Raw genomic sequence first — 71635 nt, forward strand, 5'->3', positions numbered from 1 at the left:
TTTCCTCCGGCCAGGATGGTTTCAATGGCGGTGGGAGGGCGGGTGCTTGGGGGAGTCGCGGTGGGGCTGGTTGGCGCGGGGGTGGGGGGAGGAGGAGGGGGGAGTGTCCCGGCAGCTTCTAAGAATGGAGCCACCCAGGAAAAATGGGTAGGAGGTGGGGGAAACACGGGAACCACAGCCTGGGAGAAGGGAGGCGACTTTGGGTTGGCAATTGGATGAAAATTCACAGACTCTAGTTTGCAAGACTTGAAACTGAATCAGAAGGCCCTGGGTTTATGTGTTCATGCTGCTCTCCACTACCCCCAACCTCTATCCTTTGCCCTTCTCCCCTTCTCCTTCTTCCTCTGGTATCTCTTTCAGGCTCTCTGTGTGTCCTGCCTGTCAGTATGCCCTGCCCTTCTCCTCTCTTCCTGACCCTGGAGGGCCTGTCAACTACCCAATTCCCACCTGACAGGATGGTATTAGGATAATAATAATAATAGCATGCATTAAGTGCTTCCTAACTTTACTGTATGCCAAGCACTGTGCTAAGGGTTAGGGAAGCTCGGACACAGCCTCTGCCCCACCCGGGGCTCTCGGTCTATGAGGAACAAACAAGGAGACCCCACTCCTCTCCTAGGGTTCGAAATTGCCATCCCGGTAGCTTCCATCCTCTTCTTCTGGGCATTGTGATGTAACAGGGTGGTTGGGGTTGGTGGGGTTGGGGGGGGGGGTGGGGGTGGGGAGGGAGTTCAGATATGGGAAAGACATGAGTTGATATTCCGCACTGAATGCTCCATCCTGCATTCTCCACCCAAGAGGAGCTGGAGCAGGATTTGGGGGAAAAGATTGTGCCTGCTACTGCTGCATCAGATTACTCGGATTATACTCAGTGGGGGCCTGGACCCTGAAACACACCAAGTTATCCACAATGCCTGGCCAGAAGGGGCCCTGGGAGTGGATATTATTATCATCACTATTAGGGCTATTATTAATTACTGAGGAGCTGTGTGGCCTAGTGGAAAGATCACAGGTCCTGGGTTCTAACCCTTGCTTTACCAGCTTCTCGCTGTGTGACCTTCGGGAAGTCATTTATCTTCCTCTGGACCTCAGTTTCATCATCTGTAAAGTGGGAATTCAAACTTGTTCTTCCTCCTTCTTAGTCCCAGTCCCCCATGGAGCTCACACCTGTGTCCTACTTAAGTAACCTCTCTCCACCCTGACCCTTAGAATAGTGCTTGACACATAGTAAGTGCTTAACAAATACCATAATTGTAAAAAAAGAAACAACTTTCTGTTGAAATGGAGCATCAAAGAAGATAGGTTGGGTCCCTGCTCCTGGGAGAGGGCTGGCCCTGGGAACCACCCTGGGTTCTGTCCTCAGTTCGTCAAGCCCAGGGCAGAGTTCCCCCCACCCCCACCCCCGCACCTGCTGGACTGGCTCCAGGGTCCCACCTTCTAAGAAGGGGACCAATGTGACTTTCTACTGACTTATGCCTATTAGGGCACAACACTAAACTTTCTTCCCCCCCTACGGGGATAGGCCCTGCCTGCTTGACTGGGTGTCAGAGGTGAGTCCAGAGAATCTGCCCCAGGAAGTTGCACGGTCTGAAATAGCAGCAGGCTCCAGAGTTGGGTAAATCCACAGATGAGTAGAGGAAAAGTCAGGGTTGGAGAGTTAGGGGCTGGGATGGTCCACCCTAACCATGACAGTGATTGCCCAGGAAGGCATTGCCCTGTGTTTTCTTCAAACCCCTGTTGGAGACAGAACCTAGGTTGGATGGCCCATGGGGGCCGACATTGCTCATGGGCTGAGGGGCTCAAAGGGAGAAGTGGGGTGTGTGTGTGTGTGTGTGTGTGTGTGTGTACAGACAGGGGAAAGGCTGCACCCTATTTCCTTGAATCTGGGCCCGAGAGGAAGAGACCAAGCAGGGTCCTTGATCTCGGACGAGGCCGGTTGGTCAGTCAATCGATAGATCGATCTTACTGTGAGAAGAGCGCTGTTCTAAGTGCTAGGGCGAGTACAAAACAGTGGAGTTTCCCTGCACATAGTGAGTTTACAGTTTTGAAGTCTAGTGGAGAGGGTAGAGGTCTGGTGGTGGGAGGACCTGGATGACCTCAGGATAGTCACTTAACCCTTGTGGACTTCAGTTTCCTCATCTGTAAAATGGGGATAATAATAGCTGCCTCTCTTCCCCACCAGCATGGGAGGACAAAATGGGATAAGCAGTTTAGATGCACTTTGGAAAAGTGAAAGCTCTATAAAAATTCAAATTATTATTATAATTAATATTATTGCTACTATCGTTGGAAACTATTCGGGACCCGGCATCACTCCACCCCTGGCCCCTTCCCTGTCTTGGTTCCTGAGGAGGCAGAAGGGCTGTTTCCTTTGGGAAAGAGGCTGGGGTGACAGGAGACTCACTTGTCTCTGGACTGTGCTCCAGGAGCCCAGGTGGTGGAGGGCCCGTGGAACCGAGGAGGGGAAGGAACAGAGGAGATATTAGGAGTCTAGTACCATCTCCCCAATTCCTGGCTCTTAGCAACCCCCCCAACCTGGGCAGAGACACCATCTTTCTGGGTGCCCTCTGTCCCTTTGTTGTACTCTCTTCCAGAGTCACGGTCTGCCTGCAGCTCTGCCTCTTGTCTGCTCTGTGAGACATTGGGCAAATCACTTCACTTCTCTGTTACCTCATCTGCAATATGGGGATTGAGAATGGGGGCGTCATGTGAGACAGGGACTGTCCAACCCAATTTGCTTATATCCACACCAGCTCTTAGTACAGTGCCTGGCACACAGTAAGCGCTTAACAAATACCAAGTTATTACTATTATTATTACTGGGGCCCTCTCGTTGGGCTGGGGGAGGGGGCGGTTAACCGGACCCTGGTCCTCCAGGACTCCTCTCCCTGCTGATCCCCCTCCCCATCCTCTCTCCGGCTCAACCCCCAGGTTGCCCCAGCCACCGCCTGCTCCTCCTTGCCTTCTGTCCTGGCTTCCACCATGCCATTCATTCATTCAGTCGTATTTATTGAGTGCTCACTCTGTGCAGAACACTGTACTAAGAGCTTGGAAAGTACAATGCAGCAATAAAGAGAGACAATCCCTGCCCTTACAGTCTAGAGGATGGGGAGACAAACATCAAAACAAGTAAACAGGCATCGATATAAATAGAATTACAGCTATATACATATATACATATATACATAAGTGCTGTGAGGCAGGGATAGAGGTGAACAGCAAAGGGAGCAAGTCATGGTGAAGCAGGAGGGAGGGAAAGCTGAGGAAAAGTGGGGCTTAGTTTGGGAAGGCCTCTTGGAGGAGGTGTGCCTTCAGCAGGGCTTTGAAGGAGGGAAGAGTGTCAGCTTCCAGCTGATCCTGTCTCCTCTCTGGAAATTTCTCTCTCTCTCTCTAGCTCTGTGTCAAAGTTTCTAAGTCTCTTCCTGCTCCTCGACGCCTATATTCCCTTTATTTTTAAATATATTTTTATTTATATTCTCTTTAATCAGAGGTCGTGGGTTCTAATTCCGGCTCTGGCATTTGTCAGCTGTGTGACTTTGGGCAAGTCACTTCACTTCTCTGGGCCTCACTTCATCTGTAAAATGGGGATTAAGACTGTGAGTCCCACGTGGAACAATCTGTTACTTTGTATCTACCCCAGCGCTTAGAACAGTGCTTGGCATATAGTAAACGCTTAAAAAAGCCATTATTTTTATTATTATTATTCCCCCAAACTGGCAGGAGGTGAGGGGGGAGGGAGGAGGAGAAGAAGGATTAGAACTCATGACCTTCTGACTCCCAAGCCCGTGCTCTATCTACTACGCCACACTGCTTAAACCCACTTGTCTTTTGTGTGTCCTCGGACAAGTCACTTCACTTCTCTGTGCCTCAGTTCCCCCACGGTAAAATAGGGATTATTAAGGCTGTGAGCCCCATGTGGGACAGGGACTGTGTTATATTTTTATTACCCTATTTATTTTGTTAATGTGGTGTACATCCTCTTGATTCTATTTATCGTGATTATGTTGTCTTGTTTTTGTCCGTCTGTCTCCCCCGATTAGATTGTAAACCCGTCATTGGGCAGGGATTGTCTCTATCGGTTGCCGAATTGTACATTCCAAGCGCTTAGTACAGTGCTCTGCACATGATAAGCGCTCAGTAAATACTATTGAATGAATGAATCAATGAATCAATGAATGAAAGAAAGAAGGAAGGAGGAGAGGGAGGAAGAGGAAGGGAGAGAAGAGAGGAGGGGGCTGTTCAGGAGATGACAGGTCGGTGAGGGGGAGGAGCGGGCAGGGGGCTTTGGCAGGTAAAATACTACTACTACTAATAATAATAATAATGGTATTTGTTAAGCGCTTACTATGTGCCAAACACTGTTCTAAGCTCCGGGGTGGATACACGGTAATCAAATCGTCCCACGTGGGGCTCACAGTTTTATAGAATATAGAATATAAAATCCCCATTTTATAGGTGGGGTAACCGAGGCCCAGAGAAGCTAAGTGGCTTGCCCGAGGTCACACAGCAGACAAGCGGTGCAGGCAGGATTAGAACCCACGTCCCCTGCCTCCCAAGCCCGGGCTCTTTCCCCTAAGCCAGGCTGGTCCTCCACGGCCTTCGCCTCCCCGTCTTTCCCCGCTCCTTTCCGGCTCAGCGGCTTAATCTCGTCGGTTGTGGGCAGTCGGTAGTGACAGGGGAGTTTCTCGGTCTCACCCGGCTGCGGAGCCTCCGCGCAAAGCCGAGGGATGGCATTCCGGGCGCGGCTCTGCCCGCGGTGGCCCGGCCGGGGCTGGAGCCTCCGGGAACCGGGCCTGAAGCTCAGCAGCCGGTGGCCACAAGCCAGCCAGATTAGACATCCATCCCCCTCCCTTTTTTTCTTTGCATCATTGCGGTTTCCTCGCCTGACAGCTGAGACAGGAGGAGCAGGCCTCCTCCCCCCACGCCTTGCCCCTAAGCGCTCCTTTCTTTTTTTTTTTTGTGCTTGATTGTTTGGTTGGTATTTGTTAACAGCGTGGCTCAGTGGCCAGAGCACGGGTTTGGGAATCAGAGGACGTGGGTTCTAATCCCGGATCGCCACTTGTCTGCTGGCTGACCTTGGGCAAGCCACTTCACTTCTCTGTGCTTCAGTTACCTCATCTGTAAAATGGGGATTGAGTGTGAGCCCCACGTGGGACAACTTGACTACCTTATATCTACCCCAGTGCTTGGCACATAGTGCTTAACAAATGCCATTATTATTATTATTATGTGCTAGGCACTATACTAAGCGCTGGGGTAGATACAAGTTAATTTGGTTGGACACAGTCCCTGTCCCACCATCGAGCTCACAGTCTTAATCCTCATTTTACAGACGAGGGAACTGAGACACAGAGTAGTGAAGTGACTTGCCCAAGGTCACACAACAGACAAAAGGAAGAGCTGAGATTAGAATCCAGGTCCTTCTGACTTCCAGACCTGTGTTCTATCCACTAAGCCACACTACTTCTCTACTTTCTAGAGCCCTAGGTTAGATCCACCTGTGTCTCCAAGTGTTCTGTGCCCCTTTGGGTCTTCTTTGCCTCTGCCTCAGTTTCCCCATTTGGGCAGTGAATGCCCCTGTGGTACACATAGGGGCAGGGCTTCTGCCCTGGCTAACTGGGATTGGTGGAGGGGGCGGGTGGACCAAGCTAAGAGGTCCAGCAAGGCCACCCTTGGCCGGGCTGCCTTCCTCCCTGGCTCCCAGAAAGTCCAAGCCAGAAGAGACCTGTTTTGGTTCCCGAAGGTTGAACCTGATGTGGAACCTACCTCTGTTACTGGCTATCGTCCCATCCTGGATCGGGACTTGGGGGGAGGGGGTCCAGGAGGTGGGGGGTGGCCTATGTGGTCCAGCCCAGAACTAAAAAAAACCCTGGGGCCAAGACCCTGAATTCCAGGGGTGGACGCTGAGGGATTATCCCCAGCAGGGCAGCATGGGAGAGGAGGAGAACTTCCTTAAATCCAGATGAGCAGGTGAGGAAGGAAGAAGAACCGCTAAAGGTGGACCAGATCCCAGAACCCAAGGGGAACCTTGAAGTGCCCAGATGGAACCCCCAAGATATCACCTGTATGATATCTGCATTCTTGACTACTCAGGGCTTCTGCGTGTCCACATGCAGTTGCCTCTGCTGTGGAGTCTGGAAGACTGGAGTGCCAGCAGGCCCCAGGACCTAGGAGAAGACCCGCTTCCTTCCAGACCTAGAAAGTGGAGTGGAGCCTACCAAGTCCTACCTTCCTGAAAGCAAAGGAATTTGTCCAGGACTTGGACCTCTGAGTCCACAAATAATAATGATAATAATAATGATAACGGTATTTGTTTAGTGCTTATCATGTGTCGAGCCCTGGTCTAAGTCCTGGAGTAGATACAAGGTAATCAGGCTGTCCCACGTGGAGCTCACAGTGTTAATCCCCATTTCACAGATGAGGTAACTGAGTCACAGAGAAGCTAAGTGGCTTGCCCAGGGTCACCCAGCAGACAAGTGGTGGAGCTGGGTTTAGAACCCACATCCTCTGACGCCCAAGCCCGTGCTTTTGGCCCTAGGCCATGCTGCTTCTTAGCCAATGAATAGGATGAGCCATGTAGGCAAAGAAAGGCTAGGTTCAGAATTTCCAGCTCGTGGGGCTGGGGGAGGGGGAAGGAGGGAGGAGAGGGGCATCTAGCCAGAGCTGATAGAATGACTAGTCACTGAGTCATGCCAATTCTATTAGGGGTTTTCAACTCTAGGGGTGAAATAACTGTGTTCACCCCCACGCCTGTTTGGAGTGGACGCCCAGCCTCTCCTTAGATCTCCTACAAAACCTGGGAGCTGTCCTGAAGGGCTGGAAAGACCCCAGATTAGATTATCTACTCCCTGCTTTATCCCGGTAAGATCCAGGAGGTGCTAGTCTTGCGGGCTCAGTTAGGGCAAACAGGAATAAGGCTGGAAAAGGACCAGAGATCAGAGCAAAAGAGCAGGGGTGTTGGAGGCCTGGCCTGGAAGAAGAGGCAGGAGGATCACAGACAGGTGGACATCTTTAAACCTCAACCCCTTCCGTCTCCACTCAACATGGAGCTGATCTGTGCTTTTGGAATTCCTGAGCAGTATAGAGCTGCCGGGCAGGCATTTCCCCTTGGAAATTCCAGCTCGATACTGGTACTTTCTATGCAGGGAGAGTAGGGGTGAATTTAGGACATTAATCAACCCATCAAGGTATTTATAGCTATAGATTCTAGATATAAATTATGTATTCTAAAATAGTTATATTAATGTCTGTCTCTCTAGATTGTAGACACTTGGTGGGCAGGGAATATGTCTACCAACTCCCAAGCGCTTAGTACAGTGCTTGCGGTACACAGTAAGTGCTTTATAAATATTATCGATTAATTGATTGAGCAAGCTTACCTGTTCAGAGCATTGTATTAACTGCTCGGGAGAGTACAATAGAGTTGGTAGACATGTTCCCTGCCTACAGTGAACTCAACAGTCAGGATCATGGACTGCTACTAACCGGGGATTCTCCCCCATCCTAAAAGGCCAGATCCATCTTGAAATGTCACCTATGAAAGAGAGGAGGGACTGAAAGAGTGATGTAGTAATGCAGAGCTAAGGAGGCTTGCATATGATCAATCAATCCATGGTATTTATTGAGTGCTTACTGTATGCTCGGGAAAGTACAATACAGTCGAGTTGGTAGAAAAGATCCCTGTCCACAGGGAGCCTACAGTCTACAGGGGGAGACATTAAAATAAATTACAGATAAGGGAAATGGTAGAGTATGAGGATATGCATGACTTCTCCCTCCCACTGGAGCTCTGAACCCTTCCCTCAAAATGCCACCCATTCTGGATTCGGGGCCATCTCCTCCCCATCCCCTTAGTACCCACCTCCCCATCCTATCCACCATCATCTTAGGGGATCCTGGCTTGGAGGGATTCCATTTTCATCTCTCCTGACTTGCTTGTACAACCTTGGTTCCCTGTTGGACCTCCTGACTTGTCCATGGAAAGGCATGAAATATTGTCCAAGGTTGGGGAGTGTCTCGAGACTTTCATGGGAAGAGCACAGGCCTGAAACTTGAAGGACCTGGATTCTAACCCCAGGTCTGCCACTTGCCTGCTGTGTGATTCAAGTAACTCACGTAATTTGTCTGTGTCTCTTTCCTCCTTTGTAAAACCTGTTGTCTCTTCCCTACGTAGAATGAGTCTGTTATGCGACAGGTACTTTGGGTCTTACTTGACCATCTTGTATCTACACCAGCACGTAGTACAGTATCTGGCACATAGTAAACCCTTAACAAATACCATTATCATACCCAGCAAAAAGTAATTGTAATATTCAACTATATTTCTGGGTTTTCTTCGCTGAGTGGACTATCCTACCCCATCTCTTTCTAACCCTGACTTCTTTTTCTGAAATGGTCTTTGATCAATCGCAACTGAAGCTGTGGTTGCCTCAATGACTTGACCTTCTCCCTCCCTCTCTCCTCAGTCCATGGTATTTGTTGAGCACTTACTGTGTACCGTGTACTGTACTAAGTGCTTTGGAGAGTACAGTACAGTAGAGTTGGTAGTCATGATCCATGCCCTCAAATAGTTTGAACGGTCCACCCTCTTGATTTTAAGTTCTTTGTGGGTGGGGAACGTGTTTACCAATTCTGTTGTATTCTCCCAACTGCTTCATACAGTGCCCTACACCTAGAAAGCGCTCAATAAATACCATCGATTGGTTGATCACATCTAATAGAGATTGTAAGGAATCCTTTCCTTTCGTGCCACCCTGCTGAAAACCCTCTCCTAGTCCTTAAACTCTGCCATGGCAGGGATCAAATCTTGTACTTCTGTGTTTTCCGTAGGCATTCAGTGCAGGGATGTCCCCACAATGGGCTGGCAACGAAGGGACTGGTAGTTCCTTTCCTCTTGTTGCGCCGTGAATGACTCTGGCCCTTACCAGCCCTTTCTCACAGGCCCATTCCCTGCCCACAGCCAGCTGAAAGTGTAGAGTGGGGGAGACAGACATCAATACAAAGAAATAAATGACAGATATGTACATAAGTGCTGTGGGGCTGGGAGGAGGGAAGAACAAAGGGAGCAAGTCAGGGTGACACAGAAGGGAGTGGGAGAAGAGGAAAAGGGGTGCTTCAGACACTACCCGGGCATCGCTTTCACTGCAATGATAACCCGCAGGGACAAGTGACTTAAGTGCCGAGCTTCCAGGTCTACGGTTACCCTGGAGTGTGGAGGAGCCCCACAGATTACCCACCAGCCAAGTGCAAAACCGAATGGATTATCCCATCCTCTTGGCCTCCAAGAGTCTCACACTGGACAAGCCAAGGCTTTGAGGTTGGGGAAAAGAGAAGCAGAGGCAGAAGACCCCATTTATAAAGCAGCAGTGGATTTTATTTGGCATTTTGTTCTCCCTGCCTCTGTCCCAGCCTGGAAGCGATGAAATGCTGAAAGGCCAAGGTGAGGGATGGGGGTGGAGGAGGGGCGCTACTGCCAACTGGCTATGCAGATGTTCTGCAGGTTCCATCCGAAATATTTATTGAGCTCTTACTGTGTGCAGAGCACTGTACTAAGCCCTTGGAAAAGTTCAATACAGTAGAGCTGGTAGACATGATCTCTTCCCACAAGGAACTTATAGTCTACAAGGGACACAGACAGTAAAATAAATTCCAGATTGGGGAAGCAGCATGGCGTTGTGGATAGAGCATGGGCCTGGGAGTCAGAAGGACCTGGCTTCTAATCCCAGCTCCACCACTTGTCTGCTATGTGACCCTGGGTAAGTCACTTAACTTCTCTCTGCCTCATTTACCTCATCTGTAAAATGAGGATGGAGACTGTGAGCCAGGGACAGGGACTGTGTTCAACCCAGTTAGTTTGTATCTACCCAGCACTTAGAGCAGTGCTTGACACATAGAAAACACTTAACGAATACCATCATCATTATTTTTAAGTAGTAGAGAATAAGGGTATATACATATGGGCTTTGGGGCCGCAAAGTGCTTAAGGGGTACACAGCCAAGGGCAAAGTCATTCGAGGAGAAGGAGGGTAGGGGAAATGAGGGCTTAGCCTGGGAAGGCTTCTTGGAGGAGATGTGAATTTAGGAGGGTTTTGAAGGTTGGGAGAGTGGTGGACTGTGGGATATGAAGAAGGATGGAGTTCCAGGCCCGAGGGAGGAGGCAAGCAAGGGGTCAGCGGTGGAATAGACGATCAATCGATGGTATTTACTGACCACTGTGCTAAGCACTTGGGAGAGTCAGTTCCTCAGAATCAGCAGACATGTTCCCTGCCCATAAGAAGCTTACAGTCTAGAGAGAGCTGATTGAGGTATAGAGAGCAGGTTGGTATGAGAGGAACAGAATGTGCAGGAGTGAGTCAGTGCCTTAGGCTAAAGAGTGAGGCTGGTTTTCCACTGGCCACCTCAACCAGGTGCCTTTCCGTTTCCTCCTCCAACTCAGGGAAAGGACAAGGGATCGTGACCCTCCCCTCCCCGAGCACAAGATCCTTTAACATTGCCTTGACTGTTTTTCTCTAGCCCTGAAGTCAGCACTGTTACTCTTCTCCAAACATCCCATTGCTGGGGTTTTTGTGAGGCGGGGGAGGGGTGGTTATAGTATTTGTTAAGTGCTTACTATGTGCCAGGCACTAAACTAAGCAGGGGGAAAATACAAGCTAATCAGGTTGGGGACAATCCCCGTCCCACATGGGGTAACAATTGGATGTTGCCCATTTAATTCCCCATGGCAACACGGGGCTGTAGGGAGAGGACAGTTTTGCTTCCTGGGCCTTGTAGGATCATTCTGATGATAGGGTAGGGGGCACTCAAGTTCATTGTTCCCAATTCTTTAGGAAGTGTTGCTCCGGTGGGCCTGCCTGGGGCGCTCAGGAAGCAACAACTGCTGTGAAGAGAGTTAGCAGAATGAAGGGGAGGGTGTGTGGCAGGGGGAGAAGGATGGGGAAAAGATAGGCAAGCATAATCCAGAGCACTTTTCCCCTCTGAGGCCTGAACTCCCGGTATCTTCCTACTGCCCTTGAGCAAGATGGTGGGGGTAGATTCTTCAGTAACTGGGGCGCTCTGATTTTTCCTCTCCCCACCCCTGGCCTACAAGGGTCAATGAGGCCCTGGGAAATGTCTTCACATCCCAGTTGGAAAAACCAAGACACAGAGTTTAGTGATTGGCCAAGACCTCTCAGGTTTTGAGTAGCAATGGCAAGCCAAAACTGGTAAAAAGAAATCTTTGCTCAAGAAGAGTAGAAGACGGCATACAATCAATTGATGAAGCATTTTTATTGAGTGTTTGTTGTGTGCAGAGCACTGGACTAAGCACTTGGGAGAGTACAGTGTAAAAGAGATGCTAGACATGTTCCCTGCCCACAACGAGCTTATGGTCTAGAGGGGAATACACGTATTAATATAAATAAATTATGGATATATACATAAGTGTTGTAGGGCTGAAGGAGGGGTGAATAAAGGGGTGTAAATAGAAAGGCAAGGGTTACCCAGAAGGGAGAGGAAGATGAGGAAATGAGGGCTTGGTCAGTTGTATTGTACTCTCCCAAGCACTTAGTACAGTGCTCTGCACACAGCAAGCATTCAGTAAATACCACTGATTGATTAATTTCACCAACCCACCGATTCACCACCTCCCTTTGAGAGTAAGTACCAGATTGGCCAAAGTGGAGGGCTGGAAGCATGAGCTTTGGTGTTCCCATCCATCCACAGCCAGGCTAAGTGAATACCTTCCCTGACCACAAGGCGCTTACAGTCTAAAGGGGGAGACGGATATTGAAATAAATTACCAGTATGTCCCTAAGTGCTGTGGGGTTGAGGGTGGGTGAGTATCAAGTGCTTAAAATTGACCTTTGTGTCTCTAAATGTCCTCTCCTCTTTGACCTGGGACCAGAGTCCCACATTTCTGGCCATGGTCTGCCAGTAGCCCTAGTACCTAGGGCCTTATTGGCTAGACCTGGTTTACAGCATCATCTGGTGGAAAGAGCCCTGGTCTGGGAGTCAGAACTCCTGTGTTCTACTCTCAGCTGGGCCGCTGGCCCTCTGTGTCACCTTGATCCTGTCACTTACCCTCTCCATGCCTATTTCTTGCTCATCTGTAAAATGGGGATAATAATTCCTTCCTCTGCCCCAGGAGGCTGTGGTGAGGACGGACTGAGATGACTGATGGGGAACACCTTTGGAAAAAGAAAACCCTCCATGAATTCAAGGTGTTATCCAGAGGCCAAGCCCATTTCAGACCATCACGCCACCATGTGAAGGGGAACAAAAGGGGTCTTCAAAATCAGGGGTTCTGGCATTCAAAGGGTTAACAGCCTCCTGCCTCTTTTCCCCTTTCCCCTCTCTACAACTCACCCCCCCCCATACACACACACACCCAATTCCCAGCAGTCTCCTCCTTCTCTTCCTCCTCCCCCTCCTCACTTCTGTATGCAGCAGGCAAGGCAGGGCCCTGGCGACTGCACTATGCTGTTGTCAGGGGAGCCCGGAGGCCGGGCTGAACTATGCAGGGAAAAGGCCCGGCCTGTCAAAGTGTCTGAGATGAACCCTAGCCAGGTCCCCCTGCAGCTGGGCTCAGACATGTCTCTGCTCTTGTTCTGAGCCTGGGAATGGCAAGGCCCAGCGAGGTTCAAGGGCAAACTCGCTATTCATTACTCAGGAGTCCTTGACGTCCCGTCTCTCCTAGTTGCTTTTTTTCTCTCTCTCTTTCTCTCCCTCTTGTGACACATTCCCGGGTGCCTTTACTGAAAGCTGCCCCCCCACCTCCTCTTTACTTCCCCCTTCCTGAATAATTCCCCCCCACACACACACCACCACCACCACCACACATTCCCCACCCCCCAGGATAGGAGTTCGGCGGGAAACAGTGTCGGCAGGGAACCATTCAGAAGAGAGGCCTCCCTCCCGAGGAGGCTTCTCTGTCCGCTGAGGAACGGAGGGGCCTCTCCGTTAATCCACACCTCAAGGGAACACCTCTCCTTCAGGCACCACCTCCAGTCAGGGCATCTCTGGAGCTTCTGTCTGACTGAGAGCCAGGACCTTAAAGCAGAAGGTGCCCAGAGAGGACCTAGCTGCCAGCCTTTTCCTCAGAAGAAAGGCCACCGGTCCAGTTGTGCAAAAAGGTTTCTGGGGCTGCACATTGTATTTCTGTGGCAGCGGCCTAAGCGTGGGCCAGCCTGTCTCACTCCTTTGGCGATGGAGCCCCCGTTTTGAATCAGATGGGATACTCTCAGAGAGAGGGTACTGGATCCCCTAGGCAATCTTGTACAGGGTCTGGGCTGGGGGACCAGTGGTCCGATCCAGGACGGTGGGTGAAGAAAAGATCGCCTGCTGAGCTCCCAGGGCCCCTCTGGGGAGCCGTTCTTGAGAAAGGTGGGCAGGAGTTAGGGGAGTGGTGTCCAGCAATCCTGGAAAGGGATATGAAGAAGGTCAAAGGGGCAGAGGGGGGGAGATTGGATGGCGACTCCCAGGATGAAAACACGTGTTATTAGTTTAAAATCACCACCGGCCCCCGCCCACCTGGTCCTCCTCCCCCGGGTCCCAATAGAGGTGTCATTGTGCCGGGGAGGAAGGATGGGGAGTGAACAGCTTTGGGGTTGCATTCAGCGAGGGGAAGAGGGAGGGGGAGAGAGGGAGACGGGGGAAGAAAAGGCGGAAGGGAAGGGAGCTGTGAAAGCGGCTAATTTACATAAGCAGCATGTGTCTGGGCAGTGAAAGGGAGCCGGAGAGAGATATCAGAGGGCTCAATGGAGAGGGAGGAGGGAGCGCTAGGCCCCCAAACACCCCGGAGAGATTAAATTGTCCAGAAAGTTGCTCCTGGGGCCTTGTGGGCCGTGACGGGCGGCCTAGAGAGAGGGGCAGGCCCAGCCCCTCCTCGAGTAGGGCATGAATAAGCAATGGCCACAGGCCGAGCTCTCTATTTAGCCCCAGCCTGAGTGGCCCTGCTGACTCTGCCGCCCCAAGCTCCCCCAGCCCTGTGGGGGAGAGGGGTCGGGCCTCGTCCTGCAGCACAGGGGAATTGGGGCTGGGGGAGGGGGCGAGGGCCCCCGTTGGGAGGAGGGAGGCGCTGGGCAGCCACTAGGAGGGGCCGCTGAGGAGGAGCTGGGATGGAGAAGGGCAGATGGGCAGTGACAGGGGAGGTGCGGACAAAGCGGGACGAGGAAGGGACTCCAGGTTGTGAGACAGGACTGCCAGCACACATGGACACACATCCACCTAAAGTGGATCCCTGGTGACAGGGACCTGCGTGTGTTAACCTGGGCCTAGATGCGAACGAACACACAAACCCGCCTGAGCGCCATCCGCAGGTGCACACAAAGACGGACGTACGCGTGGACTAACTCCATCCGTGTCTCTTCTCTGCAGGTCCTGGACGGGGAGACGCTGGGAGCGGAACTGCTCAGGATTCCCTGTCTGGAAGGATACCGCCTCACCGGTCTTGAGCGCGCTTACCAGGAGAGAAGAGATGATTTTAAAAGTCCTCCTGGCCGAAGCCGACGTCTCTCCAGTTGTGACAGAGGCTCAGACTCCCGGTGCCCAGGGCCAAGGAGCTCCGGACTGAGAGGATCCAAATTAGGTCTGAGCCGGCAGAGGGGCAGAGAGGATGACTCCCTGCAGAGAGAATCATAAAAACTTGTTCTCCCAAATCCCCACCCATCCTTCTGCCTGTTCCTCGCCAGACCAGAGCGGACAGACTGTCTGGATGAGATAGGGCTTTCCGGCCAAACATGCCCTCCACGTCTCTCTGCCAGTGGTAGGGGGTTCCCTGGGAGATCCAGGGAGGGCAGGCCCGGAACTGGGGTGTGCCTGGGGGTGCTGACCTTGAGAAGCAGCGTGGCTTAGGGGAAAGAGCACGGATTTGGGAGACAGAGGACGTGGCTTCTAATCCCGGATCCGCCACTTATCTTCTGTGTGACCTTGGGCCAGCCACTTCTCTGTGCCTCATCTGTAAAATGTGGATTAAAACTGTGAGCCCCAAGTGGGACAACCTGATTACCCTGTATCTATCCCAGCGCTTTGAACAGCGCTTGGCACATAGTAAGCGTTTAACAAATGCCATTATTATTATTATTATTGTGAACGGATTTTTCTCCTCTCAATAAATGTCTTTTGGTCAATCTCTCTTGGTGTTTCTGGTTGGAGATAGTGGTGTTGGGAGGTGGATGGGCTTCACCAGATGTGGGGATGAAGTCATTGCTTCCACTCACACTTCAGGCTGCGTTCCCACTTTCACTCACTCCAGGTTCCAGTGGGGTGAAAAGGACCCCATATCTAGTTTTTCTGACCCTTTGGCAGAAGGGTCTTTCTGACCCGACCAACCCAGTTGCCCGTCTAGCCCAAACTCTGCCCCCTTTCCGACCCACATTCACAATTGAACGTTGGTCCCCAAGAGAAAAAGGAACCGAGAAGAACGCGCGGTGCCTCGGGAGTCCGAGAAGCTCGTTAGTAGGAACCGCGCGCATTAGGGAGGGCTGGACAGAGGCCGGGCCGGTGCCCGGAGGAACGAAAAGAGCCAATCCCGGAATGGGGGCGGAACTCAGAGGAGGAAAAAGGGGAAAAGGGCGGGATCTCCCCCTGCTTGAGTGGAAACCGACGGGACGGGATCGGGGGCTGCGACTTTTTCCCCCCTTATTCATTCATTCAATCGCATTTATTGAGCGCTTAACTGTGTGCAGAGCACTTGTTGGAAAGTACAATTTGGCGACAGATGGAGACAATCCCTCCCCAACAACGGGCACAGAGTCTAGAAGGGGGAAGACAGGCAGTGAAACAAGTAAACAGACATCAGTAGCATCAATATAAATACATAGAATTACAGATATATTCACATGATTAATAAAATAAATAGAATAATAAGTATGTCCCTCCCTTTCAAACCCGGCTGCGGCACCACGGTCTCTCCCCATTACAGCGCGCCCTCTCCCAGCGCCGGGGGTGGGAAAGGGTGGGCTGGAGGGATGAGCGTTGGGAGTGATGCCCCTTCCCCACCTTCCTCCCTGGGGTTCCCGGGATCACGGGGCTACGGAGCGGACTAATCCCCCCTTTTTCCTCATCTTCCCCCCCCTTCCGCGTCACCCTGACTCTCTCCCTTTGCTTTCCCCCCCGTTCCGCCCCACAGCACAGCACTGTATAAATCTGACATTTTATTTATTTATATTGCGGTCTGTTTACTTGTGTCGATGTCTCCCCCCGACCCCAGCTCTAGACTGTGAGCTCGCTGTGGGCAGGGATTGTCTCTCTTTATTATTCTGCTGTACTTTTTCAAGCGCTTAGTACAGTGCTCTGAGCGCAGTAAGCGCGCACTAAATACGATTGAATGAAGGAATGAGGGGAGGAAAGCCAAAGGCGCAGGCGTTCCCCTGTTCCGGATAGTACAGATTTCCTCAGGGGCGGTAACCCCGGGCCCGCTGGAAGCGGGGTGCCAGAACTGCTCATTCATTCATTCGATTGTATTTATTGAGCATTTATGGTGTGCAGAGCACTGTACTAAGCGTTTGGAAAGTATAATTCAGCAATAGAGACAATCCCTGCCCACAAAAGGGCATACAATATAGAGGGGGGAGACAGACACCAAAACGGGTAATCAGGCATCAATACAAATAAGTAGGATTGTAGAAATATACATATACCCATAAGTGCTTTGGAGGGGGAAGAGAGGGGTCCCAAGCCACAGCCTGATCCTGGTGACCCCAGCCCCCTTCTCCCCTCCCCCGGCCCCAGGGCAGAGAGTCGCCTCCAACATCGTCGGGAAGCAGCGTGGCGTAGTGGAAAGAACACGGGCTTGGGAGTCAGAGGACATGGGTTCTAATCCCGACTCCGCCATCTGTCTGCTGCGTGACTTTGGGCAAACCACTTAACTTCTCTGTGCCTCAGTTACCTCATCTGTAAAATGGGGATTAAGACTGTGAGCCCCACGTGGGGCAACCTGATAACCTTGTATCTACCCCACCGCTTAGAACAGTCCGTGGCACCTAATAAGAGCTTAACAAACGCCATAATTATTATTATTATCCTAGACCCCAGGGACCTCGCCGGGCTGGTCCTCGGCCGGCCTCGGAGTCCACCTGTCCCTGTCTTCCTTGTCCCTCCGGCTTTATTCCCGCCTCTTCCCAGCACGTGTCCCACGGTGGGATCAGGGAGAACCGGGGGTCGAGGCGGGGGCGGGGGATGGGAGGAAGCCAAGAAGGAGGCACCGGGACGGATTCGGGACGAGCTCCCGCCTTTCCCCTTGGTTTCCCCGGCCTGGCCCCGGCCGCCTTCCCGCACGGGCCCGTTCTTCCCGGGAGCAGGAATCCGAGCCACCGGCGGGGGCGGGACGGCACAAAGGGGGTTTTATTCAAATTTGTTTAGAGTTTCTCGGATTTGCATGAAAAATGTGTGAGAAAAGGCGGCTCCGGTGACCTCATCCGCACCTGCTATTAACGTTCAATTAGCGACTGAACAGCGGAGAGCGGCGCGCAGACGGGACGTGCGGAGAATGCCCGGGCCGGGCAGGGCCGGGCCGAGAGGCGGCGGGGCTGGAGGCGGGGCTGAGAATGGGGGCGGCGGGGGGAGGGTGGGGGGAAACGACACCCCACGGCCCGGGGCAGCTCCCAACAGCCACCCTTCTCCCCTACCCTCCTTCCCTTCCCCCTCTCGTCCCCACCACCCTTCCTATCTCTCTTCTCTCCCGGGCCCTCCTCGCACCCCTCCCTCTATCTCCCCCAAATCCCTTTCTCCCTGCACCCCTTCCCCTCCCCCCACCCCCCGCCTCCCTCCTACCAGATTTCAACGACACCCAGATTCCCCGACGGGAGATGGCGAGGGAGAAGTGACCCCTGAACCCAGAGCCTCAGAAATAGAGAAATGGCCAGGGTCTCTCCAGCCCCCAGTGTTTTGTTGTTTGGGGTTTTTTTTTTTGCGGGGGTGTCTTGCTCCCGGTGAGCTGGGGGGAGGGGTATTGCCCCCGGATCCCCCCTCATCCATCCTCTAATTTGAACCCACGTCCGGTTGGGGGGACTGGTAGCAGCTCAGGCCCCGCCCGCCCCAAGTGTCAACTCCAAGTTCAAGGCCAAGTTCAGGGCCTCGGGTGGCGCCGCTCCTTCTGGTCGCCGCCTTTTGTTCGCCTCTGACAATCGCCCTTTATTCCCCGCCCGGGGCTGGGCCCGGCTGCCAGCGGCTGCCGGCAAAGTCCCCCAGTCCCCGGGCCGAGAGAGAGAAGTTCCAGCCTGCCCAGCCCCCTCCCCGGCCCCCTCCCCACTCCCATCCTCCCGCGCTCCCCGGGCGGGCTGCAGGGGGATGACAAGGTTGGGGAGGCTCACGGGTATCTCCTTCCCCCTCCCCCTTGCACCCGCACACCGACTATCCGCCCGGAATCTCCGGGCAGGAATCTGCTCCGCCTATGCACTCCGCCGGACGCCGCGGACTCCTGGGTCCGCTAGAAGGTAAGGGCAGTTTTTCCTGTCTTGCAGACTCCGGTTAGCCCCCTCCCCACTGGGGAGCTGGGACATCACCCTCTGCCCCTAGGAGGGGGTGGGGGGCCCTGGTCCCCACCCACCCCCGCCCCTGCGGAGGGGCTGACGACGTATCCAGGGCGGATCCTCGGTGCCACCCCTGCTAAGGGCGGGGGGCCCCCGAGGCCTGGGCCCGTCCCCGGAGAGGGACGGCGCGGGGCGGCGACAGAGGTGGGGGGTCTTCTGGACTGCACCCAGGCCTCCCTCTCTGGTGTCCTCCGACTTTCTTCTCTTTCCCTCCCTCTCTTCTCTTCCCCTCGCGGATCCTTTCCTTCCACCCTCTGTCTTTTGCTGTCTCTGGCCTTCAAGCTCTGTCTCTGCCTCCGACTTTCTCTAGATCTCTCCGTGCCTCTGGGTCACTCCCTCTCTAACTCCTGCTCTATGGATGTCCGTCACAGATGATCTCTTTGATCGTCAGACCCTTTATCTCTCTATTTCTCTGTCCCTCCGTCTCTGCTTTGGCCTAGATCGAGAGCCCTCCAGAAGGTGCCTAAGGAATTTCTCCCTAACCCCGTTTTTCCCCCTTCTCCTCCTCTTGACCTCGGCTAGGCCCTTTCTAGCTCTTGGGCCAGAATCTCGCCATCCGTCCTTCTGCCCCCACCCTCCGGGGCTCCCCTCTTGCCTCGGCTGACAGGGAAAGGCTACAGGCAACCGCAGAGTCCTGGATTTCTTCCGCAGCTGCGAGGGGAAAGGTTTAATTTAGGGAACCGGAATCTGGGAGAGCTGGGCTTCCTGGGGGGTTCCCAGAGGGGTCTGATCTCCCCTGTCCCCACCCAAAGTTTCCTGATCAGAGTCTGAGAAGGGGGGATCAAGCTGCTTTCGCCAGGGCCCCAACTTCCACCTCCTCCTTCAGCAAGTGGGGAAACTGAGTTTCAGAGAGAACAGGTGTCTGGCTACAGGGTATTGAGTCCAAAATCCAATCCCCGAGTCTCTGTATCATCATCTTTGTCCTCCCTCAGGGTTTTAGTACAGGGCTCTGCACACAGTAAGTGTACAATAAATACCAATGATGGATTGATTGATCACTAGTATCGACTGGGCACCTAGTATGTGAAGTGAGTTGAACTGGGCTCCTTCTCTAAGCAGAGCACTGAACTGAATTCTCATTGATCACTGTACGGAGCACTGTACTAGGTGCTTGGGAACAGATAGTTTAAAAACTAGCGACTCCTTTTCCAGCACCTTCACGGTTTCCTGGGGGCTGAGGAAGTCACCAGCTCATTGTTTGCACCCCTTGGGCTGCCTGGATCTAATAATAGTAATAATAATAGTATCTTTTAAGTGCTTAGCATGCGCCCAGGCACTGGATTAAATGCTGGGGTAGACACAAGCAAATCGAGGTGGACAAGTCCCTGTCCCACATGGGGCTCACAGCCCCAAACCCCACTTTACAGATGAGGTAACTGAGACAAAGAGAAGTGAAGTGACCTGCCCAAGGTCACACACCAGACAAGTGGGGGAGCTGGGATTCGAACACATGATCTTCTGACTCCCAGGCCTGTGCTCTTAGCCACTACATCATGCTGGATCTCTAGTGTGTTTGGGGATGCAGCCCTTGTACAAAAAGTGTCACAGCACTTGACTCGGCAATAGTAACTGCAGGTTGTTTTCCCTACTTTGCAATATTTCCACATGTTAAAATGCAAAATAACATTCCCTTCCTCCCCACTCCTCCCATACTTTCTTATCCCCCAGTAAAGCCCAGACTTTTCTATGTCAGGCTGAACCGGGTCAGTTAAGGAAAATGGACTGATTGGGTTACTTCTCCGTAATTGGAACATGTGAGATTCCCACATCCAAACTGTTTTTTGAAGTAGACTGGATAGGGCAATTCAATCAGATTGGGGTAACTACGTGCATTGCTTTACACCCAGCCGATCAACTCTAGAGGTCTGAAGAAACTCAGTGGGGAAATGCAGAATCCCTGACAAGAGCGTGCAACCTATTATTACAAAAAGTCACTGTGCCCAGGACAGGCTGTTCACCAGTGTAACTACCCATCCATATGAAGGGTTCAAGAGGTAGCTCTAGAATTATAGACTCATGCATCTAATTTCTACATCTAGCAAATGGGCAGAATCTATAATTAAGTTTAAGATCCGTGAACACTTAGGAAAATAGTCTATTGGGAAGATGGATAATATGGGTTCTTAAGGAGAACTCATTTTCTGGAGTTCTATTTTCTGGAGTTCTTTGAAGGGATCAATAAGCATGTGGATAGAGGGAAATCGTTAGCTTAATTTTCAAAGGGTTCTTTGACAGGTTTTTACATAAAAAACTGTGATTAAAGGGAACACTTTAGAAAACTGGCTAAAAGCTAGGAAACAAAGAGTAGGGTGAATGGCCACATTTTTAGGATGGAGAAATAGTGGGGTCTCTAGGGATCTGCTCTAGGCCCAATTTTGTTGAACGTGTTTCATCAATAATCTGTTCAGGCAGTGTGCGGGGAAATTTCCCAGTTTGTAGACATCCCTAAATACTCCGGGTTGGTGAGAGGCCACCAGGCAACTAGGGAAAGCTTCAGGAAAAATTCAGGAAGCAGAGTGAGCGAAATGAAAAATGGCAGGTGGAGCCTCAGTGTGAGCAAAGGCAAAGAAGTGCAACAGAAAAGGCAAAGGCAAGAAAAACCTCCAAATGACAACGACCCGGGAATGGTGTCGGTGCCATCAGAATGGACTTGGGAAAGTGGACAGGTCACTGAAACTGCCCTTTTCAATCACCTGTCCAGCGTGCAGGAGCAGCCAGAAAGGCCACAGAATGCTGGTCTTGTCCATGAAGGAAAGAGAGAATCAATCATGGCCCAGTTCTGGCGGGCTGTTAAACCCTGGTCCACCTTCACTTGGGTTCCAGTGGGAAGTTCTGCATCCCCAGACAGAGTGGAGCTGAAGGGATGGAGAGAGGCAGCTGATGTGGTCAGCGGGGTGGAACTGTTTCTGCCTAAGCTAGGACTTTTCAGTCAGGGCACACAAAGCAGGACCCACTTGAACTGTACATGGAGAAGATGGACAAGGAGAACTCAGAATTCCACAGCATCAGGAGACAGGGGGCACCCACCGAAGACTGAGAGTGGTAGCTCCAAAACACCTTTTTCTTCACCCACCTGGGAATGAGCTTAGGGAATTCATTCCCTCGAGAAACCATATAGCCAAGTATATCCAAAGGTTCAAAAAGTATAGGCTATTGAACCTTGGATAAACTAAGGAGAAGCAGCCTGGCCTAGAGGTTCAAAGCACAGGCCTGAGAGTCAAAGGAGCTGGGTTCTGATCCCGCTCTTCCACTTGTCTGCTGTGTGACTTTGGGTAAGTCAACCAATCAATATGACAGAGTTGGTTGACGCATTCACTGCCCACAACAAGCTTACAGTCTACAGGAGTTTACACACTTAACTTCTCTATGTCTCAGTTTCGTCAACTGTAAAATGCGTATTCAGTACCTGTTCTCCCTTCTACTTGGACTGTAAGTCCCTTGTGCTCAGTGATTATATTCAGACTGATTAACTTGTATCTACTCCAGCACTTAGAACTTTGTTTGACTTAAAGCAAGGGCTTTACAAATACCATAAAAGGCCCCTGAAGCAAGTACCAAAATAATACATGATGGATGATGATGATGGATGATGGATGAACAGTCTATCTTGAATTTCCAAAAGGAAAATCAGGGGAGAAGAAGGAAAATTAGGGGTGTTGGACAGTCAACCAAGAGGATGGTTGTCCAGGACAGTGACCAGCAACTCTTCCTCCATAGTCTCCTTGAGCTGTTGTCAGAAACAGAGAACTAGACTGGGTGGGCTGGGTTTTATTTTTGTTTGTTTTGGGGGGGGGGAGATAATTGTATTTCTTAAGCACTTACTATGTGCCAGAAACTGTACTTAAAGTACTTAAGAAGACAGAAGCTAATCAGGTTGGACACAGTCCATGTTCCACAGTCCCTTTTACAGACCAGGCAACTGAAGCCCAGAGATATGAAGAGATTTGCTCAAGGTCGCACAATAGACAAACAGTTGAGGTAGGATTAGAAGCCAGGTCCTCTGATTCCCAGCCTCGTGCTCTTTCTACTAGGCCATACTGCTCTCTATAATGAATTGCCCAGTTTCACAGCTAGGCTAGAATTGGCCAGTCTTCCAGATCTGCTTTCTTGACGAGTGTTCAAGACCCAAACTCAAGGTGGAGGGGTGTGTTGAGGAGGGGATGATCTCACTCTTGTAATCATCTCCTCTAGACTACTCCCACCTGTACCTAGGAAAGGCTTGGAATGTCCCACCCCCACCCCCTCTTAGGGAATGATGCTCTTCTAAGTTTGGGATTTTATCATTACTCTTGGCTGATCTTATCATCCCAGGTTGAGAACCTGCTTTGATTTCTGGCCTGCACTTAATGTGTCTCAGGACTATTTCTTGGTGTCAGCCTGATCTGCCAGAAATGATTCTGATTATTGGGTTAATTCTAGCTGACCTTAGGAAGGGCCAAAGAAAGGGCAATGCTGAAGGAAAGGGGGCCCCTAGACCATCCCCAACCCCTACCCACAATCTTGGGAGCATTCTTTTACCTTTACCCACCCATCTGGGGACTGTAAGCTCGATGTGGGAAGGGAATGTGGTCTATCAACTCTGTTATAGTGTGCTCTCCCAATCATTTAGTACAGTGGTCTCCCCACATTCATTCATTCATTCGATCGTATTTATTGAACGTTTTCTGTGTGCAAAGCGCTGTACTAAGCGCTTGGGAGAGTACAGTACAACTAGAAACAGATGCTTTCCCTGTCCACAATGGGCTTACAGTCTAGAGTAAGTGTTCCACTGATTGATTGTTTGATTGATCTCCACTGGGTGAGTAAAGAGTATGGAAGGGGTTAAACTTCTCTGAGACTCCAAGCGTGGGGGAGGGTGGGGGAGCCAGCTGTTCGGACCATAAACCGATAAGCATTGGGGCAGCCCTAGTTTTGCTCAATGACTGCAAAATGCACACAAATTCCCAAGAGCAGTGAGGAGAGGACTTGAGATTGGATGAATGGAAAGGGAGTAGGTCAATATTCCATTTTCCAAATCCAGAGACAAGCACGGGGAGAAATCCAGCTGCAACTGCTGCTCTTCTCCCGGGGGGGGGGGGGGGGGAGCGGGGGGGGGGGCTGCTCTCCACTGGTAAAGAAAGGGAAGAATTGGTGTTCTTAACGGGAACATTCAAGATGAAAATCTGACCTCCTGAATTACCTGAGGTGGAAAAGGAGACAGGAATTGAATTACCTAAAGAAGCAGCTTGGCCTAATAGAGTTTGAGCCTCGGAGTCAGAGGACCTGAGTTCTAATCCCTGCTCCATCCCTTGTCTCCTGTGTGACCTTGGGCAAGTCACTAAATTTCTTGGTGTCACAATTTCCCCATCTGCAAAATGGGGATTAAATCCTAGTCCCTCCTACTTAAACTGTAAATTCCATGCTGGGACAGGGACTGTGTCCAACCTGATTATCTTGGATTTACCCCAGTGTTTAGTACAGTGCTTGGCATATAGTAACCATTTTACTAGTGCCATAATTAATTAGTTATTAATTAAATGTCTTAGATTCTTCTACTTTGCTTTGGCAGTGGAGGATTTGTGGGTACACAGTTGTTGTTTTTATGGTATTTGTCAAGCACTTACTATGTATGTACCAGGCACTGAACTAAGCACTGGGGTAGATACAAGCTATTCAAGTTGGACACTCTCCCTGTCCCACATGGGTCTCACAGTCTTCATCCCCATCTTACAGATGAGGTAACAGAGAAATTAAGTGACTTTTCCAAAGTCACACAGCAGACAGGTGGCAGAGTCAGGATTATAATCCAGGTCCTGCTGACTCCCAGGCCACAACTTCTATCTAATTAGGAATGGGAATATAAGGAGGGGGAGGTCTATTTTAGAGCTGAGCTTTTGAGATGATCAAGACACTAAAACAGAGTTGAAAATGCTACTGGGGGTACTAAAGAAAGCAAATATCACACCATCAAGGGCGATATTTAAGGGCACCCAAATATGGAGGGGAATCTCTGTTTTGTGTTGGCCTTTTCATCCGCACCCACGATGTGGGTAAGAGTTCACTGCCTGTTGCAGCATCTTTGAAAATGAAGGATAAGCTATGCCACTCAGAGGCCAGGAGTATTTTCTTTTCTTTGTGGGGCTTGGAGGTCTTTTTCGATGGCACGAAGGAAAAGAAAACAGTAGAGTCACTGCAGGCCTAATTAAAGACCTGAAAGAAATCAGTGTGGACTAAAAGAATTTGGAGTGGGGCTAAAATAAATCAGGCAATGGGAAAATTAGAATTTGACCAACCATCAAAAAAATGCTATGCATGGCATTCAGACTGGATTTCTCCAGTCCCTGATGTGCTGCACCATCTTACCTTGGAAAAGCTGGTGAGATAGATAGATGGATAGATAGATAGGTAGAGATAGATAGATAGATAGATAGATAGATAGATAGATAGATAGATAGATAGATAGATAGATTTGGCATCTACCTGGTGAGCTGGGCCTAACCCTCCAGAGCAGAATTATAATCTTGATTCACTGCCTGAACCTCGGTTTTCTCATCTGCAAAATGGGAGGGATGGGGAACGACAGGCAAACTGTCTGAATGGCATTTTGCAGCAGCTGTTTAAAACCCAGGACTTTATTAAACGCTCTGGGAAGAAGGCCCAGGACTGGGAAAAGACTTCGACTGTGCTGGAGTTTGATATTGCACCTCTATGTTCCCAATCCTATTCCAGTCAACGACAGAAAGGTAAATGAGAGCAATAACTTATTAGAAGCGTTGCTGCTATTAACGGAACTCACATTTTGCATTCTCAGAAGAGTCATAACCATCATCTCATCCAAGGACCTCCGGGGTTCCAAAAGCCTTGTCAGTACCCCTTCCCTTGGCAGGCAATCAATCCAGAAACCAAAGGGACAGGGTTGAAAACAAAACCCAGGACTCCTAGCATTTCTCTTCAGGCCCCTGCTCCCCAATCTCCTGGTGGATGGGAAAGTGGGAGATGACAAGGGTAGGGGTGGGGAAAGGAGTGTGTTATCAGCTCCTGCAGGAAGGGAGATTCTGAGGCTGGGTCAACAAGATTGAGATTAGAAATCCTCTTCCTCGATCCCAAATTGGCCCCAAATCTGAGGATGGAGGAGAAACAAAGAAACGGGGATTAAGCCAGGAAGATTCAGCCTTGGGGTGGTGCGTGTGTGTGTGTTTGAGAGTGTGGAGGAGGGGAAGCACGGAAAGAAGAGGAGTAGAAGGAAAAAAAAAATAGCCTCAAACCCGCTTGGAAACCAGTCAGACGCAACCATGTCCTCCCAACAGTTTTTCCACTCAGCGTTCCCCACACTGCAGCAGGGTGCCAGGGGCTGGGCCGCGGGCGGAGGCCTTTCTCGGCCCCTTCCACGAAATAATTTCCCGGGTGTCAGGTCCATCTCTATTGCCACCTTCCTGGGACCTGGGCGCTCTGACCCCCTGCCCAGGGTGAGAACGTGAGAAGCAGCGTGGCATAGGGGCTAGACCCCAGGCCTGGAAGTCAGGAGGACCTGGGTTCTAATCCCTGCTCCACCACTTGTCCATTGGGTGGCCTTGGACAAATCACTTCACTTCTCTGCGCTTCAGTAATCTCATCTGTAAAACAGGGATTAAGACTGTGAGCCACATGTGGGACAAGGATTTTGCCCAACCCGAATTGCTTGTACCCACTCTAGCGCTTGGTACAGTAAACGCTTAACTAATGCCACGATTATCATTATTATTATTTTTACCAGCTTCCCCCAGACTGGAACCCCACCACCACCTCTGCCATGGAGGTGTTGTGTGGGTTTAGGAAAATCACACACACTCTCTGAGCTCTAGTTTCTCCAGCTTTATAATGGGAATGATAACAACTGACCGATCACCCACCCGTGTTAAATAAGTTGGCTAAATAAGACAAAACCCTTCAATGATCAAAACCATGTATCAGCGCCTACTTTATGCCAAGCACTGTAAAAAGCCTGAGAATTTTGAAAGAGAAAGAAACAGAATACCTGATTTTAAGGAGCTGATAAAAGAATGGGGGAGATGGGAACCCAGAACAGAAACCGTTAGATAACTGTGGCTAAATAAGTGTTGGGATAGCGACGATGGAACGTGAGACCAAGACAGAGGACCGGAGCGTTAAAGGGGGAAAGATTTTTTGGAGGAGTTTTGCGGGGTGACGGGAAGATATGGTGGAATGACGCGGAGCGGGATTCGGAGAGGGTGGTTTGAGCGCTGTGTGCGGAGGAGTGAAGAGATCTGCACAGAGCAGAGGACCCCAGATGGAGGGCGGACTAGATAGCCTGAACCTCCAGCTCGCCGGCAAAGAGACAGCTGAGATTTGACCCGCGCGGGGCCTTGAAGCCAGAAAGGCTATGGAGCGTCTCGGAAATACCCCGGTTTGGGGGTGGCTGCCGTCCGTTCGCCCAACCCGGGCTCCTCTTTCCCCAGCGAAGGCTGATGGCAGACGGAAGGCAGGCGGACCCTTGGCAGAAGCGTCCCGCTGGGGGCTTTAGCTGCCAGGATCCGGGTTACCAGGGCCAGGAAAGGGCCAGGGAGAGCTGGGGAACGAGCCTTATCCTGGCCTCCCCATCACCCGGGAGAAGGATGGGGACGCGGGGGGAGGGAGGAGGGCACGTGGCTGAACCCCCAGCCCCCGGGAGGGTGGGGTGGCAGGGATGGCCAAGGGGGAAGGGAGAGGAGGGGAGGAGGTGCCCTTCTGTTAGTGGCTACACTGCGAGCAGAGGGGAGAGGTGGGCGCAGAGAGACCCCAGCTCCTTGCCGACGCTGTGCCCCCGAGAGGAAGAGGAGAAGGAGGAAGAGGAGACGGGGGGAGGAGGGCCGGTAGGAGTAAAGCATCCTCCTCACCAGCGGCCATTTTGTGGCAGGTGCGGGCTCAGGGTGCCGAGGTCGGATGCGCAAAAGCTAGCGCAAACCCAAAGGTACCGTTGTCCCTCCTCCAGGAGGCGAGGGGCCCGTCACCGCGTACCGTCCCTTCCCCCGCCTCTCTCCCTCTTTCTTTCCCTCTCTCCCCGTCCCTCCTCCCTTCCCTGGCCGGACATCACCAGCTTGAGTTTCAGCCCCTTTGCCGGCTTCAGACCCGGGGGGTGGCTCCAGGCTAGACCAGGCCGCGGACCCGGCGCACAAAGCCTGGGCTGGGAGATGGTGATGCGTGTTTTGGATCTCCCTCCCCGCCCCTCCCCAAAGCCCCTCATCCTGCTCATTTAGGGAGAAAAAAAAATGAACACATCAAGAGGGATTTTTTTTTAAGTCACCGGCCACTGTGGAGGTTCGAGCGCAGTCGGTAGGACCCTGGCTCAGAGACGGGACGCAAAGCACAATGTTGCAAACGCGCGGGAGCCAAGGGGAAGGCTACTTGCCTTCCCACTACCCCCCTCCCCCAAAGCTTTCCCCTGCTTTGCCCTGCCCTGTCCCAGGGAATTCAGAGTTCGGGAGAGTGGTCCCGGGAGGTTGGGGGGTGAACTTGAAAGACGACCCCCCGGATCAAAGTCCGGAATCATCGCAGTCCCGGGCCCGAAAGCGTCCCCGCCCGGGGAGCCGCCTGCCTCTCCCCGGTGCCCGTTGGAGCTCCTTCTTTAAATCGGGGTATTTCGCCTTTCCCCTGAAATTCCGTATTATTGATTTCCACTTCATGTCCCCAGAGAGTTTTTTTTTAAAAAAAAAGGAGAATGCGAATTCATTTCATGGAAAAGAATAAATAAATAAAATAATAATAAAGCTCAACTCTCCCCTACGCGTAAGTGCAAATTCAGTTCCGAGAGGCCCTTTGGGACCAAGGTGTTGTAATAACAGACGAAAATCGCCACCATTTTCTCGTCTGCAACCTCGCGCCGCTGCACGTAACACCACTTATAAAAATACTAACAATCACCAACAATCACAACAGTAATAATAGAGTACTTTTTATTTCACAGATTAATTTGCTATGGTCACTGTGTTAACACATTTGAACAATAAAATCACGTGGGCTTTATGATTAGGATTATCCGTAGGTTGAAACAAAACTTTTCGGTTAATGTGACAGGGATCGGGCCTTTTTCTGAGCTGGAGCCAGGACATTATTATCAGAGTTAAGTTTGATGTTAAAATAATAATATTTTGGAACCGAATAATATCGCGACAAATATCGATGCGGAAAATAGAGGATTTGCTTACTTCGTCATAAATAACGATTGTTGAGAGGACGTTATCTCGGTTATGAGATCGGGATTTTTGATATCATTATTAGGTTTAATAACCGAACATCCTCCCCTCCTCTCCCACCCCCATCTTAATTAAACGCCGACCGTCTGTTCGGCGAGCGACTCTGTCGACAGTTTCACAACGCGAATGGTGCTCTCCCCAGACGGACTGCCTTTTTTTTTTTTTAACAGGGACTGTATCACACCAGGAGGTTTGTCCTGGAAGGGAAGTCCGGGCCACCTCTGCCCGAAACCAGGCAGCTCCAAGTCTCCCCATCTTTGCGCCCCTCTGCTGCTGTAGGAGGGAATCTCCTGATCCACAGGGGAGCACCTTCAGTCCTGGAACCCTAGGGAACAGTTTTGGTTAACGAGCCACGGAACACGGGCGCGGTTCGGAGAAGCATTCTTGGCCTAGTGGATCGAGCACGGGCCTGGGAGTCAGAAGGACTTGAGTTCTAATCTCAGCTCCGCCACTTGTCTGCTATGTGAGCTTGGGCAGTCAGTCTCCATTTCACAGATGAGGCAACTGAGGCCCAGAGGAGTTCAAGACTGTGCGCCCCACGTGCCCAACCTGATTAACTTATATCTACTCCAGCGTTTAGTAAGCGCTTAATAAATATCTTTTTAAAAAAAGCCAGGCCAGAAGCCACCAGGGACATCCAAAGGGGTGCTTCCCCGCTCAGTATACGGCAGCGAGCACGCTCCGAGCGAAGATACCCAATTGCCCCAGTAACCACACTCACGCACACAATCGTCCATTCTCACACTCACATACCACTCGCGCCCACCCACGCACACAAACACACACTCCCACCCCAATTTTCTCTCCTTAGAGTTCAAAGTAGGACCAGCGAGAAGAGGCTTCACAGAGGCTGTCCTGAGAGCCCCCGGCCAGCCCCTTCTCCCTCCCTCTTCTTGGTTTATGATTATTTTTAGTGTTGTGTGCTGTTAAGATCTGCGGAGTTTTCTCCAACCCCGTACCCAGGGTCTTAGCTGCAGTCCCCCAAATCAAGGGGAGCCGGGGAGCGGGGGTGGGAGGTGGGAGGCAGGGCAGGGGACGCAGATAGGAAAGGGGAGATTTCTTAATCATTAGCGGGGGGCGGTTTTCATGACCCCCAGCCCTCTCGGCTAAGTGGCCTTGGCCCCTAACGAAGAACAAAGGGCCGAGGGAATCTGCGCGCCCCGCGCCCCTTGCTCCCCTCCCCCTCCCATTCACACCCCCTCCCCTCCTCACCCCCAACCCCCCCCCCCCCAGCCCCCTCCCTCTTCCCGAGCCGCGCGCTGCACCTGCCGAGACTTAAGTACCTTGGCGAGGGGGAGCGGCTGGCTATTTTAATCGCCATCTCCAAAGTACCTGCTCATGAATAAACACCAGCGCCTATTTATCAGGTACTTAGCGCTCATTGTACGGGGGAAATTGGCCCTTTTCTCAGAGTCTTTCTCTCCCTCTCTCTTCCCCCACCTCCCCCCGGCCCTCCACACACACACACACACACACTCACACACAGACAGACACAGACACACAAGTCCATCTGCATCGTTCAGGTCGTGGAATCTCACGAACAGCCCCAACGCGCGCGCGCGCGCACACACACACACACACACACACATAGGCGAGTCACTGGGGGTAAGATAAACCGTCTTTTCTTCGGGTAAGTGCGTGATTGAGCTGAGGCAATGGAAGGAGAATGAAAGGCCGTCGGGTCAACAATGGTTGTCGTTTATTTATCAGGCAGCAGCGCTAGAAAAAACACTGAGTCAGCTCGAGAAGTGTCCGTCCGCACCTGCACGTCCACACGCTCAAACCCCGGACCGCATCTTTGTACACACGCAAGCCCATTAATGCGCACGCGGAGTCACCCAAGCTCTCTCACACCCGACACAAAACTATCATTACACACCCGGAACCACAAATAACAAGCACAACGAAAAGCCATTAACATACGCCTCGAATCGTATGCGTGCAAATGTACCCCCACACGCCTGTCAACAGCTACGCCCCAAATCACACAAACCCTCAACGCACGATGCCAGGATTGCACATATGCGTGCCCAAGGAAGCTCCCACTTGCACGCACACGGTACTACACATGTGCGCACAGATGGATCCCTCCCAACACACGTACACTCCCTCAAGTTCACAAAAGTGTCTACACACAAAGTCCCATTCGTTCGCTCAAGAATGCACAGCCCAAATCCCCACGTTCGCACAAGCGCACACACAGAATTCCTCGCATTCACCTCCCCATCTTCTTCCCACTGCCGCGAGACCGGGAGTCATTGGCAACCGCCATCTCGATTTCCCGGCCCGGGAAGCTTCAAATTCTCCCCGTTCCCCACCCTCTCCACTCCCCCGAGATCCCCCCTTTCTTCCCGGTTCCGTAACCTCAGCCTCGGTCTCTCCGCAGCACCCTGACTGTCGAATTTGCGTCCCATCGTGGGGTAGCATCTACACGAGACTCTCGCTTAAAGGAAATGAAGAATCGGGTGAAATCCATTTGCAGTTGTCTCCGGGTCGGATAGTGGTCCCAGGAGCTGCGAGAGTGGTCGGGGTACGGACGAATTTCAGTTTTCATGTTGTGGAATGTGTATACGCCTGAGTGTGAACGCGTGCGTGTGTGTTCGAGTGTACACTACCGCACCCACGAACACAATAGGGACGGTCACTTGCAGACCCTCCTTGGCGATAAATATATCCCTAATAATAAACACTTACCAATATGCCCAAGTACACGTCAAGAAATATAAAAATATAGATGCAAAGAGAAGGTCCCTCCGGTATATATGCGCCGCGGCTTCACTCTTTTCCAACGTCGGTTTGGGAACTGATGTGTGGATTTAAGTGCTTCGTGCGGAACGTCTTAAAACGGGTATTGGGGGATCTTCGGGATCCCCTTCTTTTTAGTGTTGGATTCAAGTAGAAACGTACATCTCCCAGGAAAGCCAGCGGCCGCTGCCACTGCTTGTCCGGGCTTGTCCGGGACGTCCCTCCGGCGTCCCGGTAACTGGGGGTGGGAAGGTTGGGGAGGGGCGTGGGGATCTGCCAGACGGCGCCTTCAGGAGCCCCCCACCCCTCCCCGGATAGATCTGAGGGTCCCTGAGTTCGCTCCCGCCGTTTCTATAAGTGCCTGAAAGCAGGTGGAGCCGCAGCGGGGCTCCGGGCATTTAGCCCTTCTAATCGTTCCCGAGCGAATCCGGGAAGGGCAGGGGGTCCCGCGCCCGCTCGACTCAGCTAAGGATCCGGGGAGCGAGAGAGAGGGTGGCAGGAGGGTGCGTTGGCATAAGATGAAGAGCGGGGTGGGGGACGGTGCGGGGTTGGCGAGGAGGTCGCTCCCCCCACCCCCGGTCCCCAGCGTCCTCCGCAGACCCAAACCAACGACCTGCGGCCGGAGTTAGGGAAAGTGTCCGGGGCGTTCAGGCTCCGAGCGTTGCCCTCGGTTTAGGGAAAGGCAAACGCGCGCTCCTCTCGGCTAGGAAATTCAGGACCTCGGGAGGTGGCGATCTTCCCCCTGTCCCGTATCCCCAGGGGCAGGAGGCAGAGGCCGGGCCGGTCATTTACTGAGCGCTTATTATGTGCAGAGCACTGTTCCAAGCGCTTGGGACAGACCAGCACCGTCCCACCTGACCGGTCCAGGCGCTCTCCTCCTCACAGACCTCAGGGAAGCCCGGCTCGGATTCCCAGCTGGGGAGCTGGGGAGACCGAATCCGCTCGGGGATATGGAAGAATTGACTTCATCCCCGCCATTCTAATTCAGAATGGATTTGCACAACCCAAGACAGGGACGGTTCGGGTCCGTGATTCCCTTCAGGTTTGCAGTTAAAAGTCATGTGACTACCAGGTTGGGACTTTTGTGTTAGACCCAACTCGAGGAAATTAAAGTTACTTTGTTTTCACTAGAGACTGTAGGAGTCCCGGGTTTATTCTTTTCCCCTCTCCATTTCTCTCTCACTCTCTGTCTCTGCTCTCTCTCTCTCTTCTTCTGTCAGTCTCTTTTCCTCTTCGTATCCCCTCCTTCTCTCTTTCCTTCCATCTTTTCTCTTCCTTCCCTTTTCTTCCTTTTCCTTCTCCTTCCTTCCTCCTTCCATCTGTCCTTCTTTCTTTTTTTCTCCCTTATTTAAAGAAACTGAATTCCAAATGGTTATCTGGGCTATTTTCATTTTTTAAATTCCAAACTGGTGGGATTTGATTTCCGAACGTCGGTGTCATTTCGAAGGCTCGGGCACTTGGTTTTGGCCCCTGTCCAGCTTTCTTCTAGGGGAATCAAAAGGAGATATGAGGGGGCTTTCTCTCAGTTCGGAGCCCGTGAGAAGGTTCCGGGCGGGGAGGGATCTCCGTTCGTCTCTCGAGGCGTAGACCCTCTTCCCGGCAGTTTACCTCTCTCCGATCTCCGGGATCTCTGAAACCAGAGGGCTCAAGGGGCCCCCGAGCAGCAAGCGTGAATCTAGTTTGGGATTTCTGGGGGAAATGCTGACATTCGGTTTTGATGGCGCTGATTGGAATTCGTTGCTTTTGCTCGAGTTTAGCGGTGCACTGGCTATTTGTAAACTAGGTTTCTTTTTTCGATGTTCGTGGAACTTTTCTTCCTGGATCGCTCTCTCGTTCTGTCTCTGTCTCTCTTCGCACACGCGCACACTTCGTATTTCACCTTCTGTGGGTGTTTTTAAAAATATATAAAATCGCCCTCTTCTTCACATCACGATTCCCCCGTTTTTAGCCTTTGCAGACAACACCTAGCACCTATTTTTGGCGGTTGCTTGCTGCTCTTATGTAGGCTGCTCCCTCTGCTATCCCGGAATCCGTGCCCTAAGGAAAAGGCCTAAGATGAGCCCCGCCGCCCCCACCCTCCTCGCCTGAGGACAGTGTCCGAATTCCCCCTCCATGGCGAACCCCCCGTCTCTCCCGGAGACCCCGGATCTGAGGGACGCCGTCGCTGTCCACCCCCATGGGCAGACAGGAGGACTATTGCTTTAATGTCGTTAGTAGGACTCCTCCAGCAGGGCAGAATTACCCAAAGGTGGGGCCGGAGCTTCCTGACAAAAAGGAGATGCTGTCGTGAACACTGTCTCCTCCCTCTCCTCTTCTTTCTCCTTTTTCTCTTCTTCCTTTTCACCCTTCTCCCCCATGGTTTCCTTCCTCCGGTAACGAAAGAAACAAACTAACCCCACGCCATCTGGATTTGGCTCTTTCCCAGAGAGGGCTCCCAGTTTAGGTACGGTCGAATGGACCAGAAACCCAAACAGCTCGATGCCTGGCCTGGCTCTCCCCAGAGAGGCCCCAAACCTCAGGATCTTCTGAGTACAACCGTCTTCACTTCCAGGCAGTGGTGTCCACTTAGTTAGATTATAAACTCCGTGAGGACAGGGATGATGCCTGTGGCTCAACTGTACCCTTCCCAAGCGCTCTGCACACAGTAGGAGCTCAATAAGTAAGAGGCATTGATGGATTGATTTTTGGTGCGCACAGTACTCATCCTGAATCTCCAAAATCACAGCGAAGAGGAAAGGGCGAGGTGGGGTGGGGGTGGGGGCTGAAACGGGCCTGGGGTGGGAGCCAAGCATTTGGGAACCTGGTATCATCGTGATCGATATCATCCAAATTATCTTCACCATCGTCTTCACCTGTATCACTATCGTCACCAATATATATTGTGGTATTCGTTAAGAGCTTACTGCGTGTTAAGCACTGTTCTAAATACTGGGGAAGATACAAGATAATACAGTCAGGTACAGCCCCTACCCCACACGGGGCTCACAATCTAAGTAGGAGGGGAAATAGGGATGGAATCCCCATTTTACAGGTGAGGTAACTGAGACCGAGAGAAGTGAAGTGATCTGTGAGCTCCCTGTGAGCAGGTAATGTGTCTGTTATGTTGTTATATCGGACTCTTCCAAGCGCTTAGTACAGTGCTCTGCACACGGTAAGCGCTCAATTAATATCACCGATTGATTGATTTGCCCAAGATCACACAGCAGGCACAGGGCCGATCCGAGACTAGAACTCAGGTCCTCTGACTCCCAAATCGGTACTCTTTGTACTAGGCCCATACATCCCAGAATCTCAAACTTGGTACTTGTTTTCCAGTGAGAGTAGGTGTCCCAGAGCAAATTGCGGGACCTGGAGGGTGGAGGGGAGTACGTTTGATGCCTTGTCATTCCTCGGCTGGCCACTTTCAGCCTTAGGTCCGGAGTTTGCTCTCCCCCGGATGGGATCCATGCCACCTCACCGCCCGCCCCACAGACTGACGCAGCCGAAAGCAGGCGGCGGCCACTCCGGCTCTGATTCCCGCCACCATCCCACGCCGCCCGCCACTCAGGGCCCCAGGAAATCCAGGGTCCACGCTCCCTCCCAAGAACATGGGGTTATGAAGCAGGAAGAGAGGGTCCTCGCCCACTGACGGAGATGGGGCCTGGGGCTAGAAGAGGGGCTCCGAACTTGGCCCCTCCGGGAAATACGGTCGCCCCCGTGGTGACGCCGCCCTAAACCTGCTGTTCATTCCCCTCCTTGACCCCTACGCATCCCCTCCCTCTCAAGAGCCCTCTTGGAGAGGACTCGCTCCGAGTCCCTCAGTCAGGAGCAAGGCGTTCTCCCCTTCCAATCTCATGCTCGGAACCTTCTAACTTCCCCACTCCCCTCCCACGCTGAAGCCCTCCCTGTCTTCCGCGGACTCTGTCCCCTGAGAGCAAGAAAGGCAGTTTTTAAATTTAGGAGATGGGAGAATAGAGCGTGGACCCTCGCCTCTGAAGGAGCTGGAAACCCTCTTCCCCCATCTATCTTCCACTCCCACTTCTCCGGGATGAAGGGTCCCCTTAGGATATTCATTCTCCCGTGACCTTCTTGGGCCAGGTTGAGAGGATGGAGAAGCCAGGTTCCAGTTGAGTGGTGTCACAGCCTCTCCTGGCTCGAATCCGGGATCCTCTCCCGTGCCTGCAGATCCCAGCTACCGCCCCCCCCCCCCCCCGCCCAGCCACTTTTGAGAGGTATGTGTTAGGCTCTCACTATGTGCCAGGTACTGTACTAAACGCGGGGGTAGATACAAGTTCATCGGATTGGATACAGTCCATATACTTGCGCGGGACGCACAGTCTTGATTCACATCTGTTTTATTCTTTTATGGTACTTGTTAAGGGCTTACTGTATGTCAGACACTGTTCTAAGCACTGGGGTAGGTAGAGGTTACCTCAGTTACCTCATCTGTAAAATGGGAATTAAGATTGCCAGCCTCATGTGGGACAGGGACTGTATCCAACTTCGTCACTTTCTATTTACCCCAGCGCTCAGTACAATGCCTGGCACAGAGTAAGCGCTTAACAAATATCACAATTCGTATTATTATTACTATTAATAATAAATATTATTATTATTAACTTAATTAAGACAGGCACAGTCCCTGTCCAGCATGGGAGCTCACAGTCTCAAGTAGGAGGGAGAACAGATATTGCATCCCCATTTTACAGATGAAGTAACTGAAGCTCTCAGAAGTGACTTGCCCAAGATCACACAGCAAAGTGGCGGAGTTGGGATTAGAACCCGGGTCCTCCTGATTTCCAGGTCTATACTCTATCCACTAGGGCACGCTGCTTCCCCTGGAAGGAAGCCGTCCTTCCTGACCTGACCCAGATCTTCTTTCTCAGGATCCTGCGGCCAGGGAGAATTTTTGGAGCCGGGATGGACGACCCCAAGCCTGAACTTAATCTCTCGGTTCGCTACTTTGAGCCAGCGAGAACTGGTCAGGGTTGCAGAGGGTCCACAGAGCCTGTGCAGGGCGGAAAGGGGCGAATCGGGCCCTTTCTTCGGAGCTCCCATTTCCGGGCTTCGAGCTAGAAACGGGGCCAGACTCAGCCTCCACACCCCGTTCTTTGACCAGCTAAAACGAGATTATCCCCAGCAGAGCAGGACCGGAAAGATCGGAAAAACCAAGCGGGATCAGGGATTGGGATCGCGCCGCTTCTGGCTAACAGACGTGCCCCTGTTTCTGTCTCTGTCTCTTTCTTCCCCTTTCCTCGGCCCTCCTCCTCCTTTCCCCTCGCCCACTGCACCGCGCCTGGGGTGATGGAGAGGAGTCCTGGAGAGATGGGTGAGAATCCACGCGCGATCACCGTGTGGATTTGAGAGCGAGAGAGTGCGGGACTGCGTTGCTCTTGCGAGTGTGGGTAGCTGGATGGGCACAATAATTACTCGGAAAATTCAAATACATAATTGCTATCAGTTTTTTTTTAAAGGAGTAGGTTGGGCTTTTTTTTTCTCCGAAAGATGATGTCATGGTGTTTATTTTTATGATGGAAATATCCGGATAATTTGCCGAAAAGCCTTCACCTGGATCTGGTTGTGAGAGTGACTGTAAGACGCTGCAGGAACGGACTGACCTAGCAGAAAGTGGAATGGGTGTGAGCAGGTGTGGGGTGTGTCTGTGTGTGTGAGAGAGACGGTGGGCTCCCACAAACTCCCGTGACCTAAAGCCTGGGGGCCAGGGGGAACCATTCCCTTTAAACAAATTCCTCAGATTGCGGGTTGAAGCGGTTTTAAAGGGATCTGGGGAGCTTCCCCCTCGACCACCGCCCAAATAACGTCTCCTCCCTCCTGCAGTCGTCCGAGGTGGGGCTGCGTACCTGCCTGGGAGATTCGTGATCGGGAGCGCGCGCACACACACACACACACACACACACACACACACGAAGTGTAAACCCCACGCTCCCACATACCCAACAATCCCCGAAATAAGACGTGTACGTACATTATTTTATGAATACTGTACATGGGACCAGACGCACAAGCAACCCCCTCCCTCCCAGCACACACGTATTTCCAGTCTCACAAAAACACTTTTGGACCCAGGCAGACTCACACGTATGCACGATAGTTGGGCCCCGGCTGGGATAGTTCCGCGGACGTCTGTGACTTCTTTTCAGTGCTGCTGATATCGGGTTATTGGTAGCTATAGGACAGTGGTCCCAAGGAGCTCTCCTCCCCCACCCCCCAGCCCCCGCTCCCGCCAAAGATGCTCACAGACTAGGGACACAATTCATCAGGACACAGCGTGGCCCTGACCTTTCGGGACATAAGGCCAAAGCAGGCTCCCTCCCCGATATTTCTGGATCGTTCTCACCCTTAAGCCTTTTGGTTCCGGGAAACAGAACTCCAAAGCAATGCGCGACACGGTAGCTCCTCGTTTTAATTTGATTACTTTTGGGGGTGATTTGCTAATTTCGGCAACTTTCCTCATGATAAGTTTCGGAGTGCCTGGGTACCGAGATGAAGAGGGATAGGAACTAGCGGTGGGGTGGGGGTGCGGGTCGTAGGGGGTGGCGTCGGGGGAGAGGATACGGTCCCTGCCTGGGGAAGAGGGTCAAATGTCGCCAAAGGCAAACTTCAGAAAAGGATGGTTCCTCTATAGCATCTGGCCTGTAATGCCCTCCCTCTTCATAACCGACAGACGATCACGCTTCTCACCTTCGAAGCCTTATGGAAGGCACATCTCCTTCAAGAGGCCTTCCCCCATTAGACCCTCACTTCCTCTTCTTCCACTGCTTTCTGCGTCTCCCTTGTACTTGGATTTACACCCTTTATTCACCTCTCTCAGCCCCACAGCACTTACGCACATATCCTCAATTCATTCATTTACATCAACGCCAGTCTCCCCCTCTAAACTGTAAACTCGTTGTGGGCGGGGGACGTGCCTACCAAGTCCGTTGTATTGTACTAGCCCAAGCGCTCAGTACGGTCCTCTGCATTCATTAAGCCCTCAATAAATACGACTGATCGAACTGGCTCAAGTGTTAATTTTACGGAGTAACTCGTGGCCGGGGTCGGGGGGAATAGGGTAAGGGGGGAATTCATCTCGGAAGGTTAGAGCCTCGGTTGGCTGGGCCATCCTGTCGAGGCAACCAAGTAGTTCTCTTCCCGCTTTCGGATGAGGCGGGTTGGGCAGAAATCACTGTCCTTTTCCAAGGCTTCCTTGGAATTCCCAAATTGGGCTCTGCCGAGCTCCTCCCGGAGATCTCAGTCCGAGCAGGAGGCGGAGTAGTTCCCGCCGCTGCCACCAGGGGGAGCCGGAGGCACCGTAGTGGCGCCGTCGCTTCTCCGGACGCTTCCTCCGCTCCTGCCGCCCCGGGCCCCGAGTGGAAGGTGGAAGGTGGAAAGTGGAAAGGATCCAAGGGCTCAAGAAGCGATTTGGGCCGGAGTGCAGGGGCCGGGGCCCTTCCTACGGTCAGTCAGATTTCGGAGAGGCCTGGAAAGGCCCGGGCGTCTGAGAAAGAGCAGTTCGGGTCTAAGCACACAAGAGGAAGGGGGAAGAACAGCCTATTTTTCGGTGAATTGGGGATGGGCAGGCAGAAAAAAAGAATCTTTCAAGGCAGTAGGAAGATTTTTAGCCAGAAAAGGGGTTGCAGAGGGAGAAGGGCGCCCTGCCACGGGTGTGTACATTGACGTTTTCAGGCATAGCCAGGAGAGAGAGAACAAAGCTATCGCAATCACCTTTCAAAGTAGCTCTGGCTATACATGGGAAGCTTGCTTCCTTTATCGCGTCTCTACTCGTGGAAAGAGCAAGGGCCTGGGAATCAGAGGACCAGGGTTCTAATCCCGGCTTCATCACTTGTGTGCTATGTGACCTTGGGCAACTCCCTTCGCTTCTCTGTGCCTCAGTTCCTTCATCTGCAAAATGGGGATTCAAAATCTGTTCTCCCTTCTACTTAAACTATGAGCCCCACGTGGGACCCGATTATCTTGTGTATCTACCCAAACTTTTAGTACAGTGTTTAGCACATAGTAAGCGCTTTGACTAATATCACAGTCGTTATTATTATTCCCAGTCTATCAATGGTATTTACTGATCCTTTACTGAGTACAGAGCATTCTAAACTAAGTGTTTTGGGAAGGTCCGAGATAGTCAAAATACTCGCTCCCTGCCCTTAAAGAGTTTACAGTGTAAGTAATGTAAGACCAGATACTCCCTCTTGTACCGCGATTCGCATCCACATCGTATCTATCCAAGAACAAAGAAATATCGCGATTCCACGCCCTGTCTCGATTCCAGGATTGACCCTTGTCAACGGGGAGAATGCTAACCCAGCGAGGATGTCTGCTGGGAAGAGGCGCTAGTTTGGGAGTTTGGGGTTGAAAATAGACCTCGGTTGAAATACCAGAGCTACCAACAACCCGTCTCTTTTTCCGGCTAATTAAAAAACAGCGCCACGTTTTCCCCTTTAGAAATAGCAGAATCAGAATAGCATGAAAATGTATTTCAAGGGTTTTTTTTCTCTCTCTCGTGTCTCTGGCCAGCAGAGACCTCTCTAAAACCCGGTTTGAAGATGTGGGGGATGGAGACGGGAGTGCGGGGGTCGAGGGGATGGGGGTGGAAGCGGGACCGAGGAGTAGAGATGGGATTGGGAGGGATGGAAACGGGAGCGGGGGAATAGAGACGGTATCTGGAGAGTAGAGACGAGATCTGGGGTGGGGAGAGACAGGGTCGAGAGTAGAGCCGAAACCGGGCGGGGATTGAGACGAGCAGAGATTAGGTATGGGGTCGGCCACTGGAGAAGAGAGACGGGACCGGAATGGGGTAGAGACGGGATTTGGATGTGTAGAGACGGGATTGAGAGATAGAGACAGGATCGAGGGGGTGGAGACGGGGATGAGAGGTAGTAGAGACGGGATCGAGAGGATGGAGACGGGGTTGAAAAGGAGCGTGGGAACCGGCTGGTCGGGGAACGGAAATCGGAGAGGCGACGAAGACGGCCATCTCGGAAAAAGGCAGAATCGGACTGGGAATGGGCAGAGTTGCGGGCGAGGTGGAGCACAACAGCCAGATTTTTTTTTTTTCCCGGGATGGGCGTGAAGATCTGAGGAATTTAGGAGCTAAAGGTGGGACACAGATTCCCTCCCATTTAGACACAAAATCAACACCGCGAAATGCCATAAAATACAACACCGCTGCGATCCCTTCGGAGGGGACAACTCGGATGTAGCCGCTTGAGGAAAAAAAAAATTTCTTTCATTTTCCGAGAAATGATGACTATGCGGGCGTGGGCCCAAATCTTTCTTCTGCGTCCGCCGATCCAAATCCACAAGGGGGAAATATTTCACCCCAGACCGGCGCCCTCCTGGCCCGGGGCCCTGAAAACCTCCGGCGTTGTCATTTATTTGTGGCTCTCAGTCGCCGGAAGGAAACGCTCCTTTCCCTTCTCACGCCTCTGCGCGAATTCAAATCAACCCGGAGAATTCAGGTCGAAGTTCCGGATCCAAAAGCGGCATCTTCCCTGTTCAAATACCATGCAATTCACTAGAAAGCCTAGAAATCTGGCCCGCGTAGGGGAGAGGCAAGTGAATTCGGGTTTTCTGTGCTCCGGGTGCTTAGAGATCTCCCAGAGGCCCTTATCGGAAGGGTTCTCTTCTATCTCCTTTCGATATCCCGATGGTTTATTTTATTCATATTCCCCATTACAATTGGGGTCTCAACCAAGCACATCTGAATTATCTAAAATTGCGATTAAAATCTTCTTAGACGGCGAGCCCCAAATGAGAAGGGGAATGTGTCCAATCTGATTGTCCTGTACCTACCTCAACCTTAGCACAGGGCTTGGACTATAGTAAGCGATTGACAAAGACCGCAGTTATTATTTTGGTTATCGTATAGGTAACCGTATCGTATCGTATCGTATCGTATCATAATCGTATAGCGGCCCCTTTTCACTCGCAGATCGGACCGGCTTCCTCCCTGCCGCCTTGACGGTGAAATCAAATCTGGTGAAAATACGCCACCGAACTATCTGCTTTTGCGAGGATGGAAAAACGGGACATGCTGTTTCTACTGGCCCAGCTCTCGGGGGAGCCGGGGATAGATCGATTCCTCTTCCTCCGGGACCCCCGGGAGCTAAGATCTCTCCCACGGGTGACTCGTCCTCGGTAGATCTAGGGACCTTCGGACCGGCGCCCCTTGTCCGCGCTTCTCTTTTCAGTGGCTTATTGGCTAGAGCACGGGCTTGGGTCAGAAGGTTATGGGTTCCATCCCTGATCCGCCGCTTTTCTGTTGTGTGATCTTGGGCGAGTCACTTCCCTTCTCTGGGCCTCAGTGACCTCATCTGTACAATGGGGATTGAGGCTGGGAGCCCCACGAGACACAGGGACAGTGCCCAACCTGATTTAGTCGTATCCACCCCAGCGCTTAGTACAGTACCTCGCACCTCGTAAGCGCTTAATGATAATGATGATGAGGGTATTTGTTAAGCGCTTACTCTGTGCCAAGCACTGTTCTAAGCGCTGGGGGGAATACAAGGTCATCAGGTAGTCCCACGTGAGGCTCACAGACTTAATCCCCATTTTGCAAATGAGGTAACTGAGACACAGAGAAGTTAACAAATGCCGCTATTATTGCTCTTATTATTATTAATAACAATAATAACAATCTAGGCCAGTCAAGCCCCCGCTCCCTGCATCGTTTCTCGGCGTCTTTCGCCACCCTATTCCTCTGCAACCTATCACCCACTCGGCAGGGGAAAAATCTAGCAATATTCCGGGTCTAAGAGGCCGCCATTACAAGATTATTCAGGCCCAAAATATTCGCTTTTCCCCGAATGTTCTCGAGGATGCAAGTGAACCTAAAGGATGCCGATCATTACCTAAAGTCACTTGGGGCTGTTTAGTCCCGGCTGAGCTCCCTTCTCCGGGTTGGATCTCCTCTTCTCCCTTGGGCTGGTCGGACCTCGAGAGCTGAATAGGATGAGACTACCGGCGACCAGTCAAACGATCAAGCGGTGATTGAGCGCTTACCGTGTGTAGGGCACTGTACAAAACGCTTGGGAGAGTACAAATCAACAGAGTTATGGAGAGACGTTCCCTGCCCACAACGAGTTTACAGTCTAGAGGGGAGACAGACATTTATATAAATAAGTCATTTACAGATATGCCTCGCACTACGGTTTTTGGGAGCCCTGCGAAGAGCCCCGTATTCCGAGCGAGGCCAGAGGCAGAGTTTCTTTGGTCTATAGTTTGCTTCAGAGATTCTACTACTACTACTACTAATAATAATAATCGTGGTATTTGTTAAGCGCTTACTATGTGCCAGGTACTGTACAAAGCGCTGGGGTGGACACAAGCAAATCGGGTTGGACACAATCTCTGTCCCACGTGGGGCTCACAGTCTCAATCCCCATTTTACAGATAAGGAAACTGAGGAACAGAGAAGTGGAGTGACTTGCCCAAGGCCAGACAGCATTCAAGTGGCAGAGTGGCGGGATTGGAATCCATGACCTTCTGATTCCCAGCCCTGGGCTCTATCCACTATTCCACGCTGCGTCCGGGCCGGCGTTAAGAACCCCCGAGGACACCCAACCAACTTTGATCTTGTCAGAGCGATGATGATAGTGATAATTATAATGATGACTCTGTCATTCCAGGTCGCGGAATCCAAAAAGGCCTGTGGCTTCCATCGTCTCTCCCAGTCCAACCGTGGGCGGCCCTTCAGAGACGATCCGGCCCGGTTTTTCGACTAGAACTTTTCGGCTGGCTTGGAGTTTGAATTCAACTCCACTTCGTCTATCCGCTTCCTCTTGAGCGTCAAAGCTCACCCTGGACCGGTGGGATCCCCTGGTCTCTAAACCGTGAGAGTCCACAGCTTACTCTGGTGAGGCTGGGAGAGGGGTTGGGTGTTTTTCCTTCTCTTACAGAAATGACGGACTTTCCTTTCTCCCCGGAGCTACGGGCAAGAGGAGAAGCAGCTGCAGGTCTGAATCTCGCTTCCGCCGCGGGAAACGCACCTATCAGACCTGGTCCCGGAGCGGAGTTAAACTGGACATGGCGGGGACAGCCACTGGAGCAAGAACCGCACCTTCAGGTGTATCCAGCGTCTTGCATGGGAAGAATTCAAAGCGTCCCATGGATATTGTCACCTATCTCTTCGGATGGATCCGGATGGATCCCTCAGGGATGGGGAACGATCACTCTCGGGTGGCTCTTGGTGTCTTCACTCCCTTAGAGCCTCATCTCCCCAGCCCTTTTTCCTGCGACGTCCTTCTACCTCCTCCCGCTGTCTCCAGGACCCCGTCTCGGGAACCAGTCGCTGCTCCGTTTCCAATCCCGGGCCGGGCCGGACCGGACCGGCTCCCTCCAAAATCTCAGCGGAGATCTGCCTATGCCTAGAGTCGGATCCCGGCCCTCCTATCCGGCCTTGGTCATCCCGACCTGGGCCGTTTTAGCTTCTACCGGGGAAGGGTCGTGGAGAGCTGAGGAAAGGACCTGCTTCGTTTAGCAAAAAGCAAAACCCCTCCGCTGAAAGGGTGAAGAAAGCGGGGGTGAGGGGAGGATTATCCTAAATCACCCTGTTTACTCTCAACAAATGCCCCCAACAATTGTCGAATCTTCACTTTGCTTCGCCCGTGTAGGCAGAGAAGCTTTCTGTAGCTTGATGAACAAAAAATTCGGTAGACCATAAAAAAACCCCAACCCAGAGATTGTACTCTAAATTTAAACCCGGAGAATAAAACCCACAATTAGAGACTGGAAGGATTTATTGAGTGATCTTTGCGGCCCTCAGACTTGAGACAGGAGGTGTTGGGGGTTGGGGGAGGGAGCAGGTAGGGAATGCTCGGTCAGGCCACTCACTTGTGATTCCTTTGGGATGGGGTGAGCGCCCCTTCTCTCCTCCCCTCCCACTGAAAAAGCCGGGGATCCGCGTTCCAAGTGGAGGTGATTAGACTGAAAGCCCGTCAAACGGCAAAGACTGTCTCTATCTGTGGCCGACTTGTTCATTCCAAGCGCTTAGTACAGTTCTCTGCCCATAGTAAGCGCTCAATAAATACTATTGAATGAATGAATGACGTGTAGTTTCCGGGAGTCTCCCGGATTCCTCTACGTCCCTGACCCCGGACTCTGGAGCTGTTCATCCGATGGTGCTGAACCATACGCGAAACCCTTAGGTCAGAAACGTTTCCAACGGGAGCCCTGCCTCCCTAATCAATCACTCAATCGATTAATGGTATTTGTTTATCGATCAATCGAATTTTTTGAGTGCTTACTTTTTTAGAGCACCGTACTAAGCCCTCGGGAGAGTACAGTATAACAGACACATTCCCTGCCCACAGCGAGAGAGCTTACTGTGTGTAGAGCACTGCACTAAACGCTGAGGAGAGTAATAATAATAATAATGTTGGTATTTGTTAAGCACTATGTGCCGAGCACTGTTCTAAGCGCTGGGGTGGGGGGTACAGGGTAATCAGCTTGCCCCATGTGAGGCTCACAATCTTAATCTCCATTTTACAGATGAGGTAACTGAGGCACCGAGAAGTCAGGTGACTTGGCTAAAATCACGCAGCTGACAGGTGGCAGAGCAGAGATTAGAACCCATGACCTCTGACTCTTAAGACCGTGCTCTTTCCACTGAGCCAGGCTGCTTCTCTGACATAAGAGAGAACGTGCAACAGAGTTGGTAGACACGCTCCCTGCCCGCAACGATCTTACACTCTAGAGGGGCAGACAGACATTCATATAAATAATTAATAATAAATGATTTGTAGCTATGTTCATAAATGCTATGGGGCCGAGGGTGACGTCAATACCAAATACCCAGAGGTCACAGACCCAAATGTATAGACGACGCAAAAGGGAGAGGGGGACGAGGAAAAAAAGGACTTAATCGAGGAAGGGCTGTGACTAATCAATTCATCAATCAATTATTGAGCGTTTACTGTGTGCAAAACACCGTACTAAACCCTTGGGAGAATACAATACAACAGAGTTGGCAGGCTCGTTTCCTGCTCACAACGAGCTTACAGTTCAGAGGGGGAGACAGACATTAGTATACATAAATAACTTGTATAGTTTAAAGATATGTACCCAAGTGCCATAGGGCAGAGAGAGGGGCGAATATCAAATGCCCAGAGTTGGTAAATATGCTCCCTGCCCACAACGAGTTTACAGTCTAGAGGGGGAGACATTCCGATCTTCTCGGAGCCAGAGAACTCAATAGTTAGCGCTGAGGAGGCTAGGTGGCTGGGGGACATCTCGCCGTCAGGTAGGGAATTACCAGGATTTGGAGAAACGATCAAGAGAAAAGTCAATGGAATTGGGGGCAGGGGGAGGAGGGAGAGGAAGGACCCTGCTGGATACGCCCTTCTTCTAGAAACATCAGAGAATTCCTCAGCTTTGGATTCTTCACTTTAGGTAGAAGGATCTGAACCCCCCGAGAGTCGGCCCGATTTCCCTCGCCGGCGCCTCGCCCCTACAAGCGCTTGGAGCTCCTCTCGGCGACCGACGGTTTCAACGAAATCTCCCCTCCTGGCTAATCCAGAGTTTAGGATTTCACCTCCTTGCCCTCCGGGATCGGCGACGTCCTTTTCCCACCCCTCAGCCCTCCACTCCAAGGCCAGTCCCGCCTCGCTCTGCTTATCTGAGCTCCGGTCTTCATTACTGACCCAGTGAATCACTCCTTTTAGGGGCTTTGAGTCATTCCTGAGCGAGGTGGGAAATAATGATAATAATAATAATAATGATGGTATCTGTTAAGCGCTTACTATGTGCCAGGCGCTCTACTAAGCTTTGGGGTGGATACAAGTGAATCGGTTTGGATATAGTCCTTGTCCTGCACTGGGCTCACAGTTTTATTCCCCATTTTACAGATGCGGTAACTGAGGCACGGAGAAGTGAAGTGACTTGCCTAAGGTCACGCAGCAGACAAGTGGCGGAGTCGGAATTAGAATTCATGACCTTCTGACTCCCAGGCCCGTGCCCGTGCTCTATTCACTATGCCATGCTGCTTCCCTATCGCGGGAAGAGAGATAATGATGATGGCATTTGTTAAGCGCTTACTATGTGCCCAATACTGTTAATAATGTTGGTATTTGTTAAGCGCTTACTATGTGCAGAGCACTGTTCTAAGCGCTGGGGTAGACACAGGGGAATCAGGTTGTCCCACGTGGGGCTCACAGTCTTCATCCCCATTTTACAGATGAGGTAACTGAGGCACAGAGAAGTGAAGTGACTTGCCCAAGGTCACACAGCAGACAAGTAGCAGAGCTGGGATTCAAACTCATGACCTCTGACTCCAAAGCCCGTGCTCTTTCCACTGAGCCACGTACTGTTCTAAGCGCTGGGGTAGATACAAAGTAATCAGGGTATCCCACGTGGGGCTCACAGTCTTAACTTCTCAGTGCCTCAGTTACCTCATCTGTAAAATGGAGATTAAGTGACTTGCCCAAAGTCACACAGCTGATAAGTGGCAGAGCTGGGATTAGAGCCCCCTACCTCTGACTCCCAAACCCGTGCTCTTTCAACTCAGCCACGCTACTTCTCTAGTCTAGAGTTAGTCTGTGATCCCCTGTAAGTTAAATGACTTACCCAAGGTCACTCGGCAAGAGAGTGACAGAGAGGGATTAGAGTCCAGGTTTCTTTGCCTCCACGCTGGTGCTCTTTCCACTAGGCTACCTTGTTTCTCTAATCCCAACCCAGCCCTGAGCTGAACCTTTCTGGCTATTCCTGGATCTCGTCTATCTCTCCACTGACCTCTCGCCCACGTCCTGCCTCAGGCCTGGAACCTCCTCCCTCTCCATATCGGTCAGACGATCACTCTCCCACCTTCAAAGCTTTATTAAAAGTACATCTCCTCCAAGGGGAATTCCCCGACTAAACCCTCAATTCCTCTTCTCCCACTCCTTTCTTGCGTCGCCCTTGCACTTGGATTTGCACACTTTATTCACCTCTCCCTCGGCTCCACAGCACTAATTAAGACTGTGACCTCCATGTGGACAGGTATTGCGTCTAACCTGTTAACGCTGTACCTACCCCAGCGCTTAGAACAGTGCTTGGCACATAGTAAGCTCTTAACAAATACCATTATTATTATTACTGTTATTCTCGACACATCTGAAATGTGGTTATGTTAATGTCTTTATCCCCCTCTAGACTGTTGTGGGTGGGGAACGCCTCTTCCAACTCTTTTATGTTGCACTCTCCCAAGCCCTTAGGGATCAAGAAATTCAAATGATTGATTGATTAATTAATTATCTCTACCCACACCCCCCTCTCCAGGCTGCTCCACCTCCCGGTCCAGCAACTCCAGGGTTCAGGGCAAGCTCTCCTGCCCGACTCAGTGCTCAGGAAGGTGTGGGGACCCTCAGTTTCACCATTTAACCCTGGAGGTGGTCTCAGGGCCAAGAGAGCGGACCGCGTCTATGCAGAGAGCCTGGGCGGTGGGATCCCGGGAGTCCACAGCTGGGAGGACGGGGTGGAAAACGAGCATAGGAAACAGCTTGGTCCCATGGAAAAGGCAAGGGCCTGGGAGTCAGAAGACCTAGGTTCGTATTCCAGCTCTGCCACTTGTCTGCTGTGTGATCTTGGGTGAGTCACTTCACTTCTCTGTGCCTCGGTTACCTCATCTATAAAACGAAGGTCAAGACTGTGAGCCGCAAGTGGGTCGTGGATTAGCTTGTATCTACCTGTTCTTAGTACAGTGTCTGGCACACAGTAAGCACTTAACATATACCATAAAACACACACACACAAAACCGGGAACCACGCCCAAGCTAAGGAGAATGCACGGAACAGTTCCAAGGGGGAGGGAAAATAGGAAAACAAACCCTAGAAGGACAGGCTAGAATTCTAGGCTCTGGTTTCAACTCTGCCCCTGACTTCCCTCTGTTGCCATGATAGTCTCTCCTGTGCCCGCAATGAGGTCAAGACTCAACTCAATCCCGAGGGTCTTGCTGAGCCATATATACATATCAGTACTTAATTATAAACGTATCTGTAATTTATTGATTTATATTAATGATTGCCTCCCCCTCTAGACCGTAAACTCGTGTGGGCAGGGAATTTATCTGTTTATTGTTATATTGTACTCTACTGCACTCTTAGTACAGTGTTTTGCATTCATTAAATGCTCAATAAATACAACTGAATTGAACTGCATTGAATTGAACCAGCCACAAAACCAACACGCCCCACCATCATGCCCAAGGATTCCTTGACCCTAACTAAGGCCGGAGGTCAGAGAGAAACCTGCCAGGACCTAAAATAAAATCAGACTGTGGGTGACTCTGAATTACAATAAAATAGAAAATGCTATCTCTGGGTTTAGCATTGGGGCTGGATATTATTCGGCTTCTGCTGCCGCTTCCACCCCCAGATACATTATTTCTCTGACATGGGGAGGAAAACAGGCTGGCTGAACCTGTTGTGATTTTCATCATTTTGCTGACTCTTATTGTTAGCCCAGGGTACTAGCACAGTGGAAGTCCCGGAATCCCAACGCTGCAAGGGGCCTTGAGAGGTCTTGGATCCATCTTCCTGGCTCCAGGAAAGTGAATGACTGAACTGACCCTCCCCTTGGGAATGACCTAACAGGGCACATGCATTATTATAAGGACTGCCACTCCACCCCACCCCTGCCCCACCCATCTCCCTCCCAGCTGTCCCTCAGAAGTCACTGCATAGCTAACCATGTCCCCCGGCCTAGAGACTGATACAATCCCAAAGCAGCTTTTACCACCAGGTCTGCAGTCCAAGCACCTGGCTTTCCTTCTGGGGTTCCTAGGAGCTGGAAGCAGGCAAGAGTTTTAGGAAAGGACCAGCTGAACTGGCTGCACTCTCTGGGTGACTCATCCTGGAGGAGTGGACAGTGGAGATTTGGGGTTCTAAGGAACTCCCCCAACTTTGTGGGCAGGTAATGTCACAGTTTACTGTTGCACTGTACTTTCCCAAGCCCTCAGTACAGTGTTCTGCACACAGTAAGCGCTCAATAAATACTATTGAATAAATGAATGAATGAATGAGCCTTGTCAATGTCTGCTCTTCTCTGGCAGGGAAGAGCATCCCAGGAGTCAAGTTTAGGACTGGGAATGGAACCCAGACGTTCTGATCCCCCGAATCCAGCACTTCTTCTCCTTCCCCATGCCGCTGTTGTTCTACAGACAGTCCTCTACCCTCCTCTTTCCCACCACAGGGAAATACTGGTTTCTGCCAAGAATGGTCTGCCCCTTCTGCCACTGATGATTGGAGGGAGAGGGGATGATGGGAATCCTGTTGCCCCTCTGCTTTTCTGGTGCACCCCAGGAAAGCTTCTATGCCACCCTTCCGGCCCCTCCCCTTCTCCTCTCCTGCTTCTCTGTCCACGCCTTCCTGCATAGGAGGGTGGGGTGGCTTTCAAGAATCGACCAGAGACGTAGCAGATTTCTTTTGAACCCCGCTAAATTCCCTCCTTCCGCATCCCAGCTCTTGGCGGTAAAAATAGTGGGTGCCGTGAAAACGAAACCTAACGAGACCTCCTTCCTGGCCTTAATTGTTGCCACGGCAATGACCTCTGTCAGCCATCTTTAATTAACTCGGAATAGATCTCGCCAAATGAGTTTCTCCCTCAAATTGCTTAGCAGTCCTCGCAGTCACGCAGTTCCCTCCCAACAGCCCCTCTCACCCCTCACCCTATTTCCTGCACTCTGCGTTGGTGAGGTTTCGAGCTGCCCAGCCAAGGGTGGTTGGGTATGCCTCCTCCTTCCCCTTACCCCATCTCCATCCTATCTCTGCCCATCCTGCCCCCTCAGGCTTCCTGCTGGGTGGGGCTCTTGTCTGGCTGCCCCTCTGAACCCACCCAGAATCAGGAGGTAACAGTAATAATAATTGTAGTATCTTTTAAGCACTTACTATGTGCCAGGCACTGTACTAAGCTCTGGAGTGGGTACAAGCAAATCGGGTTGGACAGGGTCCCTGGCCCATGTGGGGCTCACAGTCTCAATCTCCATTTTACAGATGCGGGAACTGAGGCCCAGAGAATAATAATGTTGGTATTTGTTAAGCGCTTACTATGTGCAGAGCACTGTTCTAAGTGCTGGGGTAGATACAGGGTCATCAGGTTGTCCCACGTGAGGCTCACAGTTAATCCCCATTTTACCGATGAGTTAACCGAGGCACAGAGAAGTGAAATGACTTTCCCAGGGTCACACAACAAACAAGTGGCAGAGTTGGGATTAGAACCCAGGTCCTTCTGACTCCCAAGCCCATGCTTTATCCACTAGGCCACACTGAGGGAGTGACGTGGGTGATAGGACAGAGTGGGCAATGGATGAGTGGGAAGTGGGGAAGGCGGCAGGGGGGAGCATTTAGCCTGGGGAAGGCAGCTTAACAGGTGAAAAGGGGGTGAAAAAGGAGCAACTTCAAATTTCTGAAGGCTAGAGAAGCAGCGTCGTTTAGTGGAGAGAGCAGGGGCCTGGGAGTCTGAAGGACCTGCGTTCTAATCCCGGCTCTCCCACTTGTCGCTGTGTGACCTTGGGCAAGTCATTTCACTTCTCTTTGCCTCAACTACCTCATCAATACAATGAAGTACTAAAATGGGGATTTCCCACGGACTCTGTCCAACCTGATTAGCTTGTATCTACCTCAGGGTTTATAGTACAGTAGTGCCTAATACATAGTAAACACTTTGAAAATACCATTAAAAAACCAAACGTATAGTTCTGTCTGGCTCAGTCTTGTCCACTATTTGCCCACCTCTGTGTTCCCCCTTTTTTTTGATGGAATTTGTTAAGTGCTTACTAAGTGCCAAGCACTGTACTAAACGCTGGGGTAGAAACAAGATAATCAAGTTGGACACAGTCCTCGTCCTACATGGGGCTCACACTCTAAATCTCCATTTTACAGATGAGGTAACTGAGGCCTAGAAAAGTTAAGTGACTTGTCTAAGATCACACAGGAGACGAGTGGCAGTGCTGGGATTAGAACCCAGGTCCTTCTGACTCCCAGGCCCACGCTCTTTCCACTAGATCATGCTGCTCCTCCCGGGGGTACCTTTGACTGAAGATGCCTGGGGATACAGAGGGGAGACGTGATGAAGGGGGGAGCTGGATGAAGAAGGGTATAAGACCAAGAAAAACCTAAAATCTTGACACTCACATGTGCAAACATTCACACATACTCACATCCTTACATACTCATATACTTACACTTTCAAACATCCATCCACACAGACGCATGCTCATGTGCACACACAGACACACATTCTCACAAGCATTTACATGCAGATTCTCACATACATGTAGATTCATAGAAATACACGCTTACACATCCATATTGACACGCGCATACAAACCCAAACTGGTAGGAATTTGCACAACCTCAATCAGTACCACTAAAACTCAACAGTGTGTGCTGCCATGGAGGTCATACAATTTGTTCCTATAGCCTCAGATTGACCCCACCCCAGCCACCTTTCTAACGTTTCATGCTTTTGGTGACCGAAGTACCAGCGAAAGAGTGTGCGTGGCTCAGAAAAGCCCATCGCCACTGCCGGAAACACATTTAAAGCATAGAGAATTATGGCCTAGTGGAAAGAGCACAGGCCTGGGTTTCAGAGGACCTAGGTTCTAATCCTGTTACTGCCACTTGACTGCTTTGTTGCCTTGGGCAAGTTACTTAACTTCTCTGGGCCACAGACTGGAGGAGAGCCACAGAGTAAAGGGGTCCAACCTGGTTCTAATGTCCCCCTACCCCCTAACCAGAATGATGCTGGGCCTTTCTCTGGGGGGCATGGCGGGCAGGGGAAGCAGGAAAGGACCTGGGAAGAGGGGCTGCATCATGGTCTGAAACATGAGCGAAAGGAGGGTAAGCTCCTTGTGGGAAGAAATCATGTCTACCAACTCTATTGTATTGTTCTCTCCCAAGCCCTTAGTACAGTGCTCTGCACACAGTAAGTATCCAATACATACTATTGATTGATTGACAAACTTTTACCAAGTGCAGGGGAGGGTGCTAATTTGCCCTAGGTCTGTGCTCTCATCTCACCCCATTTCCCAATAGCCTTCTCCCTATTCAGCCTGTGAGTAGCTTCCAATCAATCAGTCAGTTAATGATATTTATTGAGCACCTACTGTGTGCAGAGCATTGCACTAAATGCTTGGAGAGTACAGTAAGTAAGCCCTCTTTGAAAGAGTAAGGGTCTGATAATCAGAAGACTTGGGTTTTGATCAAAGCTCTGCCACTTGCCTGCCATGTGACCTTGGACATGTCACTTCACTTCTCAATGCCTCAGTTTCCTCATCGGTTCAATACCTTTCCTCCTTTACTTAGACTGCGAGCCTCTTGTGGGACAGGAACTGTATTTGACTTAATTATCTTATATCTACCCCAATGCTTAGAACAGTGCTTGCCACATAGTAAGCTCTTAGTGCACAATAAATACCACTGATTTATTGATTGCTTACTGTGTGCAAAGCACTGTACTAAGCACTTCGGAGAGTACAATACAAAAGAGTCAGTAGACATGTTCCCTGCCCATAATGAGCTGCCACAGTTATTATTATTGTTAGGCACTTACTATGTGCCAAGCATGATGCTAAACTCTGAGGAAGAAACGGCACAATCGACCTGGAGCTAATCATCCTCCCCCACCCCCCCGGGGACTTCGGAACCAGTCTGTGACTCTGCCCCTCCTTCTTTCCCCACCCCAGTTGTAAGGATTATGGGGGCTGGGCCAGGGCAGTTGGACCCATTGTTTCTCATGGAGTGATTCCTTCCCACAACTGTCACTTAGGGGGCTGCCTTCACAAATTGGAATAGTTGGAAAGCCATAATCCTCGTGGAAATCACAGCCTCTCAGCACTTTTGTTTTTATGGTATTTGTTAAGCGCTTACTATGGGCCAGACACTCTTCTAAGCACTGGGGTAGATACAAGGTAATTAGGTTGGACACAGTATGTCCCACGTGGAGCTCACAGTCTTAATCCCCATTTTTTAGGTGAGGTCACTGAGGCACAGAGAAATTAAGTGGCTTGCCCAAGATCACGTAGAAGACAAACGGTGGAGTCGGGATTAGAACCCAGGTCCTTCTGACTTCCAGGCTTGTGGTCTATCTACTAGGCCAAGCTGCCATTTTAACCTCCCTTGTGGCTGTGTTAGGGACTTCTGTGACTGTTGTATTCTGAGCAGAAAGGATCCTGATCAATCAAACAATGGTATTTATTAAGCGCTTACTTTTTGCAGAGCACTATACTAAACACTCGGGAGAGTACAATACGGTAGAGTTGGTAGACATAATGCATGCTCACAAAGAGTTTACAGACTAGAGGGGAAAGCAGACGTTAAAATAAATTACCAATGGGTACATACAAAAGTGCTGTGGGGACAGAGTGTAAACTACAGGGTTTAACGGGTATAGACTTTATTATTAATAATAATAATATTTGTTAAGCACTGACTGTGTATTAAGCACTCTTCTAAGTGCTGGGGTAAGACACAAGATAATCAGGTTGGGCACAGTCCCCATCCCACACGGAGCACAAAATCTATGTAGGAAGAGCAGGTACTGGATCCACATTTTATAGTTGAGTAAACTAAGACTCGGAGAAGTTAAGTGACTTGCCCAAGGTCATACAGTAGGGAAGTGGCTGAGATAGGATTGGAACCCAAATTCTCTGACTCCCAGGCTTTCCACTATAGCACATAGCTTCATACATAGGTGACACAGAAGGGAGGGCTAAAAATAGAGGAAGCGAATGCTGAAATTCTGCTCCTCTAGCTGCAGTTGTTCTTACCCCACCCATAAATGTTCTTATCTGTATTACTTTTTGCATTTTTGGTGTTTCATCCATCATTTGATGGGGAGCCCCTCCAAGGCCAGAGACGAAGGCCAACCCTCCTCCTGATGTGGTTTCTTAGTGCTTAGTACAGTACTTTGCATAGAGTAGGTACTTAATAAATACACTTACTACTACTACTTCTGCCACTCACGGACAAAACAGAGGAGTAGTGTAGCCTAGTGGGGCCTAGGAGTCAGAAGAACCTGGGTTCTAATTGCAGCTCTGCCACTTGTCTGCTGTGTGACCTTGGGCCAGTCACTTAACTTCTCTATGCCTCAATTACCTCATCCTGGGGATTAAGATTGTGAGCCCCATATGGGACATGGACTGTGTCCAACCGGATTATTTTCTGTCAATCTCAGGATTTAGTACGGTGACTGGAGCATCGTAAGCACTTAACAGATACCCTAAAGAAAACAGACCACTCAAGAGCTCCCTGCCTTGTGCAATTGTCTCTGTGCCTCGGTATCTTTGTCTGTAAAATGGGGATTAAATACTTTGGTCTCCTTTCCCCTTAGACTATGTCCCATGTAGGACAGGGACTGAGTCTGATGTGATTGTATTTAGTCCAGCGCTCAGCCCAATGATTGACACGTAATAATCCTGAACAAACATAATAGTTATTGTTATTATCATCAATATTGTTGTTGTTGTTACTGTTATTAGACACTTCTTAGAGAGTATGCAGCACTCTGGGGACCTGGACAATCCCCAGAGAAGGCATGGCCAGCTGGGCCAGACAGCTAGCGGGTGTGAGACTGTTTGCTTTCGGATCGATCGAAACCGTCATGGGGGAGCCAGAACACCTGAGAGCCTGAAGGGGGCCACCCGTGCCAGGGTGCAGCACTCTGGTTCTTCCATGGTGAGGACGGTTTTGTCTTTCCCACCTTTCCTAGTCTTTCATGTCTCCCCACTCCTCAAGAACCTCCAGTGGTTGCCCATCCACCTCAGTCTCAAACAGAAAGTCCTTACCATCAGCCTGAAAGTACTCCATCACCTTTTCCCCTCCTACCTCACCTCGCTGGTCTACTGTAATCCAGCCCCCAAACTTTGCTCCCCTAATGCCAACCTACTCACTATACCTCGATTTCATCTATCTTGCCGCCAACCCCTTTCCCACATCCTTCCCCTAGCCTGGAAGTCCCTCCCCCTTCGTGTATGCCAGACCACCACTCTCTCCACCTGCAAAGCATTATTAAGGTCACCTTTCCTTCCGAAGGCCTTCCCCAACTAAGCCTTCCTTGCCCCTGCTCCCTCTCCCTTCTGTGTCTTGGATCTGTGACGTTTGGGCATTTGGTCTTCATCCCATCCTCAGTCCCTCAGCCCTTATGAACATATCTTTAAATTATATATTGTAAACTATTTATATTAATGCCTGTCTTCCCCTTTAGACTGTAAGTTTGTTGTCAACTCAATGTATGGTATTGTACTCTACCAAGTGCTTAGTTCAGTGCTCTGCACACAGTAAGCGTTCAGTAAATCCCATCGATGATGATGATGATGATGACGACCACGACGATGATCTCTGTAGGATCCGGATGACTTCCATCAGTGGTCCAGAATCCCTCGGAAGTCTCCGCTGCCAGTGTAGATGCAGCTGTATCTCTCCAGACCCTGGCCCTGGCTTCTCTGCGCAGGGGGAGACCGACTTCCTCTAGACTGTAAACTCATTGTGGGCAGGGAATGTGTCTGTTTTTTGTTTTATTGTACTCTTCCAGGTGCTTAGTACAACGCTCTGCACACAACAAGCGCTCAATAGATACCCCTGGCTCACATCTTACCTTTGGCCTGGAACGCCCTCCCTCTTCAAATCCACCAGACAATTACTCTCCCTGCCCTTCAAAGCTTTACTGAAGGCACATCTCCTCCAAGAGGCCTTCCCAGACTAAGCCCCACTTTCCTCATCTCCCACTCCATTCTGCAGCACTCTGACTTGCTCCCTTTGCTCTTCCCTAACCGCCGGCCCCCCAGCACTTATGTATATATCTGTAATTGTATTTATTTATATCAGTGCCTATTTGTACTGATGTGTGCCTCCCTCCCCCCGCCCACCGCCCCCGAGTGTGAGCTCACTGTGGGCAGGGATTGTCAGTCTTTATTGTTGTATTGTACTTTCCCAAGCACTTAGTGTAGTGCTCTGCACAAAGTAAGCACTTAATAAATATGATTGAATAAATGAATATAGTCAGATGCTCTCGACGGAGAGGGAGGGTCCCTGGGGTTGACCCTCCCCTCTTGGGAATATGGGGGTAGGGGAAGTGTGTGTGGGGACATCTATTCTATCCAGAGCTCTGTTCACAGTAAATACTCTATAAATGTCAATGATTGATGGCTCCGCGTGCCACCTGGGGCTGAGGTCTTCTAGTTTCCCCCCCCCCAAAGTATGGGACATTTCTTTTTCCCTTGCTCCTTTTTCTCCCCCCAGTCATCCCCCTCATTCACTGGCTGGGCCAGGCCTGGGCCCCTTGGCTCGGAGAGCGGACAAACATGGATGGGAAAGGTCGCCCTCACAGGACTGGGGAAGGGGGGGCATCTGCTGAGCCTGGGTAGCACTTTCCATATGCTGGGGTCAGTGTGGAAAGCAGGTGGAGGTCGTGAAAGAAGGTTATCTGCAGCCTCAACCCCTTTGACCACTCTGCTGGACCTCAGTTCCCCCTAGCTCCCAAGGCCCAGAGGGAGAGGGAATGGGGATTTCCAGCAAGATTGGCTGAGGGCCCCAATATCTTCCCTCTTTGCCCCTGGGCAACAGGGCCTGGAAGAGAAACAAGCAACACAACGTGTCAGTGTACAAATGTGTGGATCTCTCTGAGCTATGCTGATCCAAGCACCTTATCCCATCTTGACTACTGCATCAGCCTCCTTGCTGACCTCCCTGCCTCCTGTCTCTCAGTCAATCAATCTTATTTACTGAGTGCTTACTGTGTGCAGAGCACTATACTAAGCACTTGGAGAGTACAATATAACAATATCACAGACACGTCCCCTGCCCACATTGAGCTTACAGTCTAGAGGTAGAGATGAACATTAATAGAAGTAAATGATGATGATGATGATATTAAGTTTTTACTATGTGCCAAGCACTGTTCTTAGCGCTGGGATAAACTGCGGAAATAAACTGCAGATAAACACCTAAGTGCTGTGGAGCTGAGGCAGGGGACGAATAAAGGGAGCAAATCAAGATGATGCAGAAAGGAGTGGGAGTAAAGGAAATGAGGACTTAGTCAGGGAAGGCCTCTTGGAGGAGATGTGCCTTCAATAAGGAGTTGAAGAGGGAAAGAGTAATTACCGGATATGAAAAAGGAGGGCGTTTCAGGCCAGAGGCAGGGTGTGGCCGAAAGGTGAGCGGCGAAATAGATGAGATCGAGGTACAATGAGTAGGTTGACATTAGAGGCGCAAAGTGTGCAGGCTGAGTTGTAGTAGGAGAGCAGTGAGGCGAGGTAGGAGTGGGCAAGGTGATAGAGTGCTTTAAAGCCGATGGTAAGGAAGGGCGTGGGAGAAAGGATGGCAGCAAGAATGGGGAATGGAATGTGCGTGCTCGGCTGTAGCAGGAGATTAGTGAAGTGAGGTAGGAACGGATAAGCTGGTGAGAACTACGTGCTGCTGTGTCTGCTCTGCACCACACTCGGGTCTGGTAGATAAAACAGAGTCCTCTGCTCCGTCCCATCTCTGCTAGGTGGGAGAGTTGGTCTTGCTTTTCTGGCCTGCCCGCCTCAGGAAACGACACCTGCTGAGAATATGGCAAACACGGCCGTGGCCTCGCCTTCAAGGCCTGGGATTTTTTTGTTTTAATGGAATCTGTTAAGCATTTACTACATGCTATGCACTGTACTAAGTACTGGAGTAGGTACAAGTTAATCAGGCTGGACACGAGGACTGTCCCAGGTGGGGTTTACCGTCTTAATCCCCATCATACAGATGAGGTAATCGAGGCTTAGAGAGGTGAAGTAACTTGCCCAAGGTCACACAGTAGACAAGTGGCCGAGTGGGATTAGAACCCTGGTCTTCCTACTCTCAGGCCCAGTCTCTTTCCATTAGGCCACGCTGGATGTCGATGAAGATGAGGGGCTGCGGCGACCGAGGGTAGCCACCGACTCCCTCTTCACCCCAGGAACCATGATTGTCCACGGACTCTCCCTTCCCCCGGAGCAGGGAGGATTCCAGGGCAACGGGCAGCCAAATGGACCAGAGCATCCTCTTTGGAAGCCGGAGAGTTAGGTCAGGGCGACTCCCTGTCCACTTTGCCCGCCCCAAAGGCTTGGGAGAAGCCAAGAAAGCCAGGCGAGATCCCAAATGCAATGATTATGATTCAGAACTATGGCGCTGAGCAAAGCACTGTTGGACCCGCAAGGTAGCGCTTCTGGCGACCGGCGAACAAGCCTCAACAGGCTCGAACGGGCCCAGAGTGCTTTGCCATGGCGGCACCTAGTGGTAGGCAGGGGAACTGCATCTGGCTGCAAACGGGCCAAAGGAGAGGACGGGCACCAATAACCGAGAACACCCCGATCTCTCCCATTCTACCCGTTCCCGATCAATCAATAAATCATTATTTTCCCCTGAGCACTTAATGTGTGTACTAAGCGCTTGGGAGAGTACAATACCACAGAGTTAGCTGACAGGTTTCCTGCCCAAAACAAGCTTAGAGGCTACCTGGGGAGATAGACATTAATATAAATAATTTATAATTCTCACCTCTGCTTTTCCCTTCAACAGTGTCTCCGTCCTAGGCTTTAACCACTCTCTGGTCGATCCGGACTTCCCGGAATTTCAGGGTCCTGGCACGTAGTAAATGCTTAACAAATACCATCATTATTATGATGATGGTGGTTCAGGAGGCGATCACCCAAGAAAGTATTCGTGAAAGGCAGTGGGTTGCCTGCTCTCTTTTCTCTTATCCAACACTAGGATGAAAGCTCGTTGTGGGCAGGCAACGTGTCTGCCAACTCTGTTGCATTGTACCCTCCCAAGTGATTACTTAATACAGTGCTCTGCCCACAGTAAATGTTCAGTAAATACTATTGATTTATTGATTGATTGTCAGGGGGTGGGGGTGGAGGAGAGTGATTCCCTCTGGAATCCATCCAGCCAGTACTGACAGCAGCTCTGATAGTTATAATTAATTATTGTGGTATTTGTTAAGTGCTTACTATGTGCCAAGCACTGTTCTAAGCCCTGGAGTAGATAACAGAATCATCAAGCCCCACATGGGGCTCATATTGTAAGTAGGAGGGAGAACAGGTATTAAATCCCCATTTTACAAATGAGGGATCTGAGGCGTAGAGAAGTTAAGTGACTGTCCCAAAGTAACAAGTAGACAAACGGCTGATCTGAATTACAACCCAGGTCCTCGGACTCCCGGGCCTGAGCTCTTTCCAAAGCACACTTGAAAATCTCTTCACTTCTGTCTGGGATGGACTTTTGGGTAAGAGTGCAAGGGTTAGAAAATGGGCTCTTTGGAGTGCAGTATTTTAAGGAATACAATTTCCTCTGCCTCGTTAGACTTACTGCACACATCACCTAGGTTCCTACACTGTAAGAAGGCATTATAAGTGACCTTGGGCAAGCCGCTTAATTTCTCTGTGCCTCAGTTTATCTTATTGGTAAAATGGGGATTAACTAGTCTTTGTCCAGCTTGATTAGTTTGTATCTACCACAGTACTTAGTACAGTGCCTGGTCCGTAGTAAGCACTTAAAAAAACATTAAAATAAAGAGGGAGATTAGAGCCTAGGGAGTCCCGGGTTGGGCTTCGACGGTACCCCGGTGCCCAAGGTTGCGGGTAGAGTTTTTTCAAACAAACATTGGCAGAAATGGGGACAGAGGTGGGTCACAGCCTTGAAGGACAGGATAGGAGAGACAGGGTCAGGCTTTGCAGGGGCTGATATCCATCCCTCTTTCCAATGCTTTCTTTCTGCTCGTGGTCCATTAGGAACAGCAGATCTAAGAGGCCAAGGGCTAGTGAGTCCCCAGTGCAATCTGGCATGCAGAATCTGGTTGACCCCCACCCCTGGCTGAGACAAGGCAAGCCCCTCTCTGGAACCCAGAGAGAACAGGGTCCTGGACGAGGAGATCATAGGAAGCATGGAAATTTGCCGAGGATGCAGACCGCCTGCTATCACACCAATCGGGGGAAAATCCAAACAAGTGTTCTTGGCCTTAAACGTGCTCAGATGGCCCCGAAGTCTTTCCTGAATATCCACAGACCCAGATCCAGAATTTGAAGCAATGTACACCCAGGATGGAGAAAAGAGGAGCAGCAAGGAAGGGATTGCAGGAACCAGGACTGCAAAGTGACTCCTCTAGAATATCTGATCAATCCCCTTACCACTCTACTCACGCCCCCTCCTCAGTCACCTCAGGACTCTCTCTTGTTACTGATTCATTTATCTACTTACGTTTACTGTTTATATCGATTTCCACCCACCTTTAGTTTTTCTGTGTTTATCATTTACCTAGGCTGTCTTCTCCATTCGACCATAAGCTCTTTGAAGGTAGATGATTCTCTTTATAGTTCTTTGGTCTGTTCTCCAAGTGCTTGGCTCAGTGCTTTGTACACAGTGGATACTGAAGACTGTGCTCTGCAACCAGAAATATCTCAGTTCTGTGCTCTGTACCCAGTAGATACCCAGTGCAATATTCTGGGTCCGATAAGCACTCAGGATTGCTGATGATGGTGATTCACCAGCTCAGCGCGCTTGAAAATCTTCTGTCTGGGTTGGACTTTTGGGTAGGAGTGCAAGGGGGAGAAAATGGGCTCTTTGGAGTACAACATTTTAAGAAATACGATTTCCTCTGCCTTGTTAGACTTCCTGCACACATCACCTAGGGACCTACATTGTAAGGAGGCAATATAAAGCGTTTTGTAAAGAGTTGTAGCTTTTTGGTTATTTCCTCAATTTTTTAAAAATACAGCAGCAAAGGATTCTGAAGATCTTGGATAGCCGTTATCCAATGCTATTAAATGCTCTGTGAAAAACATTTCTGAACTCCCCAGATTTGGAAGGAACGCCGGATTGAGCATGGCTTTAATGGTTTCAAAAAAACAAAGATATTATTGCTCCCTTTCCTCACTGATCTCCTCATCACCTCCCCAAGACGAGCTCCGGTTTCGGTTCGGAAAATAAAGGTGCAGGACCTGGGATCCCATCGAATCGAATCCGGATACTCTGGAACTGTCCATGCCCCGCTGTTTGATCTTTATGAGGTCACTTAACCTCTCTTGGCCCCTGCCTCCCTATACGGTAAAAGGAGGTGTGGAATAATTGAAGGAGAGGAGATGTAATAATAATAATGTTGGTATTTGTTAAGCGTTTACTCTGTGCAGAGCACTGTTTTAAGCGCTGGGGTATACAAGGTAATCAGGTTGTCCCACATGAGGCTCACAGTCTTCATCCCCATTTTACAGATGAGGTAACTGAGGCACAGAGAAGTTAAGTGACTTGCCCACAGCCACACAGCTGACAAGTGGCAGAGCTGGGATAGTGTATGTTAAGTGCTTACCCTGTGCCAAGCCCTGTACTAAGCACGGGGGTAGATACAAGAGCATCAGATCCCTCATGGGGCTCATAGTCTAAGTAGGAGATAATGTTGGTATTTGTTAAGCGCTTACTATGTGCCGAGCACTGTTCTAAGCGCTGGGGTAGACACAGGGGAGTCAGGATGTCCCAAGTGGGGCTCACAGTCTTAATCCCCATTTTACAGATGAGGTAACTGAGGCACAGAGAAGTTAAGTGACTTGCCCACAGTCACACAGCTGACAAGTGGCAGAGCTGGGAATCGAACTCATGATCTCTGACTCCAAAGCCCGTGCTCTTTCCACTGAGCCACGGGGAGAACAGGTATTGAGTCCCCGTTTTGCAGATGAGGGAAATGAGGTACAGAGAAGTGAAGTGACTTGCCCAAGATCACGCAAGTGGCGGAGCTGGGATTCGAACCCAGGTTCTCTGACTCGCAGGCCCGTGCTCTTTCCCCTGGGCCACGCTGAGGTAGCAGCGGAAAGAGAACCCTGGCTCCAGAGTTCTGAATTCAAGTTCTGGCTCTCGCATTGGGCCATGGTGGCTCAGTGGGTAAGTCACACGGCTCGCGGAACCTTAGTTTTCCCTTCTGTAAAACTGGCAGGATGTCTGGCGGACCCCACGTCCCAGGAACTCTCCAGAAAAAAAGGTGCTGAAAGAAGACCGAGGCCCTTTTGACTTCCCAATTCCAGCCCTTCAACTCTTCGGGGGTAAGTAATAATGACAATAATGGTATTTGTTGAGCCCTTACTATCTGCCAGACACTGTACTAAGCGCTGGGGTAGACACAAAGTAAATGGGTTGGATCCAGTCCCTGTCCCACAGTGGGCTCAGAGTCTTCATCCCCATCCTACAGATGAGGGAACTGAGGACCAGAGAAGTAAAGCGACTTGCCTACGGCCACATAGCAGACCTATGGCGGAGTCGGGATTAGAACCCAGGCCCCTGTGACTCCCAGGCCCGTGTTCTATCCGCTAGACCTCGCTGCTTCGGGTGAAGAACCGAAGGGAGGGCAAGGGCCCGTGCTGGGAGAGAACTGGGCTTGGGTTCAGAAAGAGGAAAGAAGCGCACTGTAAAATCCTTCCCAGCTCAAGGGATTCTCATGGGGTGGGTGGGCCTGGCTAGAGGAAGCTGGGGAGGCAAGGGGGAAGCGTTTCAGCTTCCTGAACAAAGGTCAATCCCTCTCCCTGGTGATGTTCTTTTGGGGGCTTTGTCTCTGGCCGGGAGTCGAGGGTGGGGAGGGGGGAGAAAATCCCTCGTGGGAAGGGGAGGGGCTGCTGGCATCGGGGTGGCTCTCAGAGAGGGACCAGTGTCCCGCTTCCGCTCCGGTATCCCGGGGGCCGGGGCTGGCGGGCCCCTGCCAGCTGCCGGAGAAAGGCAGCTTTGTCCTGCCCCGTCCCCTTGGCAAGCACCCGTCGCGGGGAGGGGAGGGGCGGGCCGACCGATGCGACTCCCCACCCCGAGCTTCCTTCCGGGGGCAGTTCCCTCGCAGCCCGGCTCTCGGGTGGAAGGACAGGGAGAAGGGGCCAGGCTGGAGGGGGTCGTTGCCCCCCGGCGGGGTTGAACTTTGGGCTGCCTGCGTGGGGTACCCCAAACCCCAAGGATTTCAGGACCCCTGAGTTTCAGAAACAATTCCCGAGCTGGTAAGGCTGAGCGGGAGGGTCTCCCCTGTGCCCACTTGGGCTGCGACAATGGATGTCTCTGGCCCGGGTTTCTTCATTGATGAAAAGCACATTGAAATACGAAATGGAGGCCCAGCGCCTGACCAATTCCCCCTTCCAGCTGGGGTCCTGGTTTGTCTGGCTAATGCGCCGGGGATGGATTAGCTGGGTGAGGAACCTGGAGTGGCCTGCGTGGGGGATGGGGACAGGGACAGGACCTCTGCTTCTCCGGGGACGAACGGTCCAGGACTAAAGCACCCCCTACACCTCGCTTGGGGGCGGGCAAGGATTCACCCAGCTCTTTGTGCCCGGATCCTGACAACCTCGGCGTTCCGGCCTTCCTGAAGGCAGCTGCTAAGACACAGGCATTTTCCAGATCCCTGGGAGCTCTGGGGAGTGGAACGAAGGATGGAATCCCAGTGATTAGCCAGTTCTGGGGTTCCGCCTGTAACCCGAGAAGCCTCAGCCCCCTAAGCCCCCTATAGTTCTCTTGGGCAATCCCAACAGCATCTGAGAAAGGGGCATTACTGTTCCCGGCCATTGTCCCTCCACCCCCCGACATCCTCAGTCCCCCCTGCTCCCTATTCCGTGTTGGGAAGTGAGAAGCTTCTCATATATTTTGGAGAAGCCAGTCTTCCTCTCAGAAGAGGCCCAGAGGGCTGTAGACACCATTTTTAATGGTATTTGTTAAGCGTTGATTAGGTGCCAGGCACTGTAAAGATAATAAAAATAACTGTGGCACTTATTAAGCACTTACCAAGTGCCACACACTGTACAAAGCACTGGGGTGGATAATAGGAAATCAAGTTGGACACTGCCCCTGTCCAGCATGGGGCTCACAGTCTTAATCCCCATTTTACACATGAGGTAACTGAGGCACAGAGAAGTGAAGTGACTAGCCCAAGGCCACACAGCAGACAAGTGGCAGAGCGGGGATTAGAACCCATGACCTTCTGACTTCTGGGCCCACGCTCTCTCCACTAAGTCTCACTGCTTTCCTCCTCAGACTGTTCTGCAGGAGGGAAGCCACAGAGTCAAATGGCAGAAAAGTGGGAGAAGTGAATATATGTGGGGGAACAGACTTTCCAAATCTTCCCCTAATTCAACACTCTCTTTGGGGTTGTCCCAGCTCCCAGCTCCTTACTTCCACTGGGGTTGAGGGCTCTCAGAGACGGTGGCCAGAGCTGCAGGGAAGGCATCCATCAGCCTCTACCTCTGTCCAAATTGTGTCTCGAGTCTAGACACAATGGGGCAACAGCGCACGTGGCCATCTCTCACCACCTTTCAGACTTCCCCAAGTCCTGGGTCCCAGATTGAATCTCATCTTGCCCAGTCACACTGAAGTTGGAGGTAGTCCTCATTTGACAGGATGTCTTGTTCAACACACTCCCTCCCCACCCCAGGGAAACCAACAAGAAGCTCTGGGATCACCCCAAAGCCTCAGGCATCAAGGGTAGCAATGTTAAGCTTCGTTTCCATGAAAACCGGTCCCCATCCCTCTTCACACACCCTCAGGCTGATGGACTGGAGGAGAGAGAGGGAGAGGAGATGTGGGCTGGACAGGCCTTGTCCAGCAGGATGGACACCGATTCCACTCAGCTCCCAGACTCCAGTTTACTCCTGAACCACTGGACAGGTGGAAGGGACCACCCTAGATGTGTTTAGTCAGTTTTGAGGAGGCCAGACACTTCAGAATGGGTTTGGACCTCCAACCCTCCCTGCTTCCCCCCCGCCCCCCCCATACCTGCCAAGGGGATGTTATCCTGCCCATTTCAGAAGCTAGAGTTGGGAATTCCCATGTGCCAATGGGAACAGAATGGCTCTTCCTGGCCCCAGGGAGGCCAGGCCTTCATTTCCAGCCTCTTCTAGAGCAGAAGGCCCAGGGTGAGGACCAGTCTACTAACTCTGTGCTCAATGAGCTGGATTGTCTGGAGGTACTTTCCCCTAGTGGGGGAGAGGGTCCTCCCTTCTTCTGCTCTGTCTCCTCTTACTCTCCTCCTTCCTGGTCTGTCCTCCACACCACCTCCTTCTATTCCTCTTGTTCCTCTTTCTAAAATAGTATTTGTTAAGCACTTACTATGTGCCAGGCACTATGCTAAGCACTGGGCCTTCTGCCCCTCTTCCTTTTCTTCCTCCTTCTCCTCCTCCTCCTGCTCCCTCCACCTCCATCTCTCTTGACCATCACCTCTGGGATCGTTTTTCCAAGGGTGGAGAGTTCTATGCAGGGGGGAGAGGACCAGACTCCTCAGTTGGGGGATTCTTAGAAGAGAACTGATTTGGGAACCATTAGAAGAAGAAGAGATGAGGTGCCCAAGCCCTAGAGGGACGAGACAGGAATCTTTGTTGGCAGCAGGAACCCAACATCTCAGCAGCCAGAGTCCCCAGGAGTCAGGAAAGGGCCGAGGGAACAGCAAAGGGCTTGAAAGATCAAAGAGGCCACTCACTTCCTCCAGGAAGTCTTCCCCAGTTAAGACTTCCCTGTAAGAAGCAGCAAGGTCTAGTGGATAAAACACGGGCCTGAGAGTCAGAAGGACCGGGGTTCTTATCCCAGCTCCCCTACTTGTCTGTCTTGTGACCTTGGGAAAGTCACTTAATTTCTCTGTGCCTCAGTTACCTCATCTAGACTGTGGGGATTAAGACTGTGAGCTCCATGAGGGACAGGGACTGTGTCCAACCTGATTACCTTGTAACTGTCCCAGTGCTTAGAACTGTGCCTGCTACACTGTAAGCGCTTAATCAATACCATAAAAAAATTCCCCAGTCACACTAACCCAACGACTACCCTGAACACTTATAACCATTGTTCACACTTATTTATGTATGTATATTCAATTGTACATGCCGTGATTTATTCTGAACATTCACACTACTGTTATTACACCCTTGGTCTCCCCCCCCCCCCATTATTTCTAAATAACTCGGTAGTCTAGCCAACCCCATTATATTATAAGCTTCTTGAAGGCATGTGCTCTCCTTCAACTGAATTCTACCAAGCACTCAGTACAGTGCCTGGCGTCCAATAGGTACTCAATAAATACCACTGGCTGATTGACAGGAGGTCCCTGAACCTTTGATGGGAGCTCCGAGGGGCAGGAGAGAGGCAAGCAAGTGTCTAAAAGATTCCTGAAAGGGGGATTTGGGGGAGCTGGTGGAGGGAAACAGGGAAAAGAAGCTGGGGGAAGATAGAGGCTGAGGGGAAGACGCTCTCCAACGCTCTATCCACAACACGCTGAAGCTCCACATTTCTTGGGGCTTCCAGGATTAGGCCTTGAGTCTGATGAAAGCCAGAGTTTGGGCAGGAGTCCTCACTCTCCATCTTGGGTTGGACCCATCTCCTCCATCACCTCTCTCCCTCCTTCCCTTCTCCGGCGCTCCCTCCCCCCACCTCCCCATCCCTGCTTCCCCCATTCCTCCAGCTCAGCTGCTAGGAGGGGACGTGAGGCACCGGGTCTCTCCGTCCCTCCCTCCCTCTGTCTCCCCTCTACTGCTCCCATGAGGCTCCTCACACACTCAGCCTCAGCCTCATTCTCCCATCACCCCTGTCCCCGGGACTCCTTTGACTGTGTCTGAAAGCAACGGGCACAGACTTTCCCAGCAGACTCTCCAGGTTCCCACGGAGGCCTCTGCATTATGCAACACCCCCCATCCCTCCCCCCATCCCCACCCCCAGGCCCTGACCCCATGAGCCCCCCTCTCCTCTCCCTCCCCCTGTGCGGCAGTGATGTCATCATCAGTCTGGCCCTGGGAACCTGCATTGTTAGCTCGGCAAATAGAGCAATTCCTCTCGAGCATGCAAATGAGGGCAGGGGGAGAGAGGGAGGTCTTGGCCAGAGGGAGCCGCTGGTATCTCCTCCCTCTCTCCCTCCTTCCCTCCCTCCCTTTGAGATGTCATGTGAATTCACCACTTAACAAAGAGAGCCGAGCTGCCTATTGCAGCTGGTGGAGAGGAGAGGAGAGGAACTGGGTTTGGCAGGGAGGGGGTCTGAGCAGTCCCTTGTCAACCCACCCCCACACCACCAAACCCTCCCAGGGGGGAGGCTGGACCCGACCGAAGAAGGTAACCCACCCGCCAGGGAGTCTCTTTAGGCATGGGGGCTAGGGTTCCCCTGGCCCCCTCGCTGGATGGTCACATGACCTTCTTGGGGCACTCAGATCAACTCAGAGTAGTAGGTAGGTGCCAAGGAGGACGTGCCCCCCTGCTCCCTTTCTCTGCCCCTTCCCAGCGGGAGCCTACGCCGGAAACTGACCCCCCCCCCATGGCATCAGTGCTCGCTCCTTTCTTGCCCTGGGCTGCAGGGGCTCTTGGCTCTGCCACGCTTGCGCTTAAACTGCAGGGGGAGGGCTGAGATGGCAGGCACATCCACGGGCTGGTCATGGCTCATTGTGCCCATGGTGACTGCTGTCCTGGCCTGGGGGCAGCTCAGGGGGAGGCCCAAGCCTAGAGGCTTGGCACTACCCCTCAGAGGGGACCTCCTCGGGACGTGGGAGGCCTCTAATTCCTTGAAAGGATGAGAGCTCAGGAGGCGGTGGCACGATGATCACCCCACCGCTCAACACCCTCCCCCCCCGACCCTCCCTACTTTGCCATTCTGCCATCTGTCCCCTCCTGCACATGTCCTCTAGAGCCCTGTCTGGGCAGGGCACCGTTCCCCAGACTGCCCACATTTCCAGGGCCCCTACCCTTCCCCCACCCTGGGCGCAGAGGTAAAGAGCATCTGTTGTGTGTGGGGTGGTCCCACGAGGGGAAGCCAACTCAGACTCCCTGCTGGGAAGAGTCCAGACCTAGTTTCCCTTAATCAATCAATCAACCATATTTATTGGGCACTTACTGTGTGCAGAGCACTGTACCATGCGGTTGGGGGAGTGCGATACAACAGTGTTGGTATACACGTTCCCTGTCCACGAAGCCCTCTGAGGGGGCAACCGGCTCATCCCTCTGGCCTCACGAAGGGTCTTTCTGTGCCGACGCAGAGCTACCTGCTGCTGACCTGTCTCTCGTTCACAGGAACTGCTGCCATTCTGGCTGGGCAAGGACTGGGGGAAGGGAAAGGAGTGTGGGACAGAGGAAGGGGGATGAGAAGAGCCCCCCTAACCCCTGCTCCATTCTTCCACAATCTCCATGGGCAAAAGTTTGGGGGGAACGTGGGGGATGGGTCAGGAGGGAGGCAGGGTAACACCCCTTGTGACCCCTGACCCCAGCAGGGGGAAGATGGGAAGGAGGAAGGCCCCAGGCCAGGCCAGCAGCAGGGCAGCCCCTTGCAGCACACCAGGCGTTTGCTGCTGAGAGGCCGCGGGCTGCCCGCTCATTGAGCTAAGAGGGAAAATGAGATCACTAGCAGGGCATTGACGGAGCCCGTGAAAGGAATGCTCACCTGAACTCATGAGGCTGCTGCTGTCTTAGGGACGCTGCCAATTCATCCAGTAGACAGCCAGGGGCTTCTCGGCTGAGGGCCTTGGGGCCTCCGACACGGACACAGTCTCTTTTCCCACGGGACATAGCAGTGTTCATCTACAGTCCTTCCTCTTCCTCCCTCTCCTCCTCCTTTATCTTCTCCTCCTCTTCCTCATCAATGGCATTAATTGAGTGCTTACTCTGTGCAGAGCATTTTACAAGAAAGTAATAAGGCAAGTATTATACTGTTGGAAGAGTATAATACAACAGAGTTGGTAGACATGTTCCCTACCCACATTGAGCTTACAATCTACCATCTCTTCCTCCTCTTTTTTTGCCTCCACCTTTTCCTCCTTTACCTCTTCTTCTTCTGCCTCCTGTTCCTCCTCCTTTTAACCAGGCCAGGCCTGGACCCCTTGATGGCGGTCCCGCTGGCTAGTGTCAAGAAACTGTGACCTAGTGGAAAAAGCTGAGAGTCAGAAGAACTGGGTTCTGATCCCAGCTCTGCCACTGATCCGCTGAGGGACCTTGGGCCGGTCACTTCACTTCTCTGGGCTTCAGTTTGCCAAATGCAAAATTGGGATTCAATGTCTGTACTCCCTCCTACTTAGACTGTGAGCTCCATGTGGGATCTAATTTTCTTGTATCTACCCCAGCAATCAGTACAGCGCTTAGCACATAGCACTTAACAAATATTATATTTATTAAATATATTGGAATATAGAATTATATGTTAATACTAATAATAATACAGACTGGGCCTGTGTTAGCTTGAACAGTACCTATTTCCTACTCCTGCCTATTCTACCTCACTCCACCACTCTCCACAAACTCCTTCTTGGGTCACCCTTCATGTTCAGCACTTTACAGTGAGCATCTCTGGAGTGCAGAGCACAGTTCTAAATGCCTACTGTGTGTAAAACATTTTTGCTAGATACAATTGATTGATTGATCGATTATGTACAAAGCACTGTGCTGAGTACTAGAGAAAAGCAGAAGGAATAAAAAACCAGAACCCCTGCCCTCAAGGAGCCTACCATCTAATGAGGGAGCAGCAGACTTAAATGAACTATCCATAGTTAAGAAAATAGACCTAACTAAAATAGAATCATTTAAATACATAGGCAATGAAAAGAATTCATAAGTCAAAGGAGTTGAGAGGGGTGAGAGCTTAGCATGACCAGGAAAGTTGGGAAATTCTCAGGGAAGATCTAGAGAAGGCAGCTTTTAAGTTCAACTCTGAAGGTGGGGAAGGATGTGGTTTGGGGAAGATGAGGGAGGAGGATGTTTTTTGCAGGGGGGAGGGAAGAGGCACACTAGTCTCTTCTAGACTGTAAGCTCATAGTAGGCAGAAAACACACTTAGTACAGTTCTCTGCATACAATCAGTGCTCAATAAATACGATTGGTTGATTAATTGATCAGTCAGAGATTATTGCAAGTGAGGGATAGTTGAGAGGTTTTTTGTTTGTTTTTTTAAAATAAGTACCAGGTACTGTATTAAGTGCTGAGTTAGATACAAGGTAATCAGGTTGGACACAGTTCATGTCCCACCTGGGGTGCACAATCTTAATCCCCATGTTACAGATGAGGTAACTGGGGCACAGAAAAGTGAGGTGATTTGTCTGATGTCACACAGCAGGTAAATGGAAGAGTCAGGATTAGAACCCAGGCCCATGCTCGATCCATGAGGAGGTTTGCTTGGGAAGAGAGGGTAGCGCAATTGGAGGGGTCGCCAGAGAAGTGAAGAGAAGATGTGTCCGGACGACAATGCAGCCTGTCCAGAATCTTTGCCTGATACAAGAAGCACTGGACTCTCGTCATGTGGGTGGAAGTCTGCAGGGGTAGCTTGGGGTGGCAAGACCAGACTCCGGCTTCCAGAAGGAGCTGTCTGGGGCCTCTGTGGGAGCACAGGGTGAGCAGAATGACGGTCCCAAGGAGAAGATTAAGCTTAAGCCCTCCTTTCCTCTTCTCCCCTCCCTTCTTCGTCATCCTGACTTGCTTCTTTTTTCATCCCCAACATCTCAGCACTTAAGTACATGTTTGTAATTTATTTATATAAATGCCTGATTCCCCCTCTAGACTGTAAGCTCGTTGTGGGCAGGGAATGTGTCTATTATTATATTGTACTATCCCAAGCACTAAGTACAGTGCTCTGTACGTGGAAAGCACTCAATAAATATGAATGAATGAATGAATGAATGAATGAATGAGTGGGTAAAGACCAAGGTTCAGGCTTTTGTATATTCAATCAATCAACCACTTAATCCGTGGTATTTATTAAACGCTACTGAGTGCAGAACACCATACTAAGCACTTGGGATAGTACAACAGAATTGGTAGATGTATTCCCTGCCCATTAGGAAATAACAGTCTATCAATGATATTCACTGAGCGCTTACTGTGAGCAGAACACTGTACTAAGAGTTTGGGAGAGTACAATCGAACAGAGTTGGTAGACACATTCCCCACCCTCAAGAGCTTAGTCTATCAATAGGTCAGTCAGTTGTATTTATTGAGTGTTTACCGTGTACAGAGCACTGAACTAAGCACTTAAAAGTGTGAGCCCCACGTGGGACAACTTGATAACCTTGTATCTATCCCAGCGCTTAGAACAGTGCTCGGCACATAGTAAGCACTTAAATACTATCATCATCACTTGAGGGGGTAAAATACAACAGAGTCGGTAGACAGATTCCCTGCTCACAACGAGTTTAGAATGGTATTTATTGAGCACTTATTGTGTGCAGTGCATTGTACCAAGCACTTGGGAGAGTACAGTACACCAGGTTTGGTAGACATGATCCTCACCCACATCAAGCTTACAGGCTAAAGC

General features: G+C 51.1%; 1 long non-coding RNA gene across 1 annotated transcript; it reads left to right on the forward strand.

Annotated features, from left to right (window-relative positions):
• The first annotated feature begins 18098 nt into the window (after nt 1–18098).
• LOC114812206 lies at nt 18099–44185 on the forward strand. The gene is made up of 2 exons (XR_003759857.2): nt 18099–18410; nt 43081–44185. It is a non-coding gene; the product is annotated as an uncharacterized LOC114812206 (long non-coding RNA).
• The last annotated feature ends 27450 nt before the right edge of the window (nt 44186–71635 follow it).

This window comes from Ornithorhynchus anatinus, chromosome 5 (assembly GCF_004115215.2).
Source record: "Ornithorhynchus anatinus isolate Pmale09 chromosome 5, mOrnAna1.pri.v4, whole genome shotgun sequence".
Lineage (NCBI taxonomy): Eukaryota > Metazoa > Chordata > Mammalia > Monotremata > Ornithorhynchidae > Ornithorhynchus > Ornithorhynchus anatinus.